Source organism: Fringilla coelebs (assembly GCF_963513975.1).
Source record: "Fringilla coelebs genome assembly, chromosome: 18".
NCBI lineage: Eukaryota > Metazoa > Chordata > Aves > Passeriformes > Fringillidae > Fringilla > Fringilla coelebs.
Window position 1 is genome coordinate 12403784 of NC_140044.1, and position 69739 is coordinate 12473522.

Below are 69739 nucleotides of genomic sequence, written 5' to 3' on the forward strand. Positions count from 1 at the left end.
AGAGAATGTGAATGCCACAGCCAAAGGTCTTTTATACTCCTCCAGGAATGGTGGCTCCACCACCCCCCTGGCCAACCTGCTCCAAGGCTGGGCAACCCTTTCCATGGAGAAATTCTTCCCAGTATCCAACCTAAATCATCCTGAGCAGAGAATGTGCCCACCAGGCTTCAGCATTTCAGCTGCTGAAAGCTGTTGTTGGTTTTTAAAGCTGAATTAAATACATCCTAATCTGTTCTAATTGAAATCAACTTTCAGTGCATCACTTGAGGAAGGCTTTGGGTTTCCAGTGGAGAAGAGAGTTGGTGGGTATTTTTCCTGGGAGTTCCTGTCTTTATCCTGAAATATTTATTCAGTTTGCTTGTTTAATCTGTGTAATCCCATGGGGACTCACTGCTGGGGGCAGAGTGGATCACACCATTATTTATTGAAAGTCTTCACCTCCATGTGGAGAACCAGGATCCAGGCAGGATGGGGACCAGCACTGACATGATCAAGAGGCATCTCTCATTATGGGGAAAATGGAAAAATAAACCATAATTCACTCTTCCAAATCTTCTTTTATTCTTTTTTTTTCTTTTTTTTTTCTCTTTTTTTTTTTTTTTTTTTTTTTTTACTTAGGGAAGCAAACTCTCCTAGTACTTGCTGCTTCCCTGCAAGCTCCAGCTCACCAAGTCACAACACAAGGCAAAAATCTGTTTTTGTAAGATCAGAAAGCAGTTCCCAGCTGTCCAGACTGCAGGGAGGAGCTGGGGTTTAGAGCTCTAAAGGATTAATATTGGGAAAACCAAGAAAACAAATGGATAATTTAGGAATTCTGACTGTCTCACATGTTTTTAAGCTGGTCATCATCACAGAATCATAGAATGGATTGAGTTGGAAGGCACTTTAAAGAGAGTCCTGTCATTTAGGATTTGGGCTTTTGTCTTGCTCTCCCAAGATCCTGGATCACTCTTTACTCTGCTTCCTGTGGGGAAGGGAGTTCACTGTGTTCCCCTTATAAAACCAGACTGTATCTCTTACAAATACCTGTCTAAACACACAGACCACTCTGACCAGAGATCCCAGCATGGTCCAATCCAGGGGCTTCATTTTCTTGGTTTTGTATCGTTTCCTCTGCAGCAGAATTGAGTTTTTCATGCACACAGCCCCACTGAAGGGGATTCCCACTGAGCAGGTGGGGTGCAGCCAAGCCCAGCAGCCCCCCCCCGTTCTCTCTACTAATGAATTTCCATCCCTTGGTCCTTCCAGGCCTACAAGAGGAAAACAGAAGCTGCCAAGAAGGAGTACCTGAAAGCCCTGGCTGCGTACCGGGCCAGCCTCGTCTCCAAGGTACAGCCACGCTCACAGACAGGGCACAGCTCACAGGAGCCTCCAGGGAGGAGCACATTGATCAGAAATGCTGTGCAATTGTGATATCAGAGCTGATACCAGCATTAGCACCTTCCCAAGGGGCTGAAAGAGGGGCTCTGTGGTGGGAGCTGGGCTGCCATCTGCCTTTAGAGCCTGCAGTGAGCCCCCAATTTGGATGGGTTCAGCAGCTGGGAGGTTTCATCAGTGTCCCTGTGTGGGGTGAAGGGCTTCCTGCTGCTTGTCCCCACTGCTCCTTGCCTGCTTTCGGGGTGTGAGTGCAGCAAAGGGGTCAGGAGGACAAGGTGGCACCAGGGACTGGCCCAGGGGAGGGTGGCACTGGGCTCACTGGTACCAGCACGCTGCTGCACCCTGCTCCATGCACTTGGGCTGTCCCACCCACTCAGGACCCAAGGTGTTGCTTCTCCTATGCATGCTCAGCCTAGAGCAGATTTTTAGGGAGTTTTAGGGAGTTTATTGAGAGTTTTGTGGAGTTTATCAACTCCATCATTATGGTTGATGAGATGTGGGCACGTGGGTGCTTACCACACTGCAGCCAGGCCAAACCCAGCGAGCCCATTGCAGTGCCTAGCAGTGACATTTCAGGGCATTTCAGGTCAGGCAGGAGCTCCCAGTGCTGCAAGACCACCCTGGGGAGCAGTGATGGCCCAGCCTCCTCGATGTGGATGCCCATCCCAAGGGACCTCACTCCTCCAGAGAGGGGACACAGAATTTGCTGCCTGGGGAGCTCCCGTGGAGCTCAAAATCTTCCAGGCTCAGGGGTGATGCTGCTCTTGGGGAGTAGTGAGTGATCCCCCTTCGAAGCTGCTCCTTGGTACTACACCACATCCTCAGAGCCTAATCTTCACACTCAGCTGCCTTGGGAAATAAAGTGATCCCCCAAACCACCCCTCAGCTGCAGGATCCGTGTGCTGGTGGTGAGCTGGAAAGGCTCAGAGCCCCTGTGCAGACCAGGAGCTGCCAACTTCTCAACAGAATAGCAGCAAGGACAGAAAAATGGCAGGGGAAGGACTTGCTGAGGATTTAAAACTCTTGTTGTTTCCTCTGGCAGCCTCTGAGAGTCTTGTCTTGAACTGCCTCTCAGCAGTGTGGGGCAGCAGTCATGGAAGGCATGGAAGGCATGGAGGCATGTGCTCTATGGCTTTGGGTTTTCCCCAATTTCTCCAATTGCTCTTCTGCAAAACTTTGTTTTGAGCAAAGCAGCACAGTGTGGTCCTGGCTGCTGGGGGAGAAAGGATCAGGACTATCATCACAGGGCCCATCACAGGACAAAACCCTCATTGTCCAACCTAGAAAATTTCCCCTTGACCTTCTCTCCTTCCTGCCAAAATGATTGTCCTGTGCATTGTAGACCCACCAGGGCTGCAGGGATGCACAGGATGGTGAAAGCAGAGGGTTTATAGACCCACTTGTACTCTGTTGGAAGCAGGAGGGGTTTGTCAGCCACCCAGAGCAGTGCTGGGGAGCAGTTTGCCTCTGCACTGGTTTGATGCCTTGTGAGGGCTGCCCTACAGCAGAGGCTGGACAGAGCTAAAGAATAAAGCAGGGATTTATCAAAAGGCCTCCATGGATCCACCTTGGGCAGCACCAGAGCCCAGCCAGGGCTGCACCCAAGATGAACCAAAATGGCCCCAAAATGCCCGGCCGGGCACGGGGTCTCTCCCTGGGATCAGTTCTGCTCCATTTGCACCTTGCAGTTCATTGTCCCATCCCAGCTTTAGCCCCTGCAGTCCCACCCTGCTTGTTTTTCTCTCTCCAGCCCACGGGGTTTGTGCTCCTGGCCTGAGATTTGGGTCATTTGTCCTTGGTGCCCAGCTGGAGCAGGAATTGTTTTGTCTCCCTGCTCTGTGCACCAAGCTCACCATCCCCTCATATGAAGCCCAGACCCACAGAGTAAAGCAGAACAGAATCTGAAAATATAAAAGCTCAAACCTGAGGCATCAGGTTCCTTCCCCTGATGCTCCAGGCTCTGCCAAAGGCACAGTTGAGTTACTGGGGTTAATTTTCCAGCTATGGACGCTGCACCCAGGCTGTGGGCACCCAGCTGCTGCAGGGCTGGCAGTTCATGGGCCAGGTGGGAGAGGAGCAGGATCCATGGGGGGCTCACCTGCACTGGCGGATACCTCGGGATGCATATCAACATTTCCTCTTTCCCTTCCTCACCACCTCCCACTCTGTTTCCCCACAGAGCTCTGCCGACCAGGGGGAGACGAAAAGCGCCCAGAGCAACCCCCCTTCCAAGATGATCCCCCCCAAGCAGCCCATGTACCCCATGCCTCCTCAGGCATCCTCTCCCTACCCCGGCCTGGGCTCCTTCCTGTCCCCATCGGAGCTGCAGAGCTACCGTGGGCACCCCCACGCGGGGCTGTCCCGCACCCTGCCCTCCAAGCCCCTGCTGCCCAGCATCAGTGCCTCCCCCCCGCCCTCCTTCCAGATCAGCCCCCCGCTCCACCAGCAGCTGTCCTTGCACCACCCGCAGAGCTCGCTCCTGCCCCAGCCCCTCAGCATGCAGCAGGTCCCCCAGCAGCCCCTCCTGTCCCCCCCCATGGCACTACAGGTACAGCCCCCCATGAACGCCTCGCCGCCCGGCCAGCAGGTCAGTGCTCGGGGCTCCTTGGGCTGGGGGGTTGTTCCCCAAGGGAGGGGTGAGGGAGATGGGGAAGGGGTTCAGGGTGGAGAAAAGGAGGCTCAGGAGGGACTTTGTGTGTGAAAAACGCCCGTCGCTTGGTTTTTAAAATGTTAAAAGTTTAATGGTAATAAAATGGTTATAAAAGTAGTAATGCAATTAGAGTAATAATAATGTGGACAATTTGGGTTAGGACAATGTGAGACAATAGAAACAAAGAGTTAGGGAGAGTCCAGGTACCTTTTCTGGGCAGCACAAGCCCGAAAAAGGACCCACATTAACAGAGGATTAACCCTTAAAAGCAACAGCCTGTTGCATATTCATACACCTCATCCATGATGCATCAATTCCATTCACACACAGGATTCTGTCTGGGCAGTGTCAGCTTCGTCCCCTGAGTCCTGACAGCGTCTTCAGGGCTGAGGAGGCAGGAAGAAGTTCATTTCTTCTGATAATGGAGCAATAAATTCTCCTTCTCTGAAAGATTCAGGTGTCCTGTGGCTGCTGTCTCGCTGCGAGTCCTCTCTTTAGAAAAAATATCCCACATGCATAGTTTCTATTTTAACATTTTGTTATAACCTAAAACTATATTTAACACACTACTAAAAAAATTAATACAGCATAACTTTCTAACATAACACATATAATATTCATTTAAATATTTGCAAAAAGCCAATCATAAAATAGGCATTTTTCACATTGTGACTCCCTGACAGGAGGGGACAGCCCCAGGTCAGGCTCTGCTCGCAGGGAACAGGGACAGCACAAGAAGAAATGGCCTCAAGTTGTGCCAGAGAATGCTTAGACTGAAAATTAAACAAAATGTCTTTGTTGAAAGGGTTATCAGGCAGTGGAAGAGCTGCCCAGAGAAGTGGTGGAATCACCATTCCTGAAAACATTCAAAAAATGTGTAGATGTGGCACTTGGGGACAGGGTTTAGTGGTGGGGTGGCAGTGCTGGGTTAATAGCTGCCCTCAATGATCTTGGAGTCTTCTGCAGCCTAAATGATCCTGATTTCTCCAGCACAGGGCTTGGGCTTTAGCTCTGCACAGCCAAAGTGGCTTCTGTGATTTGGTGAGAGCGTTACAGGGGATCCTCACACTCACTCATTGGGGAAGGAGCTGCTGCTGAGGGCAGCGTTTTGTGAAACTTCATTCCACATAGTTTGTGAATAACATATTTTAAAAAATTTTAAATACCCCCCCATTGCCCTAATTTGGGTATTTTGGAAAAAAATCATGTTCTTTGCCAGGTAACTATCGTGAATCTGGTTTATACACATTGCCTAATGGATATAAATTTAATTAAACCCACCCCAAAAAATGGGGACAACTGATCAGCTTTCAGCTGGAGCAGCCCCTCTGTGTCCTTGCAGAATTGCCAGTGGTGGCAGCTCATGGGGACAGTATTGCTTGTGTGGCTGTCCCTTGTTCCTGAGCACTGGGGTGGGGAACTCAGCACTGCCCTGGACGCTGCTTTGGTGGCCAGACTGCAAAAAACCCAAAGCTCTTTGTGGCTGTGTGCCCTCCACAGCCATTGCCAGCCCCGAGGAGGGGGATCCTGACAAAAAGAGCAGGGAGAAGGGATGTGAAATGTGCTGCTGCATTGACACCATGTCTGGGCTCGGACCTCCCTCTGTCCCTGGGGCTCCTCCTGTGCTCTGAACTGACAGCTTTTGGGGACAATGCCTGTAAATGTGATGATGCCCTATCATTAAATCTGCACTTCTCCTGCTTTGTACGCCGCTGTAACCCTCCTTTTCCTCTCCACCCTGCAGGACTTCTCCCACATTTCGTCTGAGTTTCAGAACAGTGTTGGACCCCGTTCTCCTGGTGCATCAAACCCCCCAGGAAGCACTGAGTGGGACAACGACTACCCCAGCAGGGACTGTGGGGTCAACCACTGCAGGCCAGTAGACAAAGCAGCTCATTGCTCATGCACACCTGGGCTGTGGCAGTGACAGTGACCAACAGCTCACTGCCTGCCCTAAAATGTGTGGCAGGGAAGCTCAAGGCTCCCTCATCTCTGTAGGCTCACTGGAGTGATGCTATGGAAGCAGGTAGCTTAAAAATCATGGATAAATTCTTCATTGGATAGGAAAAGTTGTCCTTTTTTCCCCCCTTTTTTTTTTTTATTTATTTCCATTCCATGGGAGGGTTAGACACATTTCTTTCTGGAGCAATCCCCCAGCAGGGTTCCTGGAGGTTAGAAAGCAGCCATGTCCATAAGGGCAAGCCTCAATGTGGCCTTCCAGTGCTTAAAGAGTCTTACTAAAACATTGGAGAACAACTAATTGCAAAGGCAGGTAGTTATAGGACAAGGGGGAATGGCTTTAAACTGAAAGAGAAGACATTTAGATCATATGTGAGGAAGAAATTCTTCTCTATGAAGGAGGGTAGGCCCTGGCTCAGGGTGCCCAGAGCAGCTGTGGCTGCCCCTGGATCCGTGGAAGTGTCCAAGGACAGGCTGGAAAGGGCTTGGAGCACCGTGGGACAGTGGAAAATGTTCTTGTCCATGGCAGGGGATGGATTGAAACAGGCTTTAAGTCTCCTTCCAACCCAGACTACTCTGTGGTTCTATGATAAGCAATGTTCTTCAGTTCCTAATGCAATTGCTCTTATCACTGAGGCCACAAGCTCCCGTAATTGTCTCTACCAGCAGGACCCTTACCATTCCTGGGCTTGGTGTACAAATCCTCTATCCTCCCAAGAGCCACACAATGCTCCATCCCCCTGCACCATGCAGGAGAGCCCCACTGACATCTGCACACATCTCCTCCTTATGCCCTACAAGCTCTGGGATGAATGTGCCAGCGTGAAGGTCCCTTTAATGCTGCTTGAAATCCCCAGTAAATGAAAATATCAGGGTAGTCTTAAAGCTGGGGAGCAGGGAGTGTGTGGAAGGCATCTCCAACCTCTGCCTTGCCCCCTGCTCTTGGCTCAGCTCAAATGGTTTGGAGGCTCTGTTGTGCTCTCTAGAACATTCCTGGGGTTCTCTGTGGGAGCAGGCTGGATATGGTTGGGGGATTGATTTCCTTCAAGTGCTGGAACACAGTGCTTTCACCAGAAATAATAACCAGCTCCCAGGCTTGTCAGAGCACAGCTCTGTCTGTGCCAGCAGAGCACTCACAACTGCTGGGCTGGGCACAGAGTGTACAGACATTTATTTCTTCCAGGGCAATAAATAACTGCCTGATCCATTAGAATATCCCTGCTGTCTGCCTGCCCCAGGGGCTCAGGGACATGGAGAGCTCTGACCTTTGCATGCTCCTTCCTGAAGTCCCTGCAGACAGCCTGGAAGAGGGAATGTGGCCAGGACCTGATGGTAAAAGTCACTTCACATGTCATGGGCACAATGCTGAAGGTGCTTGGAGGGCTGTGGCACATGGATCCCAATTTCTGGTGCTGGGCAGACCCCAGGAATGAATTCCCCTAGAAATAAGCATCACTTCTAAGGGATCAGCTGGGAAAACATTTGATTCCCTCTGCAAATCCCACTGCCTTGGTCCCATGCAGGGCACTCCAGAGACAGGTGAAATGTTCCTATAGCTGTGGGGACTGAGTCTTCTGTTGCTAAAACAAGCTCTGTGACATCTGGCTGGAGTGCCACACTGTAAGCAGAGGGCCCATGCAATTCATGATCAAAGCTCATGCATTTCATGCCTTTGTCACAGCAGAAATATCAAATTTCATGGGTTTATCACAGCTTCCTGGGAAAAAAAGAAAAGAAGTCATTCTAAAACCAGACAGATTATGCAGAGACTTCCAGATAATTATTAGAGTAGATAATAGCAAGGAACTCAGCTGGATAGCGATCAGTCCTGCAGAAAGTGCTTAGTGCACTGAAAATGCCACAGTGTCTGCTGAGGAAGGAGCCATCTCCTGTGACCAAAGGCACAGCAGCTGCTGGCAGCCAGTGCCCAAAGCTGGATTGTTCTCGTTTATTGTAAAGCCTGGTGTGCCAGCAGTGCCCTCACCTCCTGCTCCTGCTGCCCTGGGATTTGCAGCCTCAGTGTCCCCTCTGCAGCAGCTGGAGCAGCCCCAGACAGCTGCAGCTCCTGTGCCTCAAGGCTGCTCACAAGCCAAGAGATGATCTGGATCTCCTCACCCAGGGCAAGGAAGGATGGGGCAAGGAGGGGGTGGCTTCCCACTACCAGGGCAGGGTTAGATGGGATTTTGGGAGGGAATTGTTCCCTGGCAGGGTGGGCAGCCCTGGCACAGGGTGCCCAGAGCAGCTGGGGCTGCCCCTGGATCCCTGGCAGTGCCCAAGGCCAGGCTGGATGTGGCTGGAAGGACCCCGGGATAGTGGAAGTGTCCATGGGAACGAGATGAGCTTTAAGGCCCATTCCCACCCAATCCACTCTAGGATTCCATGATCTTCCTGACTCTTCTCCTTTCTCCAGTTCCCTTTGTACTAATTTCCAAGTGACATTGAAAGTTGTCATTGGGCTCCTCCACAGCACCTTCCATTAGCTGGGTGGGTCCAAGCCTCAGCAGTTCTTGGGCACAGCAGTGATAAAGGGATGTTGTCCCCATGGGTTTGGTCCATCAGTGCTGCCCTAGGTATATCTGGGAAGTCTCTGCACCATGTAATGGCCCATTTCAACCTCAGAAGTGCATTCAGCTTAATTGCAAATAAAGCAGCACTGTGAGGAGCAAACCTGGCTGGAAAGAGAAGGGATTGTCCCTTGGTGGGATGTGACTCAGCTGCAGAGCCCCAGATTCCTGGAAGAGAGGATCATCCCAACCTCCCCAGCACACAGACAGCCCTGCTGGGTTATGAATCTTATTTCATGTCTAACCTTGATATTTCTTTGGCTTCCAACATCTGTTGGCTGGGGTAAAACCTCCCAAGCCTCGTTTTCTTTTGTGTTTGTCATCCAGATAACTTCTGAAAAACTGACAAGGTTGTCTTTCTCTCTGTCCTTCTCTATCTAATAAGGGAACTGCTGTAGGGATTATTGTTTCCCAGCCTGTGCTTGCTAGTTAAAATGCCATCAAATGACACTTCTTCCCTCATGCCCTGCAAATTCTGGGATCCTGTGAGCAGCCACTCCTTAATTCATAACTCAGCCATGCTGGAGAAAGAGTTTTAAATGTTCCTTACCTCCTGCTCTCCCTATTCTTAATGACTTTGTGCTTACTGACTTCCATCCAATTTTCCTGGCTCTTTCTGGGCTGAAGCCCAAGCTGTCCTAGATTGTGAGCAAAGACATGGGGAGCATTTCTCAGCTCCTGCTTGGTGTTTGACTATCACTTCCCACAAGTGACTGCAGCACACAATTTCAATGCTTTTTTGCCACCACGTCACAAACTCCTTTCCTAGTCCCCTGTCTCCCTCACCTGACAGCCTGATTCTGGCACTTGCTCTTTCCCAGGCACTGAATTCCTCTGTTCCACAGTGGTTTTCTCCAAGGGAGCTGCCTCACCTCCACCAGAGGTGCAGCTTGGTTTACAATCACATGCAAACCTTTCTTAATCCCTAATTCATTTTTAACTCCTCAAAGCACCTCCCTTGTTTTTTCTGCCTTGTTTTCAGATTACAAATCTCTCCAGAATCTCTCTTCTGATTACAAATCTCTCCACACCTTCTCCAGGGGTTGTGTCCTTTCCATCCTAGAACATTCTATGATTTACCTTTGTCTCCTCACACTTAGGTATTTTTGGGATAACACTGAACTGGATTCATCTTTCTATGAATTTCCTCTTGTTTTAAGGCATGGCTTAGGTTCTTTTTGTCATCCTTTAGCAAACTTTTCCCCCCCTTCCCACTCTGATTTAGGCTAAAAATGGGGCACTGTCCATTAAACCTTGTCCAGGCACAAAAACCCATGTCCAGCCACTAGATCCAGACATTTCACTAGATCCAGACATTTATAACCTCCCTAATTCCTTACAACAATGAACTGATCCTCTCCAAAGGGGGGAATTTTCTAAATCAGCAGCTAAATGAGCAAACACTATAAAAAGGCAAAGATAACCCATCACAACTGCACTTAGTTTGGATTCAATTATTTATGGTAATACTTTTTCATGAACTGGGAAATGCTCTGCAGCATGCTGTGTAAAATTAATGACGTTTTAGGAGTGGAATACCTCGCTGCTGCTCAGTGGCATTAAATCTTTTCTGAGTGCAGGAGGGAAGACTGTGCATTTTAAATGCAGATTATAAAATGTGGAGATTAGGAGAGGGTGGGCTCTTGACTCTGTCAGAAGACAGCTCTATCAACACCACCCCTGCTCTGCTGTCTGCCCCTTCCCTATTACTCCACTCACAAACACACCCACACCAGAACCTCCCAAGACTTTTAACTTGAACTTTTAACACTTTTTAAGGCCCAGATGTCTTTATGGAGCTGGTGATGTTTCCATTGTGTATGTGCAGGTGATAAACCCCATTGAAAGTCCTGAATCTCAGAGCAAAACCTCCACAGATCATCAGCCAGGGGAGAGGGACTTCAGCCACTTCTGTCTCTACTATGTCCCAAAAAATAAGAGTGTCTGGGCTCCATCTTTGGGCTCTCCTTATGTAGTGTGAGAATGAGCCCATTTGATCCAAAATTAGCTCTCTAAACCTCCTTGGCTCAGCCTCAGGGGTGGTGAAGCAGGGGATGGTGGCCCTGGGGCTGATCCCAGGCAGAGCATTCCAACATCCTGCTGGTGGGATCCACAGGGACCCCCAGAGCTGGCTCTGCCCTGCAGCCCCACCAAGCCAGAGGAAGAATCTGATGTTGTAGCCCTTATAGGTGAAACTCAGGAAGAAATAAAATTGCATCCAATTCTCAGGGGAACCTTCTCACTCTCCACAACTACAGCCTGAAATTTAGGCTTGGAGTTAGGGTTACCCCCTAGGGTTAGGGCTAGGTCAGGGCTACCCCCTGACAGAGGGTGTAGCCAGGTGAGGGTTGGGCTCTTCTCCCAGGTAACAAGGGACAGACAAGATGAAACAGCCTCAAGTTGCACCAGGGTATTGGGTACCCTCATTAGATTGGGTATTTGTAAAAAAATCTGCAGGGCAGGGGTGGTCAAGCATTGGAAGAGCTGCCCAGAGCAGTGGTGAAGACCATCCCTGGGGGGGCTTTAAAAGCCAGGTGGATGTGACACTTGGGGACATGGTTTGGCAGTGTGGTTGGACTTGATCTTAGAGGGGTTTTCCAACCTGAATGATCCTGCTGTGATCCCTCTGTGTGCAGCCCACCCTGTGTTTTGTGCCCTTGATGCTTTTTTTAACCTGTACATGAAACAACACTCACATTTGAGATGATAATAGTATAGGAGGTGATATGAAAGCTGGTCTTTGTTGGAAGCCTTCAGGGGCAGTCATGGAAAAATGTCCAGAAAAGCCCACCCCCATGGGAATGCAGGCAGTTTTATACTTTTGGTAAATTAGCATCATTGACAAGAAGCACCAATTAGGAGCACAAGTGGTGATGCAATTCCCACCCATGGGTCAATCCCCTTCTAATCCTCCCCCTCCCTCTCACAGGACTGGTGCTTTTTTGATGAAAATGTGTCTGAAGAGCTGCTTTTCCACCTTGGTTGCCAGGGAGAACCAAGATAGGACAGGAATATGTTTTGTCTTTCTACCTAGGGAAAGGGCATGGAAAACTACAGGGAAAACTAGCCACTAACACAACAGGTTACAAATATATGTGTAAAGAATACAGAGAACATATTGATGCCTTGGAAAGGCTACCTAGAACAGAGGCTAGACAGAGTTAAAAGAACAAAGTAGGTATTTATTGAAGGCCTTCAAAGGATACACCTTGGGCAGTGTAAAAGCCTAGCAGAGGGTAGACCCAAGAGAGATAAAAGTCACAAGTTTTTCAGATATAATTTTGGTCTATTTGCATATCAAGGGTTAATTGTCCAATTACAGCTTCAGGTAATGAAGTCACATTCCCCCAGTCTGCTCCTCCCCAATTCACTTTAGCTTGTACCTTTGGGCTGCAATGATGCCCTTGGTTCCCATCTGGAAAAGGATGATTCTGTCTGACCACAAGGTGAAGAGCTTACTGACACTGCATGGAGTTCAGAGTTACACACTAATGCAGGGTCTGGAAAATGTAAAAGCTAAAAACTTCAGGCATCAGGGAGAGCATCCTCTGCTCCTCAGTGCCTGAGCTGGGCACAGCATCCTCTGCTCCTCAGTGCCTGGACTGAGGATGATGCCTTGGTGTGGCTACCTAGAGGCTAGACAGAGTTAAATAATCAAGTAGGTATTTATTAAAGGCCTTCAAAGGATACACCTTGGGCAGTGCAAGAGCCTGGCAGAGGCTACACCCAAGAGAGATAAAAGTCACAAGTTTTTCAGATATAATTTTGGTCTATTTGCATATCAGGGGTTAATTGTCCAATTACAGCTCCAGGTAATGAAGTCACATTCCCCCAGTTTGCTCCTCCCCAATTCACTTTAGTTTGTCCCTTTTGGGCACGAGGCTGCAATGATGCCCTTGGTTCCCATCTGGAAAAGGATTGTTCTGTCTGACCACAATGTGAAGGGAGCTTACTGACACTCTGCATGCAGTTCAGAGTTATACACTAATGCAGGATCTGGAAAATATAAAAGTTAAAAACTTCAGGCATCAATATGAAAGAAAAAAGGTAAAAATGAAAAGGGCATCCCCCTGAAAGCCACGGCGTGGCACAAACCGCGTGCCAGCTGTGCCAGCTGTGCCAGCCCCTTCCCTGCTGTCTCACTGCCTCTGCTTTCTCTTACAGCATGCTGCCAAGGGACAAGGCACTCTACCTCACCTAAGGCTCAGCACCCTTTGGGAGGAGGCTCAGAAGAAGGACACTTGAGAGGGTCAATGCTCCAGCCCCCGCGGGAGGCACGAGCGGGTCGGACGGGCGGCGCGGCTGCCACCGCACCTCGGCGCTGGCTTCGTTTCCAGGCTCTAAGAGCAGTTTTCTTTTTTTTTTTTTTTTCCTTTTCTTTTTGAACTCTAAAAAAAAAAAATTAAGTCTACTTTCTGTGGAAGTTTTCCCCCCCCCACCCCCCCCCCAAAAAATACCCCACCTCGTAAATCGCAAAGAACAAAAAAATCAATAAAGAGAGAAAATTCAAATAAAAATAATAAAATAAGTGCAAAACCAACAAAAAAAATAATGAAGTTAAACTAAGGACACCGTTTTTCTGCTTGCCATCAGCTTAGCTATGGACTATTTTCCTAGTGAACTGCTTTTAGATGCAGCATAAACCCAGGTCTGGTGTCCTGCAGCATTAGGCCAGCTCAGTAGGAGGATGCACTCTTTTGACTTGCTAACAGCACTAAACTTTGTGCAAGAAAATGTGAAGTTTGTGTGAATATTGTACATGCAAAGGCCTTGGAGGGTCTGGCAAAAAAAAATTACAAAAATAAATAAAAACTATTGCTAGGTAGGTGGGGGAGAGAGCAGAAGGCAAACTATGAGAGGACAAATGTGAAAGAGATCATGAAAATATAATTTGTTGGATAGTTGTAAGTAGTTTACTAAGTGTTTTAGAGCTGTGCTAAAGACATCTTTAAGATTTTTTTGTGAAAGAAATTAGTAGTTTACTTTATAGTAAAAGCATTTTATATTAATTGTAGCACATTTTTTAGTTATACATAGAAGGGAGATGTGTATAAAAAAACAACAAAAAAAGCCTGCCAAACTTGTTTCTATTATTTGTACAGCAAGAAATGGACAATTTATATCCATGTTGTATGGCATTATTATTTTTTTCCGGCCATATGTCCATCTATTTAAAAAATTGCTGACAATGATTTTTGTCTATTTATGAAAAATTAGAGAGCATAATTACAGTTTCTCATAAGGTGCATTTTCGGGGTTTTTTTTTATTTTTTATTTTGTTTGAGGGCGCTGCTTTGGCAGCACCTGGCACATTCGGTTCACAATGCTTATCTTACCTTTCTTTATAATAAAACGTATGAAAAGTAGAGCTGAAGCAGTCTCTCCTTTTTCTGGGGGACATCCTGGATGTGGCCAGCTTTCCAACCCTCTCTCCTCTCCCACCACATCCTCACCTGCCCCATCCTCTTCTCACTCTGCAGTATCAAAGTAATTAATTTCATATTAAGATATGCAATGATTAAAATAAGGAGGGAAAATAGAATATTATGAAAACCTTCCTGGAGTTATCATGGCAAGGAGACAGGATTTCCTCCAGGGAGAGCTTCTGAGATTTATTCTTTGTGTGTGTGGCAGGTCAGTGGCCCTGAGACACTGAAATCACAGGGAGGAGGTTTCCAGCCTGGGGAGAAGGGATCATCACTGGGGGTTTTGGTGCCACCAGGTGCCTGTGGTTTGTCCCCACTGAAGGAAGGTGCCACCCATGATGTCCATCCCAGCTCTGTCACCTTTGGGTCACCGTGGCCGTGGGTTTGGAGCCCTTTGGGGGCTGAGGAGGTTTGTGGGGCAGCACCCCAGGGAGCCACTGAAAGGTGACCTTGCCAATTTAGGGGCAACTGTGCCAAGCAATAACCACATTTTGACAGCTTTCTGGCCCCCTCCCTACCTTTCTGCAGGGCTGCCTCTGCTTCTGTCCAAGGGCTGCTCTGGGGCACCACGGAGGGCACAGTGACCCATCTCCAGCCCTGGGCGTGTGGAGCCATCTGGGCAATGGAGGGCAGTTGGCTATTAGAGAGCCCAGAGCATTAATGAGAAATTGTAGGGCTTTCCAAAGCACTTTAATCCCTACTAATCTCTAAATTTGCATGATGGCAGCTGTGCTTAAATGGTATTCCAGCTGTTGGCTAATTGTCATGGAGCTGGAAGCAACGGGAGCTGAGCCTGCCATCCACCATCACAGAGACAGAGACAGAGACAGAGACAGAGACAGAGACAGAGACAGAGACAGAGACAGAGACAGAGACAGAGACAGAGGGGTTTGGGTTGAAGGGACATTAAAGCCCATCCCATCCCACCCCCTGCCATGGGCAGGATACCTTCCACTGTTCCAGGGTGCTTCAACCTGGCCTTGGGCACTTCCAGGGATCCAGGGGCAGCCCACCCTCACAAGGAAAAAATCCTTCCCAGTATCCAACCTAAATTTCTTCTCTTTCAGTTTAAATCTGTTCCCACTTGTTCTGTCACTCTCTGCCTTTCCAGCTAGCTGTTCTCCATTTTTACCTGCCTCTTCAAGTGCTGGAAGGACACATCCAGTTCAATAAAGGGGTTCAGCCCAGCCTGGAGGGTCAGGACCTGGGGCCCCAGGCAGGCAGGGCTGGTGGGGCTGGGGGAGCTTCCCCCTGCTCTGAACCCTTGCTCTGTTATTAACAGCACTGGAAAATTCAGTACCCAGGTCTCAGGAAGCCTCAGGGCAGGGTGAGCTCTCCCTAAACCCTGCCTGTGTGCCTAACCCCCTTTAAAAACCTTTAAATTCCAGGCAGATAACCCAAATCTCTCTCCCTACAAAGCAAATCCCTTGCTTTTGAACACGGGGAAGAATTTATTGCTTTCCTTGTTGCAGTAATTTTTTTCCATATTTGAAGAAGGATATTGGCTCCCCTTCACCTCCTCTCCAGCTGCCCCAAAGGCAGAGCTGGTGTTCTGGGGCAGGATGAGTGTGGAGCTCCCAGTCCCAGTCCAAGAGCACTGGCTGGCTCCTCAGAAGGCTCTGGGGCAGCTTTGGGGCAGGGTTGGCAGGGCAGGGGCAGGACCAAGGCAGGCATTCCCTGACTTTGGGCTAATGATGGACAGGGATGTGAAGAGGCAGGAGCAGGGAGAGCCCTGACTAATTGACTTTGGTTGATCAACACGTCATTAGCAGTGCTGTGGGGTGTAATAAGGGGTTTAACACAGCTCAGCAGCAGCATCTCGGTGCTGTTAACCCTTTGAGCACTGCCCCAGGGGGTTCCCACAGAAATGGGGAATATCCAACAACATCCCACTGCCCCACCAGGACACAAGCAGTGTGTGAGAAGGGTCTGCTCCCCACCTGGGGATCCTCCTGTGGCACCACCCCGAGCTGTGGGGCCACCAACACCCCGGCAGGGCTGGGAGGACCCTTTGTTACATCTGTGTTATCATTGCTGAGGCGATGGCAGGGAAGGGAAAACAGCAATACTGAGAGAAGGATCAAAGGAAAGGACAAAGCCCAGGTAGGTCCCTGACAGCTGCAGCATGTGCTGGGAGCAGGAGCCTTGTGCCAGCCTTGGTGAGGTCCTGGTCCCCACCCAGGGCAGAGCTGAACCTTGGCAAGTGTCCCTGTTCCCAAAAGTGCTGGAGTCTGGATGCAGAGCGAGTCCACGGTGCAGGATGTGAGCTGCAGCCCTGGGAGCTGGCTCTGGGCACCAGGACCCTCAGCCAGGCACAGGCTGGATGTCAGAGCCAGCACAGCACCTCCAGCCCCTCCTCCTCCTCCTGTGCCTCTCCAAGGTGGGGCACCAGAACATCCACACTGCCACCGTGGCATGGCCCAGCCCACAGAGCAAGTGTGGGATCACAGAATCACTGAGTGGTTTGGGCTGGGAGGGACTTTACAGCTCATCTCCTTTCCCCCCTGCCATGGCAGGGACACCTTCCACCATCCCAGGCTGCTCCCAGACCTGTCCAGCCTGGCCTTGGGCACTGCCAGGGATCCAGGGGCAGCCCCAGCTGCTCTGGGCACCCTGTGCCAAGGCCTGCCCACCCTGACAGGGAAGGATTTCTTCCTAACATATAATCTAAATTTCCCCTCTTTCAGTTTGATCCCATTCCCCTTGTCCTGTCACTGCAGTTCCTGAGGAAGAGTCGCTCTCCCCTTCCCCTTCCTCTTCTTCACACTCTGGGAAGGTGCTGGGAGGTCTCCACACAACCTTCCCTTCTCCAGCCCCAACAGCCCCAGCTCTCCCAGCCTCTCTCCACAGGGGAACTGCTCCAGTGCCCCCAGCAACTCCATGGTCTCCTCTGGACGTGCTCAAACAGTTCCATGTCCTCCTTATCCAGGCACAGGAGCTGCACCCAGTGCTCCAGCTGGGCTCTGTGCTGCATGGAACCAGGGCTGGGATGGGAACCTCCTCAGCAGGACCAGCTGTGCTTCTGCCCTCTGCCCACTGCTGTGTCCAGGGGCTGGAAGGGCTCTGCCCAGCAAGCAAACAGGACAAGAGGCACCTTTGCCATCCTTCTGCAGACTGGAGACCCCAAAAAGGAGCCTGTGTCTCACAGAGATGAAGCATGGGCAGTTTGCTTTCACTCCACGTGCTCCACCCTGCAGCAGGAGGTTTGTGAGTCTGAGTCCCAAAAGCTCAGCATCCCCCCTCATCATCATCATCATCATCATCATCATCATCATCATCATCATCATCAGAGAGTGCAGGCAAAACACGAGGAGTGCAAAATTCCCAGTTTGAGTGATGATTTTTAAAGATGAAGAGAGGAATAACAATTGCTCTGGATGAAATACTCTGCTGGCCAGGAGGGTAATTGAGAGTCAGAGTTGAGATCAGATGTTTTATCACTGTCTCCTCAACTCTTCTTGACTTTCAACTGCAATTTGAAAAATCAGCACAATACCTGGCATGGTAATTGCTGGACATTTTATTCCTAGTGGGGTTATTTTATTACAGCTTCAAGCACATTAGAGAACTTTCTGTTGCTCTGCCATTATTATTGTGGGGACAGAGGTCAGATAAAGCAGGGCTTAGGAGGTGGTGTTTGTGCAGATGAGAGTGGTGAGCTCATTTCAGGTGTTTGTGCAGCTGAGTGCCTTCAGCAGAGCTCAGCCTCCCCCTCTCCACCTCCAGGGCTCCTGCCCCCACCCTGCCTTGCTCTTCTCCCTGTGTCCACGCTCCCATTGTGGCTCTGAGGCACCAAAATCTGGGAACACTCAGGAAGCCTCACCCAGAGACAGCAGCGAGGACTGGGAGAGGCTGCAGTGCTCTCCCTCCCCATGGCCTTCAAGGCCAGCCAGGTGGGACCTGCAGCTGCCTAAAGTCAGTGCCAGCACTCAGTCACAGAGGCAAAATGCAATTCCTCAGCCTGTGATCCCATTAAAATTTTATGATGAATGAAGCCTCGTGTACTGCGAGTCTGTGGGAGAGAGTAACACTTGCACTGCTCTTCAGTGTGTAATTAATGCACGTTTCATTGCTTCCCTGATGAATTTTTGGTCACAGGAGGTGGGCATGGCTATAAAATTACACTTATTTTTGATGGGATGCAGACCAGAGGTCAGTGCCTTGTGCAAAGCCAGGAGAGCCATGCGTGCTCTGGGCCGTCCATCTCCCTCAGAGCTGCTGCTTGTGGAGGGAAGGCAGATGGAAAATGTGGATCTATCTGTCCTAGAGGGTCTGCTGCAGTCTGGTGTGACTCCAACCTCCTCTTACACCCCCTGTCCCACGGCTGAGCATCCCTGTCCACATTGCCATCAGGACACCCTTCAGCTGAGCAGCTGTTCCACTACCAGGTTCCTTCAGCTCCTGAGCCCTTCCCGTGGCTCCTGGCAAAGGGGGAAATTAAAATTGCCACCTGTTAGTAATGAACGAGCTAGAAATCCTGCTGGTCTCTGAGAAAATCCCAGGCAAAACCAGCAATTCCCCTCTGGATTCCCTCCTGGTCACCCACAGGCTGGTCATAGCTCACTGAGGGCACGTCTGGGGATGTGGCTCCTGCTCCCTGCCTTGGTTTGAACAGACAGGTGTCTGCTGAGGAAGGCAGGAGCCTCCCCTGAAATGGAAAATGCAAAACCCCTCCCTCTGAATTATTGTAATTTTGGAATTAAGGGGTTCTCAGGCAAAGATATGGGAGTAGGAATAACAGCTCTTTAATAGGAAAATTTAAAATACAAATGCAATAGTACAAACCAGCCCTGCCAGAGTCAGGCAGGCGCTGTCCCCTGTGTGTCAGGGTGGGGGCACAGCCCCATCCCAGGGGGGCTCAGCCCTCCTGCAGTGCCAGCTGTGGCTCTGCTGCAGCAGGATCCTGCACAAGGGGGGAGTTTTCCTCTGCAGCTCCAGGGCTGCTGGAGATGGGCCTGCTCTCCCTCTGGGAATGCAGGGCAGGAGAAAGCTGCTCCTCTGGGAATGCAGGGGGCAAAGGCTGCTGTGCTGTTCCAGGGCAGATTGGATCCAGGTAGGAATGCTTGGCTCCTGCCCTGGGCGCAGCATCTCCCCATGGGATGATGGAATTGGATCAGCCCTGCAGGGACACTCAGTGGCCATGGACAGCAGAGATCTGCTGGAGGGAGGATGGGCTGTGGGAGAGATAAAGAAAACTGCCCCATGGACAGCAGAGAACTGCCCAGCTCTGACAGGTGGGGACAGAACACACACCTCAGCCACATCTTGCATTTCCAGCCCAAGACAACCCCTGATTTAATCCCTCCATCCCTGATTTAATCCTGCAGCTCAGCCCATGGGGAGCAGCAGGACCATTGGATGGAGAGAGCCACCTGGGCCCCCTCAACTGCAGCCAGCTTCATCCAGCACCCCTTGGGGCTCCATGCAGCAGGAACAGCCAGAGTCAGACTGCTCTCTGCATCCCCGTGGGCACAGGGAGCATCTCATCATTTCTGTCTCCTGACTAGGAGCTTGTAGCTCCCACAATCCAGAGGAGGCCTGGAAGAAGTCCCAAGGATTTGGGATTTCTCCAGGAGACAGTCTGGCTTGGGGGAAGTTAGCAGAGAAACAGGATAAACGTATTTCAGACCATACTGAACCCTTTTTTTCCTCTTTCTGGAGTGCACAGAAACAGGATAAAGGAATTTCAGACCATATTAAACCCTTTTTTTTTTCTCTTTCTGGAGTGCACAGACTGTCAGAACATGAGATACCATCTCCAGGAGCACTACACTGCAAGGAGATTAATTGGCTTGGAGCACAGTTTATACTAAGTTTTTTTTTCTCAAGCAATTTACACCAAATATTTCAGTAGTTATGCAGGGGAGTTTTTATAATTAGAGCTTTATTTGAGTGCTTTAATTGTGGCTGGTCTTTTGAGTAGTCCTACCTTCAGGAAACTGATCCTGTCTCCCCCTCACCTCACTGAATTTGGGATACAGAGGGAAAAAGGCCACAGGCACTCCCCCAGTTTTTCTACCAACACTTTGGAAATGGCCCACAGGGAGGCTCTTCCAGCTTCTAAAATTATCCTAGGAAAAAGGTGGGGCAGGATGGATTTGAAGGCCTTTTCCACCCTCAGATCTCATCTCCTGGGAGTTCATCCTTTCACCTCTCTCATGGATTGTCCCCCTTGCTGATGTTACACAGCTGGGCAAGTCCCAGCTTCCTCCTGGAGCTGCAGCAGTGCCCACAGGGACTGTCTCCTTCCGTGGAAATCAGAGGGAAATAAAAGCCAGCCTTAAAAAAAAATTAAATTTTTGAGGGTTTTTCTCTGAAACACCACAGGCATTCAGGGCCTCTCTCAGTACTCAGTAATTCCATTGGGAACGTTCACAAAATCTACACCAGGTTTGTACTTCAAATATAAAGGGGAAAAAAGCAGCTAAATATCTTATTTTGAATAATTGAAAAGTAATCTGAAGTGATGTTGCAAAGCAAATGCACGGTTCCCATTTTACAGATTAGAAAAATTTGATTTCTTGACACGCTCCACCCCCAGTAATTCAAACTCTCCATCAAAAGTTTCGTGGGTTTATGTTGTTTTTTATTTCTTTTGACCCCTTCAAAACACTGAATTCATTAAAGCAAGAAATGCCCAAGAATTGATTTCTTTTCCTTCCTCTGCACTGAAATGTCTCAACACTTCACTTTCTCCCTTTCAAGTTGCCATTTTTACAGAGTTTCAAGCATTATTTAGAGCTATAGAGTTGAAAAAACTCAAAAACCTGAGAGAGTACATCTCCTCTTCCCTATAAACATTTGCCATCCATCCCTTTGTATTCTCATTTTTGGCACAGAGGAAGAGAAAGAGAGGAACAAGAGAGAGCGAGGGCAGGAACTGGAGACATGAATAATTTCTTCTTTCTCAAAACCCAAAATGAAAGGAATACAGAATGAGACATAAACTTTAAATTTCTTTCTTTCATCTAGGAATTTCCCATGAAAAGATAATAGCACACCTCCACTGCATCCTTTTCTTCAGCTCCTCTGACACACAAATCCCTGGCAGGAAGGCAGGGGAATATTTGGTCTCCCAGGGGAGATTCCCAGGGGGAATTGATGAATCTGACTCCCATGTTCTTAGAAGGCTAATTTATTATTTTATGATATTATATTATATGAAAGAATGCTATACTAAAACTATACTAAAGAATAGAGAAAGGATACTTACAGAAGGGTTAGCAAGATACTAACGAAAAATTTGTGAATCTCCAGAGTCCCAACACAGCTGGCTGTGATTGGTCATTAAGTCAAAACAATTCACATGTTGGATAAACAATCTCCAAACCACATTCCAAAGCAGCAAAACACAGGAGAAGCAAATGAGATAATTATTGTTTTCATTTTTCTCTGAGGCTTCTCAGCTTCCCAGGAGAAGAATCTTGGGCAAAGAGATTTTTCAGAAAATATGGCAGTGACATCACCCAGCACTGCCCATGGAGACAGCCCGTGGCCCTGACCCTGCACAGCTGCAGAGAGCTCCAGAGGCACTCCAAGCTCCTCAGTGTTTGCCCTGGGATAACCTCCAAGAACCAAATCCCGTTAAGAGCTGCCTGTCTGGGAGCTGGTTTGACTTTGCCAGGCGCAGGGGAAGAGTTTGGCTGTGAAAGCCCAAGGGGAGGGAAGGTTTTCCTCGAAGCTGAGCAATACAAAGCTCAGCTGGCAGTTCCTGGAGAGCCACGAGAGCCTTCTGTTCCTGCAGCTTTTCACCATTCCTCCTAATTATGATGTTTGAGGCATGAAATCTGCTCTGGGGTTTGAAGCAGCAGCGAGTATCATCCACTGCCAGCATGACACTGAATGCATAGCAGGACAGGGCTGGGGGACACGTGGGACAGGGCTGTCACAGGAGCTTTGGGTAGCACAGCCCAAGTAGATGTTTTATCCCTACATCCCTTCCTTGCTGATGGTGGGCCAGAGGTACATTTCCAAACCCCAGCAGAGCATGTGGAGACACCCCAGAGCCCCTGGTGCGACCCCAGCAGGGTTTGCTGTGTATTTATGTCACACAATCATAGAAGGGTTTGGCTTGGAAAGGACCTTAAAACTCAGCTGATCCCATCCCTGCCATGGGCAGGGACACCTTCCACTATCCCAGGGTGCTCCAAGCACAAGAGTGGCCATCACTGTCAGTGGCCATCCCTGTCATGACCATCCCTGTCATGACCATCCCTGTCTGGTGGCTGTCCAGGCCACAGCGTGTTTGTGGCTGGGAGAGCAGAGCTGTGCTGAACCACATCTGTGCAAAACAGGTTGCAACAGCCTCAGGATGAGGCCTGGGAGATGCATTCAGCACTTTTGTTTGGGCCTTGTCTCTGTGAAAACCCTGAGGAGTTTGTGAGGCTGCTGTTAATGCTCTTCCTTCCACAGAGGATGGAGAGGGAGCAGAGGAGCACAGAGACAAAATGTTTTGGCAGGACACGTGAAAACTGCCAATGTCCCATCCATGAAGGTGTCCAACAAAACTGCCAATGTCCCATCCATGAAGGTGTCCAAGAAAGCTGCCAATGTCCCATCCATGAAGGTGTCCAAGAAAGCTGCCAATGTCCCATCCATGAAGGTGTCCAAGAAAGCTGCCAATGTCCCATCCATGAAGGTGTCCAACAAAACTGCCAATGCCCCATCCATGAAGGTGTCCAAGAAAGCTGCCAATGTCCCACCCATGAAGGTGTCCAAGAACACTGCCAATGTCCCACCCATGAAGGTGTCCAAGAACACTGCCAATGTCCCACCCATGAAGGTGTCCAAGAACACTGCCAATGTCCCACCCATGAAGGTCTCCAAGAACACTGCCAATGTCCCATCCATGAAGGTGTCCAAGAACACTGCCAATGTCCCATCCATGAAGGTGTCCAAGAACACTGCCAATGTCCCACCCATGAAGGTGTCCAAGAACACTGCCAATGCCCCATCCATGAAGGTGTCGAAGGCCAGGCTGGACAGGGCTTGGAACAACCTGGCCTGGTGCAAGGTGTTCCTGCCCATGGCAGGGGGAGGAACGAGCTGAGCTTCAGTGTTCCTTCCGATCAACCCATTCCAGAGCTGGATCAGAGGTGGCCACCAACACCTGGGGGAGAGACAAGATTTTCAGAAAGTCAAAAAAAACCTCTTTACTAAAATAAACACTGGTGAAAACACAGCGAGGAGCTCCCAGAAGCAGAGCAGCCCCACACCACAGGTCCCACAACGAGGGCCACATGACCAAAAAAGGCTGGCCAGGTTCAGGGGCTGGGGCCAGCCCTGCCCTGGGGGCGAGCAGCCCAGCCTGGTTATGCAAGCACGGGTCAGAGGTTTCCGGTGATATTTGCAGGGTCCGCCTCCCCCTGCAGACCTTTGCACTCCCAGCTCGGCTGCTCAGTTCATTATCTTGCGGTTTGAAACAATACAGGAAGGATGTAGGTGTTTGCAAGAAGAGGAGGAGGAGGAGGAGGGGGAAGGGAGGGAGGCAGGCTCCAGAGCCACTGCTCCGCTCAGAGCGCTCACCCACGCCCACTGTTCGAGGGGGTGACATTAATTTGGGGCAGAACAGAACGAGAATTCTTTTCTGAGAACCCTCAGAAAAGGGTCAGGCTCCCAGCAGAGCTGAACTGGGAGGGGCAGAGGTGCCCTCCTGTGTCACCCACGGGGGTGGGTTATCGGTGATATTCTTGCCTGGGAGGAAGGATGTATCTGACTCCATTGATATCAGAAGGCTAATTAATTATTATGTTATGTTATATATTATATTATATTATATTATATTATATTATATTATATTATATTATATTATATTATATTATATTATATTATATTATATTATATTATATTATATTATATTATATTATATTATATTATATTATATTATATTATATTATATTATATATTTTTATTATATTTAAACTGAATCTGCCAAGCACTCAACTGCACTGCCCAGAATCTCGTGACTGCCTGCTGACCACAGTCTGCCCACACCTGGCCCTGACAGGCCAAGGAAACCAAACACCATCACTCTGGGTAAAACCATCTCCACATTGCATTCTGCTTTGGCACAACACAGGAGCAGCAAATGAGATGAGAACTGTTTTGATCATTCTCTTCTCTGCGTCTCTCACTGCTTCTCTCAGGTTCAGAGAATGTCAATCCCACAGTGGGAACCTCATGGCACTTCATGCCACCCTCCAGTTGCTGGAGGGATGAACTGGGAGTGCAGCAGAGAGGATGAAAGTGAGGATGGCTCTGTGGCTGGGAGCAGGATGAGGTGCAGGCAGCCCCCAAGGTCTGCAGGAGGCCCAGCAGTGTGCAGAGAGCCGGGGCAGGAGGCTGACAGGAGCTCAGCTCCTGCAGGTCAGCCCCCATGGAATTGCCGTGGAATGTTTGATGACGAAGGGATGGATGGACCTGGCTCATGCAGCCCACACGGGTCCCAGGGAGCTGTGTCTGCCCTGGGCACTCCAGAAGGAGTGGGAGATACTGAGGAGCAGACAGATGTGAGCACTGCACCTCACCTGGCAACAGAGCACATGGAGGAACAGCAGCAAAGGGGTGGGAACCAGGAGCATCCTGTATTTCCCATATACAGCTCTGACATTCTTCCTAAAGCAGAGTTGTCCTGCTTCCAGCTGGGATGGAGTTAATTTTCCTCTCAGGAGCTGGTCAGTGCTGTGTTTTGGGCTCAGGATGAGAATAATGCTGATAAGACACTGATGTTTGAGTTGTTGCTAAGGAGTGCTTACCCTAAATCAAGGGCTCTGCAGTGTCTCATGCTCTGCCAGCAAGCAGGAGAAGCCAGGAGGGAGCATGGCCAGGACAGCTGATCCCAAGTGGCCAGAAGGATGTTCCATACCATAGACCATCGTGGCCAGTACAGAAACTGGGGAGAGACTGGCCAGGAGGGGCAATCACTGCTGGGGAATGGCCTGGGCATCAGTCAGGGGCTGCTGAGGGGCTGTAGTGGGCATCACTTTTCTTTCTTGGGGTTTATTCTTGTCTCTGTTTTTGTTATTTCCATTTTAATGGTTGTTGTTGTTATATTATTATTTTACTTTATTTCAATTATTAAACTCTTTTTATCTCAACCCCTGGGTGTTTTATTTTTCTGGTTCCCCTCCCCATCCCAGGGGTGTGGGGGAATAAGCAGCAGCTGTGTGGTGCTGAGTTACCAGCTGGGGCTAAACCACAACAAGAATAAAGCCAAATATTTGGGGTTGCACGTTTTGTGTACAAGAAGAAACCACACCAGACCAGTGTTATTTTGAAAACTTCACTTTGGAAAAGTACTGAATTGCTTTGTGGAAAGATACCCTCATTTTAAAAGTATTTGATGGCATTGGCATCATGTTACTATCATATCTAAAGTTGGGCTTGTAGTGAGACAGCAACAAATGAGTCATTTTTTCCCATGGAAACCCTTCTGGAGTGCACAGGGCACTGTGGCTGATCCCCAAAAAAAAGCTCTCCCTGCCTGGGAGAGCTGAATCCAGTCTGGGTTTCTGCACAGGGTTTTGCCCCAGCCCTCCAGCAGGATCACAGCACCAGAGCAGAGCCACAGGAGCCTCCTCCAGCCAGGTCTCACAAGCTCTTGGAGGTCTATTTCATACCCAAGATAGCTCAGCTACCTTTGGAGGCATAAAAATCAGCAGGATGGCTTCTGTGGAGTGTTGGAAACAAAAAGGTTTCAATAAAAGGCAAAATAATAAACTCTTCACAGAGAAGAACTGATCCAGGTGCAAGAGGTTCTTGTTCTCTTCTAGTAAATTGCCCAGGTGGGACTTTTTGGCTCCTGTCCAGTTGGCTATCCTTAAGTTTGAGGTGAAGTCCCCCAGATCCTATGAGGTGGCTTTTTCACCTCATTGAGGAGAGAAACCTCTGGGCTTCTGAAGGGACAAAGGACAGTTCTGTCACTCCATCAACAGGGGATGCAGAGCCATGGGACACCTGCAGTGCCTGGGGCCAGCACACAGCCCTGGAAACCAGGGGGCAGCTCAGCTCTGCCTGGGCATCCTGGGCTGCCCCTGGCTCTGGGAAGGGAGCTGGCAGCAATCCAGAGTGGGATGTGAAAGGTGTGTGGCTGCTGCAGTGACAGCAAAGCTGTTCTCTTGAGCGCTGTTATCTCATCTATTTTGCAAATACAAATGTGATAGAAATCTGCAAAATAAGGAATATGCATTAACTTCTGAAAAGTTTTGACTACATATCATTATCTGTAATTTCACTGCTTTGATTTGCATATTCATAAAAGAAACATGCAGCTCGAATGTGTCAAAGGCTTTCAGATGAGCAGGAACAAAACCAGCAGACTTGCAGGCTCAGTAATTGCCGAGACACCTTTGCTTTCCCTGCTGGCAGAGTGATTCTGTGTCCCTGGGCTGGCAAAGCCCTTCCTTGGCCTGCCTGGATGCTCTGCACCAGCGAGATGGCTCAGAGCCTTTCCAGCCTGGATGCTGCTTGCCCAGAGCAGCTGTGGCTGCCCCTGCATCCCTGCAGTGCCCAGGGCCAGGCTGGACAGGGCTGGGAGCAGCCTGGGACAGTGGAAGGTGTCCCTGCCCATGGTGAGGGTTGGGCTGAGCTTTGAGGTCCCTCCCAACCCAACCATTCCATGATTCTGCTCTGGCTCTGAGCTGGTGGGAGATGCCAGGTGGGTGGGCAGAGCCCAGCAAGGTTTGGATGCTCAGGCTGGCCGTGCCTCTCCCCTCCTCTATCCACGGGCATGTTCAGGTGTGTTGTGTGTCCCTGATCTTTCAGCCAGGTGACAGCGAACCTGCAGACAGCAGGGAGGAGGCAGCACCTGTAGCACAGCTGGTAACGAGGTGATAAAAAGTGCAGGTTAAAATGGGCCTTAAACTTCTTTCCGGGCTTTTAACTTCTTTCCGTGCTTTCAAGCTGCTGAGTCGGTGAAGCCACTGCACGCTGCCACCCTCCGTGCTGCTCTGCTCTCGGGGTCACAGTGAGGACACTCCTGTGCTTTTGGGGCACCTGTGGCTCGTATCTGACTGTTTCAATCTTTATAACACCTGAGCTACGCCCTTCCCTTCCTTTTCCTCATGCCCTCCCTTTAGGGAGGAAGAACTCCCAGAGGTGGGGTCCCTGTCCCAAAATGCCCGGCCGGGCACGGGGTCTCTCCCTGGGATCAGTTCTGCTCCATTTGCACCTTGCAGTTCATTGTCCCATCCCAGCTTTAGCCCCTGCAGTCCCACCCTGCTTGTTTTTCTCTCTCCAGCCCACGGGGTTTGTGCTCCTGGCCTGAGATTTGGGTCATTTGTCCTTGGTGCCCAGCTGGAGCAGGAATTGTTTTGTCTCCCTGCTCTGTGCACAGAGCTCACCATCCCATAATATGAAACCCAGACCCACACACTAAAGCAGCACAGAATCTGAAAATATAACAGCCAAACGTGAGGCATCAGGTTCAGCCTTTGCAGCTGGAGTGGGGCAGGTCCAGCTCAGCCCTTTCCCCTTGCAGGGCTCAGCTCTGCAGCCTCGGGGAACCTTTTTGCCCCCAGCTGCTGATTTTGGGTACCAGCTGCTCCTGGGGCTGCCAGGGAGGCTGCAGTGGGATGATGCAGCAGCCAGGATCCCACCCAGGCACTTGTAGCCAGCTCCAGCAGCACCCACTGGCTCAGACATTGTCAGGATGCTGGAGCAATGCCAGTTGCTGTTGAAGGAAAGCAGGTGTGGCAGCGGGAAAAGGGGAAAATGTTATTTTTCAATTTCCCTCTGACATTTTTTCAGGCGGGGAGCAGTGAGGTTTTTTAACAACAGAGAGCAAAGCAGAGCTGACAAGCTCAAATATACCCTGGTCTTCGATGTTGGTTTGGGTGGAGAGTGTGAAGTTCTGCTTGCAAAAATAAAATGTTCTGGTTTTGAAAGCTTAACCCTTCCCCCCTCCCAGCCAGCAGAGAGTTAACCCTCAGCTTGGGGCTGAAACGTTCTGGCACTAAAGCACCGCCTGTCCTAAGGGATCCCAGGTCTGGAGGGAACTGGCATCACCTCAGAGAAGTCCCCCTTTGACCCCATCCCACTGCAGCCTCCTTGGCAGCCCCAGGAGCAGCTGGTACCCAAAATCAGCAGCTGGGGGCAAAAAGGTTCCCAGAGGCTGCAGAGCTGAGCCCTGCAAGGGGAAAGGGCTGAGCTGGAGCTGCCCCACTCCAGCTGCAAAGGCTGAACCTGATGCCTCAGTTTTGGCTTTTATATTTTCACATTCTGTGCTGCTTTAGTGTGTGGGTCTGGGCTTCATGTAAGGGGATGGTGAGCTCTGTGCACAGAGCAGGGAGACAAAACAATTCCTGCTCCAGCTGGGCACCAAGGACAAATGACCCAAATCTCAGGCCAGGAGCACAAACCCCATGGGCTGGAGAGAGAAAAACAAGCAGGGTGGGACTGCAGGGGCTGAAGCTGGGATGGGACAATGAACTGCAAGGTGCAAATGGAGCAGAGCTGATCCCAGGGAGAGACCCCGTGCCCGGCCGGGCATTTTGGGGCCATTTTGGTTCATCTTGGGTGCAGCCCTGGCTGGGCTCTGGTGCTGCCCAAGGTGGATCCATGGAGGCCTTTTGATAAATCCCTGCTTTATTCTTTAGCTGTGCCCAGTCCCTGCTCTAGGGCAGCCCTCACAAGGCATCAAACCCATCCCTGAACATAGAGGGGCTGCTGCTCCCTCTGCCTTACAGGGCTCAGCACTTTCTTTTTCCAAGCAGCTGCAGAGTCTCTCCTCTGGCCAGTGGCCACTTTACTTCTGTGAGGCAAAAAATAAGCCTTTGGTTTTAAAGAGAAGGCTGAAAATGGAAACACTGCATGCTCAGAAAGCAAAACCAAGCCCCCAGAACTGAAGAAGTGTGACTGTAAATACAGGCTTTTCTTGTCATTCACACTCTGGGTGTCACAAGTGAGGATTTCTGAACATTTATCCAGGCTCTGCCTAAAACTGCTGGTGGCAGGGCCTGGAGGGTCACTGAGCAGTGAGAAACTGAGCCCAGGGATGTGCCCAGTGCAGTGGGGACTCCCTTGGCCACAAGAAGGAAATTGAGGGGGTGGAGTGTGGCCAGGGAAGGGGCTGGAGCCCCAGGAGGGGCTGAGGGAGCTGGGAAAGGGGCTCAGCCTGAAACAAAGGAGGTTCAGGGGGGACCTTGTGGCTCTGCACAGCTCCTGCCAGGAGGGGACAGCCGGGGCAGGGGAGGCTGTGCTCCCACAAGGGACAGGAGGAGAGGGAACGGCCTCAGGCTGGGCCAGGGAGGTTTAGATTGGAGATTAGGGAACATTTCTTCATGGAAAGGGGGGTCAGGCTGTGGAACAGCTGCCCAGGCAGTGGTGGAGTGGAGTCCCCATCCCTGGAGGTGCTCAGAGATGTGTAGATCTGGCCCTGGGGATGTGGGTTATGGTGAACATGGTCCTGCTGGGTCAGTGCTTGGACTGGGTGTCCTTGGAGGGCTTTTCCCACCTGGGTGGCTCCGTGACTGTGGCATGCAGTGGGCAGGATGGGCTACAGGGTGCCCATCCACAGCCCAAATCTGCCCTCCCTGGCCCATGGTCCTGTTGGACCTCTGTCCTACTCCACAGGACAGGATCACCTTCCCCAACCCAGCTGCTGCTGTCCCCCTTTTCCCACCTTCTGTCTTGACCTTGGACAATGCCCAGGTGTCAGAACCCAGGAGATTCCTCTGGCTGCCCTGGGTGATTCCAGACCCTGGCAGAGGCTCAGAGACCTTGGCACGGAGTCACAGACACCTGTGCCTTTGATTTTAGCCCATGGAAACAATTCCCAACTCTGTGTGAGGAGTTACAAGCCACAAGGGTTTGAGTAGAATGACAGTGAATTTGTCACAGGGTGAAAAAGTAGAATTTTGGGGATTTAGAATGGGGGTTCAAGAGGGAAGATGGAGGAATGTGGGTGTGTCCTGTCCTTCTCCTTCTTGTCCTCCATCTTCTGCTGTGATGGTGACACCCAGGTTCTCTTACTCAGTCCCAAGTTTCCATAAGAAGAACCCTTCACCCACTCCTTCCTTTCCATGTGTCCCTGGGGAGCAGCTCCTCCATGGATCCCACGGTGACAGAGACACCTCTTGACACCCCTGGCAGTCCAAGAGCACAAATCTGGTGCCACAGGTGCCGTGTGCAGGTTCTGCAAGTCTGATCCCTGTGTCTATTTTGGCCACTCACCTGTTTCCCTTACAAATAATCCCACGTGACATTGTGCAATAAATTGCAAAGAAAAGGATTCAAAAGCTTTTGTTCAAATGAACCCTTTCTTTCAAATGAAAGAGTGGTGCTTTCATTGAGCTTTTCAGCAGCAGAAGGAGAAAAAAAAAAAAGCACATTCAAGAGCTTTTGAAACCAAGAAAGTTCATATTAAAGCAGCAAACAGACCAGGGACTGGAAAGTGGCATCAGCTGAGCTCCAACCTCCCCTCCATGGGCCCATCCCAGGACTCCAAAGGAAAGGATTTGATGTGTAGCTACATCCTGCAAGCCAAGGGCTTGGACAGCCAGGGCTCCTCATTCCTGCCCAAAACCAGCATTCCTGGGTGCACTTTCCAACTATTTTTTGCTTTGTGCTCTCTGGAGCTGTTTGAGTCTCCAGCACTTCCATCCTGGGCTGCAGTTCATGCAACAGAAGGAACTGGTCCAGCTGGCAGTGGGAACAATCCAAATTGTCATTTAAAAAATAATTTCCAATTTATTCCCTTCTCTGTGCAGCTCAGATGGGAGTTAAATTGATTTTTTTACACTGCCTTCATTTAATGTACACAGCTCTCTGCATCAGTGGAAGGAACCTATGAAAATCAGTTAAATAAACACGTCTGTGCTCAGAGCCCTGCAAACACAGGGTGAGTGACTCCTGGGGGAAACCAGGAGGGTTGGCAGAGTCCAGAGCTCCAGCTGTGAGGGGCTTGAGTCCATCACACCCAGAGCAAGTGATAATCCCAACCCAAATCAGCTCCAGGGGTGGGATTCCCTCTGGGGAGACAGAGCTGCCCCCAGCTCCAGGATCCCCAATGTGAGCAGGACATGGAACAGCTGGAGCAATCCAGAGGAGGCCACAGAGCTGATGAGAGGGATTGCTCTTGATTGAAGTTTGGATTGAAGTTGGTCAGCTTGGAGAAGAGATTTTGGGGTAACCTAATTGGGATCTTCCTGTGCCTGAAGGGATCCTGCAAAAAAGAGGGAGAGAGACTCTTGACAGGGACCTGCAGGGACAGGACAAGAGGGGATGGCTTCAGAGAATGGGAGACAGAGAGTGGGTTCAGCTGGGATGTTAGGAAGAAATTCTTTACTCAGAGGGTGCTAGAACCCTGGCACAGGGTGCCCAGAGATCCCTGAAGTGTCCAAGGCCAGGCTGGATGGGGCTTATGAGTGGCCTTAGAGCTCTGATGGTCCTCTTGGAAGAGGAGAACTCCTGGAACTGCTCCCACTGCCCTGGAGAATCAACCAAAGGTCTCAACCAAAGGTTTCAACCAAAGATTTCAACCAAAGGCTTATGGACTTTTCTGCTTGGAGAAACATGATGACACTTTCCCCATGGGTGGGTGGGTGGGTGGGAGGGAGGGAGGAAGGGAGGGAGGGAGGGAGGGAGGGAGGGAGGGAGGGAGGGAGGAAGGAAGGAAGGAAGGAAGGAAGGAAGGAAGGAAGGAAGGAAGGAAGGAAGGAAGGAAGGAAGGAAGGAAGGAAGGAAGGAAGGAAGGAAGGAAGGAAGGAAGGAAGGAAGGAAGGAAGGAAGGAAGGAAGGAAGGAAGGAAGGAAGGAAGGAAGGAAGGAAGGAAGGAAGGAAGGAAGGAAGGAAGGAAGGAAGGAAGGAAGGAAGGAAGGGGCTGTCCAGACACCGTGCAGCCTTCAGGGGGGCTGGAACAGCAGAAACACCCCCCTGAAGTGGAAATCACCCCTGGATTTGCCCCCCTGGAGCCCCAGGAGTTATCCAGGCAGCGATGGATGTTTGAAGGGAGTTGGGAAGAGCACCAAGCTCCCTTTTTGGGGCCTGTTTTCTGTACTGACTCTAAGTGTTTGTTGGATGAAGACCACGCTCCCGGAGGTATGGACCTAATGGCTCTCAAGGAGCCACCATCTCTTTGCTGATGGCTCATAAAGCTCAGCTATTCAACCACCAGGAAAACATGAACAGAGGCTTCATAAAGGCACATTTCCAATATACAAAAAAATTAATGAATTTGTCCGGTCTCCTGCCTGCAAGACACATTAATTTCAATAGACAGCACTCAAGGCTTTAAGAGCCAGTGCTGCAGAGGGTGGACAGAGTGAAAGCAAAGGAGAGTAAACAGAAGAGAGATTTCTAAGTGCCCATGACATTTGTTCAAATACTTTATTTCAATCAGCTTAAAAGGGAAACATAAAGCTGAGCTTGCTCCTAGGAAAAGGAATGAAATTGAAAACCAAGTAATGCACTGAGAGCAATTCAAAGGGAGCCGAGAGGCACCATCTGCTGCAGAGAGGGCACAGGCAGCCCCAACAAGGGCTGGGTTTTGCTCTTCTCATGATATTTTTGTCTCCAAACACCATCTCTCATTGTCTTGTGTGGAGAAGAGAAGCCACTCCAAAAAGCAGTGTCTGAGCAGCACTTGGGAGGGTTTCACCTGCACAGAAGAAGGGATTTCACATTTATTTTGCCAAATCCTTGGGGTGCCAGACTCTGCTCCTCAGGAGACCATCCAGGGTTGAAAGCTTGTGTTTGATTCAGTTTAGAAACACCAAGAAGCATTAGCAGGAAAAAGAGGGGAGGGGGAAGCAAGAACTGAAATATCATCGCAGAAAAAGGTGTGAAATTCCACTTCAGCACTAAAAATTCCTCTTTCCAACTCTCCAGCCTCTTCCACGAGCACACTGAGGGGAGGAGCAGTGGCTGATGTCTGATCTGGGTGCACTTTCCTGGGCAAAACCTTCTGGTTCCACTGGGAAGCAAGATTTGGTGAAAGCTGCTCTGATGCAATCCCAGTCCCACGATATCCCCTCTCCAATTCCCAACACAGCCCCAATTCCCAACACAGCTCTGCCTCCAGGGCATCAAACCACAGCTCCAAGGGGGATCATGAGGTGGAAAAGTGGATTTGGGGCAAAGTGAAACCTGTGGCTTGGTTTCCAAAGAAAATTGTGATTTTTTTTTTTGTTTTGCTTGAAAAATAGAAACCAGTCAAGCTGATGAAGAGGGAAGGCTTTTTGTGGCCACAGTAGCCTGTGGGGTAAAAAGTGTATTTGTTCAGCAATGTAATTTACTTTTAGTAACAGAAGAGAAAGGTGAGGCTATTGATTTATCATTAGTTTCTATTTGTTTGCTCCTTTTTTACATCCATTTCGCTCCCTGGGTTTCCTTTATCTGAAAGCTGTCTCTGACAGGACCCAATACATTCAGCATTTCTATAAATATGTAAATATAAGATCTGTATGTGTAAACACACCCGCATAAATCAAATGGTAATGATGTGTGTATCTCTATTTGTGTACATATAAAAGCTAAATTATCTCCAATTTATCCAATGCCCTTTCTATCTCCTATGTGCTTCCTATGTATATACAGTCTTCATATTAATATGAAAACAGCACCTATGAGGAATACAGATAAAAGACTAAAGAGCCTTCCTGGTGGATAAGTCACTCCTAATTCCTTAATTTCTTTCTGCTTGTTCCCCAGAGCAAGCAGTGGAAGATACATAAATAAGTCTGCACATGTTTATTTAACCTCCTTGTTCAGCCAGTTTTCATGGGGTTTGTATCTGAGATAGCTGCAGTGGTGCCAGGAGGAGTCTGTGGTTATCCCAGGAGCTGGTGCTTTGGTCCTGATCCAGAGCAAACCTTGGAATCAGGAGCAGGAAAATAAGGATGCACCAGGCAAGGTGAAGACTGAGAGGAATTAAAACATAAGGCAAACCTTGGAATTATGAGCAGGAAAATAAGGTTACCTCAGACAAGAGAAAGGCTAAGAGGAATTAAAACATCCCAGGGAGATCTTGAGCTGAGTGGTCCTTGAGATGAATTTTCCTTGATCTGAATTTTTTCACCTTCCCCTTCCCCCCTGCACAGAGTTAATGCTCAGCCTTCTCTGGCTGCAAGGAAAGTAAAGCAGAGGAGAAAATTCCCCTCCTTGTTAAAAAGTGAGAGATTCCCAGGATTACACTGAGATCCAGATTTTGTCCCAAAGGGAGTCTTGGGGTCACCACTGCTCTTGGGTTCTCTGCTGTCCCCTCCACCCTCTGCCCATCTCCCAGAAGTTTTTTACTGGAGGGAGAAGGAAAGCTTCTCCCATAAAGGGTCTGCACTGTTTAGTGTCAGCAAACACTCAAAGGGCCAAATGCTCCTTCTGGAAATGGGCACAGAAACCCAGAAATCCAGAGAGGTCAGCTCAGATGGTGCCTGAGCGTCTTGGGCCTAAAAACTGCAGCTTGTTCTGGCTCTTTTAGCAGTGCCAGCCAGGCTGAAGCTCTGGATTCATCCCAGAATGGTTTGGGTTGGAAGAGACCTTAAAGATCATCCCAATCTACCCCCATGGCAGGGACACCTTCCACTGTCCCAGGCTGCTCCCAGCCCCGTCCAGCCTGGCCTTGGGCACTGCCAGGGATCCAGGGGCAGCCACAGCTGCTCTGGGTACCCTGTGCCAGGGCCTGCCCACCCTCCCAGGGAACAATTCCTCATTCCCAAGATCCCATCCAGCCCTGCCCTCTGGCAGTGGGAGCCATTCCCTGTGTCCTGTCCCTCCAGCCTTGTCCCCAGTCCCTCTCCAGCTCTCCTGGAGCCTCTTTGGGCCCTGCCAGGGGCTCTGAGCTCTCCCTGGAACCTTCTCCTCTCCTCCAGGCTTTCCCAGCAGCAGAGTAGCAGCACCAGCAGCACCAGCAGCAGCACCACAGCAGCAGTGCAGCAGCAGCAGAGCATCACCAGCAGTGCAGCGGCAGCAGAGCAGCAGTGCCGCAGTGCAGAAGTAGTGCCATGGTGCAGCAGTAGTGCAGCAGCAGCAGTGCAGTGCTGCAGAGCAGCAGCAGTGCAGCAGCGGTGCAGCAGCGGTGCAGCAGTAGTGCAACAGTGCAGCAGCAGCAGTGGTGCAGCAGCAGTAGTGCAGCAGAGCAGCAGTGCAGCAGCAGCAGCAGTGAAGCAGTGCAGCAGCAGCAGTGCAGCAGGAGCAGTGCAGGAACAGCAGTGCAGCCGTGCAGCCGTGCAGCAGCAGCCGTGCAGCAGCAGCAGTGCAACCGTGCAGCCGTGCAGCAGCAGCAGCAGCAGCCGTGCAGCAGCAGCAGCAGCAGCAGCGCAGCAGTACAGCAGTGCAGCAGCAGCAGCCGTGCAGCAGCAGCAGCAGTGCAGCAGTGCAGCAGTGCAGCAGCAGTGCAGCAGTGCAGCAGTGCAGCAGCAGTGCAGCAGCGGCAGTGCAGCAGCAGTGCAGCAGCGGTAGTGCAGCAGAGCAGCAGTGCAGCAGCAGCAGTGAAGCAGTGCAGCAGCAGCAGTGCGGCAGGAGCAGTGCAGGAGCAGCCGTGCAGCCGTGCAGCCGTGCAGCAGCAGCCGTGCAGCAGCAGCAGCAGCAGTGCAGCCGTGCAGCCGTGCAGCAGCAGCAGCAGTGCAGCAGCAGCAGTGCAGCAGCAGTGCAGCAGTGCAGCAGCAGCAGTGCAGCAGCAGGTGCAGCCGTGCAGCAGCAGTGCAGCAGCAGCAGTGCAGCAGTACATCCCGCGGGACGCGGAGCGCTGGAGCTGCCGCACGCCGCGAGCTCCCCCTGCAGCGCCCAGGGCTCAGCGGCCGCGGGCCCGCGGGCACCGATCCCGTCCGAAATGCCCCGCTCGGAGCCCGGATCGGCCCCTCGCCACCGGCACGGTGCCCGGCGGAGCACGGGGGCCCCGGGGGGACGGAGATGCTCGCGGGGTCCCAGCCCCTCTCTGCCCCATGAGCCGTGCCCGTCTTTAGCAGCCCCTGAAGGAGCAGCGGCCCGAGCTGCGGGCTCTGCTCAGGGGGACTCGATGAGGGTGACAGGGACAGACCAAGCCCCCACATCCCCCAGCTCCCACCTTCCTGCCCTGGCCAAGCCGCAGGAGTGTTTGTGTAAACTGTGCTTATTTTGCACTCTGTGTCCATCGAGCTAATGGAAGGGGAAAGAAACACTGATATTTTGGGATGCCTTTTAAAGAAACAGAAGTTTCCAAAATTTTCAGAGCCCTGGGATCATTTTAGCTAGAGAGCTGAACTCTGGCCCATTGCTGGTGGCTTTGGATGCAATTTTGGATTTGCTCTCTAATGGAGAAGGGAGCTATTTCTGTATTTATATATTTATAGCTCTGCTGGGCTGTGCTGGGCATTAACATCATTCTGGAGCCAAGGACCTCAATTCCTGCTTGAGGCTAAAATGACAGGAATATCATGGATATCAGAGCCCCCCACAAGGGAAAAGGGAAGGCTGAGGAGGTTGGAAATCATGTCCAGAGGAAATCCCCCTTGGCTGCAGGATATGGAGGTGGGGCTGGAGCCCAGGTTATAGGGCTGGGATTCCTCAGCTCCCTGGTCCTGGTGTTTTGGTGGGAATGTGAGCAAAGCCACACCACCACAGGGGATGCTGGACATGCAGTGGCACTGCCAGGGGCTCTGCAGGCAATTTGTGCTTCTCTTGCTTCCCTCTAAACAGAAAGGTTGTGGGAATTACCATCCCCTCCACCCTCCCTGCCCTGAGCTGGGACAGCATCCTTGGGGTGGGGATGGGCTGTGGGGTGGTGCAGCCAAGCTGCAGTGCCCCAGGCCTGTGCTATCCCTGGCTAGCAAGAGATCCAGGAGATTTCCTCCAAGATATCCGTGGGATGATTCTCCCTGCTGCAAGGATGCCCAATGCCACCTTGGGAGGGCTGCCCTAGAGCAGAGGCTGGGCACAGCTAAAGAATAAAGCAGGGATTTATCCAAAGGCCTCCATGGATCCACCTTGGGCAGCACCAGAGCCCAGCCAGGGCTGCACCCAAGATGAACCAAAATGGCCCCAAAATGCCCGGCAGGGCACGGGGTCTCTCCCTGGGATCAGCTCTGCTCCATTTGCACCTTGCAGTTCATTGTCCCATCCCAGCTTTAGCCCCTGCAGTCCCACCCTGCTTGTTTTTCTCTCTCCAGCCCACGGGGTTTGTGCTCCTGGGCTGAGATTTGGCTCATTTGTCCTTGGTGCCCAGCTGGAGCAGGAATTGTTTTGTCTCCCTGCTCTGTGCACAGAGCTCAGCATCCCATAATATGAATCCCAGACCCACACACTAAAGCAGCACAGAATCTGAAAAATACAAAAGCTAAACCTGAGGCATCACACAGAGGGTTTTCTTTGGGCAGCAGATTGCTTCAGCCCCAGGTCTGTGTTCTCCCCTGCAGAGCAGGGGCACAGAGTGCCAGCAGCATCCAGGGATGCCATCTCCCTTCCCTCAGCACTCAGGTGAACCCAGAAATATTTTCCAGGTGTTTTTCCAGGAGAGATTTCCTGGGACAGTACTGCCAGTCTGCCCTGGGTGGGTGTGGGCATGGCAGGGTCACCACAGGCAGTGTGCAGCAGCAGCAGGAGGAGAGGGAAATAACAGCTCACAGATTCGTAGAATCACAGAATATCCTGAGGTGGAAGGGACTCACGAGGATCATGGAAGCTTTTAACCCTGCACAAAACTCCAAGGATCCCACCCTGTGACCCATCAAGGCATCCCAGCAGCAGAGGTGTCACAGCAGGGAGGATGCAGCCTGTGGTTTTGGGTCCATTTTTTCCCTTTCTGTCTCCATTCCTAGGTCAGGTTCCCCCCTCCCCAGGGCAGAGAGCACCCACCAGAAGGATTCAGGCTGGGGTAGCCCAAGGGGGTGTTTTTACCCCATACCTCAGTGCTGTCAGCAGGCAGGACCCTGAGATGCTCCAGGCTGAACCCCAAAACCCAGAGAGAGCCATGAAACAGCCCCAAAGCACTGAGCAGCCCCAAAGCACTCAGAGTGGCTCAGAGTGGCTGCCAGGATATCCCTCCCTGCCCTGTGCTCCAGCTCTGCTCCTCCCTGGGCAGTCCTGCAGCCACCAGGACACAAACTGCACAAACTGTCCCTTGTCTGGGTGTGCCAGGGCATGGGGACATGGAGGTCCAGCCAGCTGCTCCACAGCTGCAGCAGGGTGGTTTTCCAGGGTATCCCAGCCCTGCCAGGCAGGTTCAGACCCCTGGACTTTTCCACTGAGGAGGTCACCCCAGCCTCTTGCTGGGTACAAAAACCTGGGTATCTTATAGGAAAAATACAGCTTTTTTTCTTCTCTCCCTTTTCCCAAAGTTTTCTGCAAACACATCCTTTTTTCAGCACCGGGGAAATGCTGACTCACCAACACTGTTTTTTAGCCCGTTTACAAAATTCAAACCCAGGAAAAGTTCAGCCAACATGCTTGTTCCCCATGATTTTCTCTTTGCCAAAAGCTCAAACCTTCCCCAAAAGCTGCTGCAGCTCACAGGGCTGCACGTGTCCCTGCAGTCCGGGGGATGTGATGCCACGAGGATGTCCCTGCTGACACTGGAGCTTTGCCTGCTGCCCCCAGACCCCAGCAGGGACCCAGGGCTCCCCTGCAGCCCAGCCTGCCCTGCACCAGCCCAGCCCCTCCATCTCCAGCCCTTCCCAATGGATGTGCAGGGCTCCAGGTGCACAGCAGGGTTCAGCTCATCCACGCTGCTCCCCCAGGCATGGCACATATAGAACACACAGAGAGAACAATTCTGGTTTTTCCTCCAGCATTTCCTGACAGACACGTGCCATAACATTTACATTTGGAAAGGGATCACACATGGACAAGGACATTACAGGAATTTTGCCAAAGGTTTTCATCCCTTGGGATATTTGAAACATGGAGGGACTGGAGGCAGCTCCTGGATCACAGAATATCCTGAGCTGGAAGGGATGCCTCAGGTTTAGCTTTTTGATTTCTCAGATTCTGTGCTGCTTTAGTGTGTGGGTCTGGGCTTCATATTATGGTATGGTGAGCTCTGTGCACAGAGCAGGGAGACAAAACAATTCCTGCTCCAGCTGGGCACCAAGGACAAATGACCCAAATCTCAGCCCAAGAGAATAAACGATGGCAGAATGAAGAATGAAGAAAAACAAGCAGGGTGGGACTGCAGGGGCTGAAGCTGGGATGGGACAATGAACTGCAAGGTGCAAATGGAGCAGAACTGATCCCAGGGAGAGACCCCGTGCCCGGCCGGGCATTTTGGGGCCATTTTGGTTCATCTTGGGTGCAGCCCTGGCTGGGCTCTGGTGCTGCCCCAGGTGGATCCATGGAGGCCTTTTGATAAATCCCTGCTTTATTCTTGAGCTGTGTCCAGCCTCTGTTCTAGGGCAGCCCTCACAAGGCATCACAGGGCCCACCAGGTCAGCAAAGAGCAGCTCCTGCTGTGGCCATGGCCTTCCTCCCCATCCTCCTGCCAGGGCTGTGTCCCCATCCCTACCTGTGAAGGTGGCAGAACTGCTGGCATCACTTCCTGGGCCCCTCTGGCTCATTCTTCACTTTGCTGCACCATATTTCATCATGAACCTCACTGAAATGTATATTTCCCTTTTAAGAGCTCTCCTAGAATAATATATTTTTTTATTATCGTGACAGTGAGGGCTCCTGTTGCCATGGCTACATGCCCTTTGCTGGAGCAGGAGCTTTCTGGGTATTGGAAATTCTGCAATTTTTCCTGATCTACATGGTTTGATTTTATTTTATTTTAATTTAATATTTATTCTCATTAACATCTGCTGAAACAACAGGTCATTTATATTGCATATGGATGTGTCACCAGTACAGCAAAGCCTTCAGAAACAACCTTCTGCTTTCAGAAGGAATTATTTTGGGGAGGAAAAGATCTCCCATGCAGCATTGATAATACATAATATAACAAAACCACAGGAACTCTGAATAGGTCTCATCTGTATCTCACCACATCATACATTAAATCCCATTTCTGGACTCCTGAATGAGTGTTATAAAACCAAGCCAAATTTTCTGTGCTTTTCATCTCATTGCTGTAAAACAAACCTTTATCTTCTGCTTGTCAATTGAGCCCCACTCTGGACTGAGCCTCTTGAAACCTCATTTATTTGAGAACACATGGAGGGAAATTAAATGGATGTATTAAATTGAGATACAGATGGATAGATAGATGGATAGAGGGATAGAGAGATAAGAGAGAAATAGAGAGATAGAGAGATAGAGAATAATTCTGATTTTTACTCAATTCAGTTTTTTACTCCAGCATTTCCTTACAGACAAGTGCCACAGCATTTACATTTGGAAAGGGATCACACACTACAGGAACTTTCCCGAAGGTTTTCATTCCCTGGGATATTTCATGGTGCAGGATTGTGCTCTCCTTCTGCTGTCAAAACACACTGGGAGGGAGCAGGGGTGTGCCCATTATACAGAAAGGGAAACTGAGGCACAAAGCCAACCCATTCCTGCTCCCAAAGAAGATGAGTAGCAGAATTGGGGTGAAAACATCTGAATTTCTGCTGAATTTTTACCCAGTGTTTTTAGTAACAGCATCCAAAGCACTGCCTCCTTGTCTCCTGGTGAGGAGGATGGTCCAGGTGTCACCTGTGGGTTTTTTTCTGTTTTATCAGGACCAGGGATGCTGCATGAGACCCATTTGCTTCCCTCCCTCTGTACTCTCAGCTTTTATTGTATTTTATTTTTAACTAAAAATAGTAGAAATAAGAGGGCAAATAGTCCAGAAACTTGGAAGATTTGCCTACAGAAAGGCAAAAGGTTTCTTACTGAAGTCTTAAAAGGAAGCAGGTGAAGTGAGGCACTGAGTGGATTCAGCTGGGGCACACAGGAGAGTCCTGGGAGGGGAGGTGAAGCTCCTGGAGAGTGTGATGGCAAGGAAACAGCAGCTGGGGAAGGGAAATAGGGCCCAGCCCAGGAAAAAATGGGAATGTCCTCACCTGGGGATGGGAAATGAGGGAAAAGGAGTTTATATTCCCACCTCGGCCTTGTGGAGAGGCCAGGAATGGAGGCAGGGAGAGGCAAAGGGAGGTGCCAAAGGGACTGAGGAACAGCTCCAGCTGCACTGAGGTCCCACCTGGGTGCAGCACCTCCCTGCCCACACCAGCCTGCTCTGTGTCCCCACAACAAGCTGCACCAAGGGAAATATAAGTTGGATATTGGGAAGAAGTTTTTCACAGAAAGAGTGATAAAGTTCTGGAATGTTCTGCCCAGGGAGGTGGTGGAGTCCCCATCCCTGGGTGTGTTTAACAGAGCCTGGATGTGGCACTGGGGGCCAGGGTTGGGTTGAGGGCTTGGGGCTGGGTTGGACTCGAGGATATTGAAGGTCTCTCCCAACCTGGTCATTCTGTGAATTCTGTGAACAAGGAGATTCCCACCCAGCTGAAAACTTCCCCCACCAGCTGCCCTGTTATTTTGGGGGAAGAGCCTCCCTGACAATGTCACAGGTTAGAACATCTTCCCCCAATTTGCTTTACCTCCAATTCCAACTGGAGAAGAGGGTTTTCCATGACTCATTTCTCCTGCCATCCATGTGCATCCACATCCACAGCATGTCCTGTTCCCATAGAGATGTCACATGAGCCACATGGGAAGGGACCCAGCACCCAGCACTGGAGAGGCAGAAAAGGAGGAACAAGCCTTTTCCAGAGGGAATGAGAAGAGCAGGAACATGGGAGAAAGCAGCAGCCCAGTGGGCACAAAGGAAATGATCAATTATCAGGTGCTGCCTCCCATCCCTGGCTCCCATGGAGCAGGATGGGGTGTTTGGGTACCCTAAGCACCAACCCACATTTGAGAGCTGACCACATTTAAAATGCAATTGTTAGGTGCAATTTAATAAAGGTGAGAAATAAGCATAAAAAAAATGCTTTTTATAGAATCATGGAATATCCTGAGTTGGAAGGGACCCACAAGGATCATCAAGTCCAACTCCTGGCCCTGCACAGGACAAACCCCAGAATCTGTAATTATGACACAAATGCTGATGCCAGTTCTCAAGTCAAATCCTAATGGGATGTCCCTGCATAGAACTTTGGTTCTTAAGGAAAGCAGCACGTGGAGCAACACTGGGAAAATACAGCAAGAGTGTTTTGGATAGCTCAAGTTCTGTAATTGAAACAAATATATTAATTTATTCAAGTATTGTATTAGCAAAGGAAGAAAAGATTCAGAGTATTTTGGACTGTTTAAGGCTATTTCTGGGGTGAGGCTGTTCCCAGGCAGGGGAGAGGGAGCTGTGCTGTCCTGGTTTGCAGCCTGACTGCTCTGTTTGGAGGAGGCAGGAGGAGCACTGACCATCCTGAGCAGCAGTGTGGGAAACCTTGCCCAGACACTTCCTCAATGGATTTAACTCCATAAAGTGGGAAGCTATCCCATGGGAGAAGACACTCCATGAGGACAAGGGGGATGGATGTAGGACCTGGGGGCTCCCAGGGTGTTTTAGCTCCCAGAACACCCCAATATCCCACAGGTTTTATCCTCACCAGGCAAACATTGGGCTTAGTTCCTCTGGAGAAAGGTCTGGAAAAGCCCATCTCTGTCCAGGGCTGTGCACGAGGATGGCACAGCCAAGCTGCCACCATGGGCACATGTGGGGCTGTGGAGCCAGGGATGTGCCATGGGATGCACTGAGGGATGTGCCAAGGGAGTGCCAAGGGATGTGCCATGGGATGTGCCAAGGGATGTGCCATGGGATGCACTGAGGGATGTGCCAAGGGATGTGCCATGGGATGTGCCCTTGGATGTGCCATGGAATGTGCCATGGGATGTGCCATGGAATGTGCCAAGGGATGCACTGAGGGATGTGCCAAGGGATGCACTGAGGGATGTGCCAAGGGAGTGCCAAGGGATGTGCCATGGGATGCACTGAGGGATGTGCCAAGGGATGCACTGAGGGATGTGCCAAGGGATGCACTGAGGGATGTGCCCTTGGATGTGCCATGGAATGTGCCATGGGATGTGCCATGGGATGTGCCAAGGGATGCACTGAGGTATGTGCCAAGGGATGTGCCAAGGGATGTGCCATGGGATGCACTGAGGGATGTGCCATGGGATGTGCCATGGAATGTGCCAAGGGATGTGCCCCAAGGGATGTGCCAAGGGATGCACTGAGGGATGTGCCATGGGATGTGCCATGGAATGTGCCATGGGATGTGCCATGGGATGTGCCAAGGGATGCACTGAGGTATGTGCCAAGGGATGTGCCATGGAATGTGCCATGGGATGTGCCCCAAGGGATGTGCCAAGGGATGCACTGAGGGATGTGCCAAGGGATGTGCCATGGAATGTGCCATGGGATGTGCCATAGGATGTGCCATTGGATGTGCCATGGAATGTGCCAAGGGATGTGCCAAGGGATGTGCCAAGGGATGTGCCATGGGATGTGCCAAGGGATGAACTGAGGGATGTGCCAAGGGATGTGCCATGGAATGTGCCATGGGATGTGCCATAGGATGTGCCATTGGATGTGCCATGGAATGTGCCAAGGGATGTGCCACGGAATGTGCCAAGGGATGTGCCACAGGAGGCACCAAGTGCTCACTTTCCAGGCAAGGATTCAGCCGAGGCTGAGAGAAAACATCCTCATTACAGCCTCAGACCCCTAACATTCAGCACAGCTTCCCCACTCCCCCAGGGCTCCCTCCTGGGGAAGATCTCTCCTCTCTACACCCATCAAATGCCAAATCCAGTTTTCTCATGCCCTGATGGGGTGATGTGGGTGGGATGACACAAACTCCAGGTGAATATTGACTTTCCAATGAGGCTGTTCCAGCCCAAACACCTCCCTCTGCACTAGGCAGCCGAAGGGGGCCAGCATGCCAGCGGTCCAGCAGAGGAATTATTTGATTCCCCTGCCCTGCAGCATGCTGTCTGCCAGGAAATTTTCATTTGGTCTCTCCAACTCGAGAACCAATTGTAAATGTCAGTGCTAAACACTCAGATTTAAGTGTTGGGTTGTCTTGTTTGATTACAGCACTGAAAGGTCAGAGCTGACTAATGGAAGTACAAGCGGTGTCAGGAGGGAAACTGTGTTCTGATGGGGGTGAGCAAACACCTGGGGACAACCTAATCACTCTTCCTGCTGCATCTCTCTCTTCCCTCTCCAGCTCCTTCAGTCAGGGCCGTTTTTCAGTTCTTACAGCCTGGAAAAGCCATTTCTGGGGAAAATTCCTGCTCGTGACGTTGCTGCCGGGGATGCCAACAGCGCTGGGTTTCCCTGTGGAGGAAACAGAGCTCATCTCACCATGGCCTGCCTGGATTTTCTCCCAAAGGGGAAGAGATTGCACCAGAATTGGGCTGCTGTCACCCCCACTGGCATCACCCACCTCTCCCCATGCATGGCTCAGGCTTTGATGCCAAAGTGTCTGTGCCTCCACTTCCATTCCCCATTTCAGCCCTGCTCTGGCATCCAGCATCCCAAGAGCTCCACAGAGTAGAGAGCAGAACAGGGCTGTTTTCCCTCCTCCCTCCCCATTCCCCACCACTCACAGCCCTTTGAATTCCCCTTGCCCTGAGCTGTTCCAGTTGTGGTGACCAAATAAAACTCCAGCTGCCTCAAAGTGACCGAGCTGAGGAAATCTGCTTTAACCTGAGCCCATTCTCATCACTCCAGCTCTGCAAGCAGAGTTCATTATATTTATTTTAAAGCTGCTTTTAAAAATATTAGTCAATCTGCCTGGCAAAATAAAACCCTTAGGAGCTCCTACTCCTCTCCAGAGAGCAGTGTGGTGGTCCCAAGCAGGAATGTTCATCCATACAGATGCCATCCTGCACTGGGATCCAGTCCCTGCTGCCAATCCCAAAATCTTCCCTGGGCAGAGAAATTCAGTGATTCCAGATGTTTGAATGTTTCTGGACATCTACATCAATGAGCATTGGAAATTTTAGGAAACCTAGGAGTGTTAGGGAATATTGCAATGGTTTTTCCCCAGGACTCTGGGGTCTGTGATGAGCACAGCCTGGAAAATAGCCAGGGTGCTCACAGCACCTCTCCAACATCTTCCCAGGAATCCAAGATCCTGCTGGGCTTAGGGAGAGCTCTCCAGCTGCCTGAGCCTCCTTTTTCTCCAGGCTGAGCCCCTCCAGCTCCCTCAGCCCCTCCTGGTGCTCCAGACCCTCAGTATAGGAGCAATTATGTAATTCACAGCCCCTTTGCAGGAGCATCCCTGGGAAAAGGATCCTGTTAAGTGAAGGATGGTGCCAGAAGGGTGAAGAGGATGAGAAACCACCATGAAATGTAGAAGGGGAAAAAATCCACATACCATCACCAAGTGCAAAGAAAGCCAAGATAATAAATATCCAACTCCAAATGGAGCTATTTCCTCCCTGGCTCAGGCATGGAGCAGCAGCACTGGGGAAGTCAAAGCAGTTTGTGGTCCATAAGATTAATAGGAAATCTGCTCTGGATTGGGAACGATTCCCTCTTTTATTGCAATGAACCCCAAAGAGTAATGGCTGCAGGGCAAGAAGAGGAAGGTAAATTGCAGTAATAATGTGTTTCCTTGTGCTGACATGCTTTTGATCATAGAAAAATACACCATCTGTTTCTAAATTACTTGTTGTATTGATTTAACAGTTAGGAATGGGGGTGGAGGGGATCTCTTTTTTTTTCTTTTGCAAATCCATTTTGCGAGGTCTCCTGGAAATCTGACAGTTATGTGCAATAAGAAGTAAGGGCTTGTTCATCATAAAAGATTCCTGCTGTCAGCCATGGGGCTGTGCTGGGAGGAATGGGACATCCCGTTCCTCTCCATCAGCCTGTCCTGCCAGGAGCTGTGCAGCTGAGTGCTGATGTACCCAATAGGAATTATTTGTTACACCAAATAAACTCCTACTGTGCTGCTTCTTCCCTCTGAGGGTGGGCAGGCCCTGGCACAGGGTGCCAAGAGAAGCTGTGGCTGCCCCTGGATCCCTGGCAGTGCCCAAGGCCAGGTTGGACAGGGCTGGGAGCACCCTGGGATGGTGGAAGGTGTCCCTGCCCATGGAATGAGATGAGCTGTAAGCTCCCTTCCAACTCAAACCTGTGGTTCTACAGCTCTTCCCTGCCCAGATCACACACAGCTCACTGCCCATGTTGCTCTCAATTTCTAGAGATTTCCTTTTTTTTTATGGAACTCCTCCCCCTGCACCCCAAAGGCTGCCACAGCAGCAGGGTCCCTGTCCTGGGGAGCAGTTCAGCACACAGCAAAAACACATGTGTCACCCCAATACCTCCCTCAAGGCTCCCCCCTTCACAGGGCAGCACGGTACCTGACATCATTAAAAACCACAGAATCAGAGAAGGGCTGGGTTGGAAGGGAATTTAAAGCCAGCTCATTCCACCCCCTGCCATGGGCAGGGACACCTTCCCCTATCCCAGGCTGCTCCAAGCTCTATCCAGCCTGGCCTTGAACACTTCCAGGGATCCAGGGGCAGCCACAGCTTCCGTGATATTATTTTGCTGCTAATCAGTTGTTGTTCCTCTTACTGCAGCCTGAGTGTCTTAGCCCCTGGCTAATGGCTTTCCTGGGAGACTCCAGGTGTCCCATGGATAAGGCCAGTCCAAAAGGAGAAAGTTAAACCCAGAACCTGGCACTGCAGTGATGCAAACAGAGCCCTTTCCTGTGGTCCCAACAACTTTCCAAGCCTCTGCTGCTGCTCAGCCAGGCAGCTGCTCTTACAGGAAAAATATCCAAAACAAAACATAACTTTATTGAGTTTGAAAATGATGCCCACCCTCCTGTGAGCATCCTAAAGTGCAGGGAATCCAAACCCACCTGATATCACCAAAGCTGGTGCTGGCATCAGCATGTCCTTCTCTGCCACTCCCAGCACAGTGTTGGGCACCTCAAAGACATTCTGTCCCCACCTAAACCCCTCACAGTGTCCCCAACACCACCAGGCAAATCCCTTCCTTCCCCTGGTGGAAAACACCCCAAGGCTCAGCCCAGGCACCACCCACAAAATGATTTTCAACTTCTCCAAGTGAAACCAGGAGACAGATCTTGGCTCCTGCTGGTTGTGATCTGCAAAGTTTATTTAACCCCCCCAAAAAAGGCATTTCCATGCAGAATTTTTTGGTTCATAAAAGAAGTCATTCCGCAGCAGCCACCTGACAACCCTCCCCCCCAAACCAAGAAATAAAGTGACCCCAGAGTGCACAAAACCAAACGAACCGTCCAACTCCAACAGAGAAAAGTGGTTCCTATCATTCCATACAATATGGAAAAATTTGGCAAATACAGCTGATCTTGCAGTTCCTGTCCCTTAAGCACTGTAGAGCTGGTTTGGCCTCCAGCCCTTGGGTTGCCTGTCTGAAAAAAAGACACAGGGGTCCTTGTGCTGCAGGACCTGGGGACTCTCCGAGGGGTCCAACCCAGGTATGGAAGAGCTGCCGCATCAGCGTTTGGAAGTGGGCAATATAAATATAAAACATGGATACAAATGGGTTCTTTGTACAGAAAATATCATCTCTCAAGGCACTGGGGTGATGGCCACCTGTCCACTGGTGGGCTCCCAACAGCCTTCTCCAGCCGCCAAGGAAGGAGGGGAGGAAGGCACCGGAGAAGTCCTGGTGCTGCCACCCAAGAGAGGTTTCACCCCTCAGCTGCCCCCAAACACCCCGAGAGGGGTTTTTCCTGGCTGGATGGTGCTTTTCCTTGGTGGGGTGACTGATCCCATGGGGGCTGCAGTCTCCTTGGGATGCCTTGGGGCTGGGTTCGGCCAGGAGGGAGGTGCATAGATGGGCCGGGGGCTTGGGCTGCTCCGCCCGCTGCTGGGCTCCCTCGTCACGCCAGCAGCCCCAGCCGGGTCACCTTGGCCGACAGGAAGGAGTGGATGATGAAGACGATGGTCTTGGGGCAGGAGTGAAGGTCCAATTGCTGCAAAACAGGAAAGGAGGGATGTTTGCAATGGAGAGGGCTGCTCCTGCAGCAGCCAGTTTTCAGGCAAGTACCACCCAGAGCTCCCCAAACCCACCACAGCTTTACTGGGGCCCTGGGAAGGGCTGTGCACCCTGGCTGGGGTGGGCCATGTGTCACCCCTATGCCATGAGAAGGGTGGGTGCCATGAGCAGGGTGGGTGCTCTGTGGGTGGGGCTGCTGAAGGCAAAGCCAACTCACGATCTCTCCCTCTGGTCCACCAAAGTCCAGGTAGAGCATCTTGGTGCCATCATCCGAGGACATCTGCAGCTTCTCGAAGGGCTGCTGCAGCAGGATGGTCCTGCTGAGCCCAGGCTCGCTGGTGGAAATGGTGAAGCCCTTGTCGATGTGGACGGTCAGGGTGCAGTCCTGTCCCTTCCACGTGCACGCTGGGGACAAGGACGGGACGGGGTGAGCCAGGGGTCCCGCCGCACCCCCCGGTCCCCGCGGGTCCCCGCTGACCTGTCGAGACCTCCTGGGCCAGCTCGGCGGCGCCGTGGGTGCCATCCACCAGTAGGCGCGTCCACAGGGCGAGCTCTCGGGGGCTCTCCAGGCTGAAGAGATGGGTCTGCACGCCCAGGCGGCCGCCGGCGCGCAGCGCGAAGGAGCGCTCGGCCTCGTACAGCGCCGAGCCCTTGGCCGGCCCCGAGTGCACCAACCTGTGGCACGGCCAGCGCTCAGCACCGCACCCCGCACGGTCCCGGCACAGCCCCAGCACTGCCCGCACCCCGCACGGTCCCTGCACAGCCCCAGCACTGCCCGCACCCCGCACGGTCCCGGCACAGCCCCAGCATTGCTGCGCACCCCGCACGGCCCCGGCACAGCCCCAGTATTGCCGCGCACCCCGCACGGTCCCTGCACAGCCCCAGCACTGCCCGCACCCCGCACGGCCCCGGCACAGCCCCAGCATTGCTGCGCACCCCGCACGGTCCCTGCACAGCCCCAGCATTGCCACGCACCCCGCACGGTCCCTGCACAGCCCCAGCACTGCCCGCACCCCGCACGGCCCCGGCACAGCCCCAGCATTGCCCGCACCCCGCACGGCCCCAGCGCCTCACCCCGCTCCGCTTCGCGGCAGCCGCGCAGCGGGGCCGCCAGGGGGCGCTGCAGCCCCGCGGATGAGGCCCCGCAGCGCCCGCGCTGGAGCCGCCCTCGGAGCCGCCCCCGCCCCAAAACCCCGCCCGAACCCCGCCCCCAGCCCACGCCCTACACCGAGAAACCCCGCCCCAACCCTGCCCCGAATCCCTCCCTCAAAACCTGCCTTGAAAACCCGTCCCAACACCCGCCCGAAACCCCCGCCCCATCCCCGCAACTCAGCACCACTGTGCCCACTGCCTTGACACCATCCCCGGACACTGTCACCACACTGTGCCCACTGCCCTGACACCACCCCCGGACACTGTCACCACACTGTGCCCACTGCCTTGACACCATCCCCGGATACTGTCACCACACTGTGCCCACTGCCCGGACACCACCTCTGAACACTGTCGCCACCCCCGCGCCCTAAGCACCCGCACTAAGCTCGAGACTCTGCCACCAACCCTTGGACACTGTCACCCCTTTGTGGGTCTGACACCAGCCCCGGGTCCTGCCCTGACTCCCAGCACTGCCCCCAGGGACTGCCACCACCTGACCCTTGGGCGGGCCGGGAGGGCACTGAGCTGGTGGCCCCTACCTGGTGGCGATGAGGGGGTAGCTGTGCGTGGGCTTGGCCAGCGCGTCCCGGCTCTGCGGCAGGCTCCCGTACAGCAGCAGCTCCTTCTCTGTGAGCACGGCCAGGAGGTTCCTGGTCCCAGCGCTGGGGAGCTGCAAAGGGACTGGGTCAGGGCCACCGGCAGCATGGTGGCACGGGGCGGCGGGGGACCGGGGGGTACCTGCTCGGTCAGCCAGCCCACGTGCTTGACGTCCCGTCCGGCCACCGTGCCAGCCCCCGCCAGCTGTGCCCGCAGCTCCTCCTTCACCCGCGGCAGCAGCGCGGCCGCGTTGGCCTGGATGGCCCCGAGCCACGACTGCGCCGTGGCCTCATCCTTGGCCCGCAGGAAGAGGGCAACGCGCCCGTCCGCCGAGCACACCTCCAGGTACCTGCAGGGACACGGCCCCGATGAGTGCCGTCCCGCCCTCGGCTCCCCGGGGCACCGCGGTGGCATGGCCCGCCCCGGCGGCAGGCGCTGACCTGTGCTCCGGGTCGGTCGGCAGGCACTTGCGGGACACGTAGCACATCTTCAGAGGGACACTCCGGCTCTCCCGGAGCTCCCGAGCGGGCAGCAGCGGGGATGATCGCTTCTGCTGGGCAGCAGGAGAGGGGTCCCAGCTGACTGTGGCCCCTGCCGAGGAGTTCTTGAAGTAGGGCGAGATCTCCTTCATGTACTTCACTGGAAGAGAGGCAGCACTGCTGAGGACACGGCACAGGCCAGGGCAGCCTCATCCTGCCCTGCTGAAACCCCCACACTCTCCCTGTACCAGAGCTGCTGACCCCTCCATTAGCTCCCCAGAGCTGCCACTCATGCTGCTGCGGGTCCCGTGCCCCTGTGGTGGCAGGGGTGGCACTGATGAGCAAGGTGACACAGGGAGTGACACAGAATCACAGAATAGTTTGGGTCAGAAAGAACCTTAAAGATCATCCCATTCCAACCCCCTCAATCGATTTACTGGGGATTTCCAGCAGCATTAAAGGGACCTTCATGCTGGCACATTCATCCCAGAGCTTGTAGGGCATAAGGAGAAGATGTGTGCAGATGTCAGTGGGGCTCTCCTGCATGGTGCAGGGGGATGGAGCATTGTGTGGCTCTTGGGAGGATAGAGGATTTGTACACCAAGCCCAGGAATGGTAAGGGTCCTGCTGGTAGAGACAATTACGGGAGCTTGTGGCCTCAGTGATAAGAGCAATTGCATTAGGAACTGAAGAACATTGCTTATCATAGAACCACAGAGTAGTCTGGGTTGGAAGGAGAGTTAAAGCCCATTTCAATCCATCCCCTGCCATGGACAAGAACACTTTCCACTGTCCCACGGTGCTCCAAGCCCTTTCCAGCCTATCCTTGGACACTTCCACGGATCCAGGGGCAGCCACAGCTGCTCTGGGCACCCTGAGCCAGGGCCTCACCACCCTCACATGACACCTTGAACCCTCACAGTACCTCAGCCCCACCATCCCAGCCTGGGGAGCTCTGCAAGAGGGATAGAAACAGTCTTTTCCCCCTTTTTCCATGCCTTTAACCCAGATCAGTTCACACATCCAGGCCTGAGCAGTTCCCTGGGGCAGCACACACAGCCAGGGGTGGGGAATGGGAAAGAGTCCCAGGCCAAAATTACACAGTCCAAATTGTGCTGGTACAGCCAGTCCTGCTGCCAGCTGAGGAACAGTGCTCAAATACCCTGGCTTGGCCCCAGGAAAAGCCCTGGAGAGCATGCTCTCTGCTTGCACAGCCCTGCCCCGTGAGCCTCAAACCAGGGACAAGAAACCAGTCCCCATTGAGCCTGGCTCCAGAGCTAGAGCCCTCAGAGCCATGCTGGGATGGCAGCTGGCTCCAGAGGTTTGGAGAAAGGGGGAGATGAAAGGCACCACAAATTGATGGGGCCCCACAGCCACATCCTGAAAATTAGTTTGGCATTGCTGGCTGAAAAACTCCAGCTGAGCAGGCGGGATGCCAGTCCTGGTCCTCCCCTGGGGCAGCAAGGGACCAGCTACTGACTCCAGGGAAGGGCTTCCCCTTGGAGGCCCTTAGGAAAACACCACGGAACAGACACGTGCCTGCAGCCACGTCCCCAGCCATCCTGGCTGGTTCCACACCGGGTCCAAGCCAGCAGAGTGGGTGGCAGGATGGGGGACACGAGCTTGGCTTTGCAGCCAACCCGTGTAGGTGGCTGGATGGGCACAGCTCCATCACTGCAGCCAAGCCACAGCAGCCTGATGTGCGGTCAGAAAGGAGCCCTTTTCCCACCAGGAAAGAGTCTGCATGCACCCACTCCCAAACTTCACCTGGCCACAAGATGGGATATCTCCCACCCATCTTCCCCTAGGGTCATGGCCCCAAGGCTGCCAGAGCTCCAGGAGTGTTTGAACAATGCTCTCGGGGGTGCACAGGGTGAGATTGTTGGGATGTCTGTGCAGGGCCAGGGCTTGGACTGGATGATCCTGGTGAGTCCCTTCCAACTCGGCCTATTCTGTGCTCTTCCTTTTCATTCCTCTCCCAGTGAGCTCCCTAAAACCCCTAAATCCTGATAGCCCGGCAGGAGCTGCGTGGAGCCGGAGCCCCGTGGGTGCTCTGCGAGACACAGCTATAAATGGCCACGGTGCTGTGCCACGTGGGCCGGGTCACCCCGCGGTGGCCCCGGGGCCAAGGCGGCGGCGGGGGGCCACCAGCCTCGTGCCCTGCGCCTCCCGTTACAAAAATAGCCACGTTCCCGCAGGCATCCGAGCCGCGCTGGATCTGACCCGAGCCATTAATCTTGGCAGCGGGGACCTGCCATTATCCCGGTGCCTGGGAACTAATTGGAGTTCAGAAAGATGCCACTGAGCCGCTGAAACCCGAGCGGCGTCCCTGCGCCAGCCCCTGGCTCCCCGGGCACGCGGGAGACGTCACCGGCATTAGCTGGGCGGTGGCGGGGTCACGTCCCGAGGGAGCCGCGGAGGACAGGCTAGTGCCCAGTGCGGGACAGGGCACGGAGAATGAGGCAACAGGCAGGGTCTAATGTCTCGGCTACGTGGCTTTAAGGAGGCTTTCAGGCTGCTCGCAAAGCACGGGGGATCCTGAGCCAGCACGGGGAGCTGGGAGGTGCTGGAGGCTGTGACACTCCCTGGCCAAGGCCAGGTCACCATCCCATGGGAGCTGCTGTCCCCTCCAGTGACCCCAGCACCGGCTTCACAGCGGGCTGACTTACACTTCTGCCTGTCCCTTCACTGCACTTGGTATTGAAGGGATTAATTAATTACCTCCATCTCATTAAAGCAAACAACTCAGACCATATCATGCATCACCTCTGCTAGTGGTAACTGTAATTCTTGAACTGTTTTTTCTTTTTAATTACAAGCTTGCAGCGCTGGGGTTCCTTCCTGCTCCCTGGCAGTCTGCACCCTCCCAGAACCACTGGGCAGCAACACTGCCTGGCTGCTGTTGACTTGAAGTCACCTACAGAAGGCACACAGCCCTGGGTGGCTGCCGGGCTAATCCATGTGGCCTCCAAAGCCATGTGGGCTCTCCAGGGAGACAGCCTGTCCCACTGATCTTCTCCAGAACAGAGGACAGAGGACAAATAGGACCTTTAACTGCTCAGGGCTTTGCATCAAGGTAAACTTTATTTCAGGGTTATAGGGAAAAGCAAAAGTCTCTGGGTGTGCAGCCACTCATCCCATGCCAGGACGGTGCCTCTGCAGGGGGCACAGGGGCTCTCAGTCACTGGAGCATCCCATGTGTTCTGAACCCTGCAGTGAGCTGCGCCAGGGACATGTTCAACCAAAGGCCCTGGGTCTGCCTCTGTGTTGCAGCTGGTTTTTTTCTCCCCAGCATGCCAGAAAGGGGCAGAATTCCTTGGTTTCACTTCTTGGGAAGAAATTCTCCCTCTCTATCAGCCCATTCCTCACAAGGATGGAGAACAATCACAAACCAACCACTCCCAGCACCCTGGATCCTGAGTCAGCACAACCTGCCCCACACATCATCACTGCTCAGAGCCAAGCCTGACCCCACAGAGCTTCACTGAGGAGCCACAATGCTTCCTCCAGGCAGGAAAACAGACATGGACACCCAGAGCAGGTTCAAGAACCCCCTCTCACTGCTTGGGTCACCAGCAGAGATCACAGTGTGGATTCAAAGAAGAGGTTCCAGACACCATTTCTGGTCAGGTGTAGGATGGTGCTGCTGTTTCTACTGCCAAAATCTTCCCAGCAGCACCTACACAGCTCAGCAAGGCCATCACATCAGGAAATCTTCCAGAGAGCTCCTGGAGATTGAGTGCTGGCCCTACAGAAATGCTAATCCCACCTCCAGCTGGTCCCTCTCTGCCTCAGGATTAATGAGGCAAAATTGGCTTGTTACACTGGGGGGCTGAGCAAACACACACCCTGCAAAGAGACACCCTGAAACGACCTGCCAGCTCCAACCCAACGCTCTGATGTGCTTCCAGAACAGCCAACACAGTCCCCAGCACACCACCCTGGGACCATGCCCTGCCCCTGGCTCCAAGCAGCTCCTGAACATGACAGCAGCTCCTGTCCCAGCTGCCTCAGCTCAAGTCCTTCTACCCCAGGGAGGAAGATGCCATAGGATGCTGCAGGGTGAAGCACCACTGGTGTCCCTCCTGCCCCAGGATCCCATCTCAGCACTCAGTGCCACATTCCATGCCCCAGCTCTTTGCTAAACATTCCCCTGTCCTGCACTATCAGCAGGGAGATCACGGGACAGCCCTCCGTGTTTCCAGGGAGGAGAAACAAACCCAGGAAACTCCCCAGGGAAAGCAAAGCTTCGGAGCAGCGAGGTGTGGAGGTGGCATATGTGCCCCATCACCTCTTGGCATCATCCCCAGGGCAGATCCAAAGCCTTCCTTCCCACAGATATAGCAAGCAGCGCTCTGGAGAATCCCCAGCCCCACTCTCTCCCAGCACCCATTTTTCTGAATTTCAAACTTCCAAGCAATTACTTGGCCAAGCAAGTCCTAAAGAGCACAGACAGCCCCAGGAGCACCCCTGTGGCAAGTAAGTCATGGATGTGAGATGCCCATAGCTACCCCAACTCCTCCTCCCCACTGCTCCAAATTCTTCCCCCATGACAATACAGCACAGGGGCCCCATTAGGAAAACCACTCCTGACCCCAAAACCCTTCCCTGGGCAGCTGGAAGGATGTTTATCAGCCCTCCCCCTGCCAGGGAGAGTCTCTGGATTCCAAGCAATGAAAATAAGGAAAAAAAAACAAGGGAAAAATAAGGCAAGGGAGAGCAACTCTCCCTGAAATAACAATGTAATATAAATACAGTCCAACTCCTCCTGTAAATACCAAGAGAGTAGTTTGGCACATTCAAAAAAAATCTTGGCAGGACACAGGGAGAGGTATCTGCATGTCCTCACGCCTGGGCAGCAATGACACCCAGGAGCCTGAGGCCAAGCTGAGCAGCCCAGGGTGAAATCTGGCACGTGGAGCCACTGCTGATGCTCACATTAAAACACATCACCTCCCAGCTCTGCCACTTTGGGGAGCCTCAGCCCAGCTCACTGCCCTCTGAGGAGGTGCCAGCTCTCCCGGTTTTGTTACCTGCTGCAATGCCACCTGCAAATCACCCTAAAAACTCCAAACCCCAGGAATGACTGCAGCCAGGAGCAGCAAGGAGTGAACAGACACTGGCTGTGCCAAATACTCTGGTTTAGCACTCAGAGCACTATAAGGAAAGCTGGAGTCACACCTGGCAGCATGTGGGGAGCAGAAAGTGTCTAAGTAATCTTAAGGTACTCTTTTTTAAGCTCTGCCTTCTCCAAGCAGGAGAAGGCAGCAGGGAAGGCCCCAGTTTAACACCCTTCAGGCACTTTAAGGCCACCCCCTGCTCCTCAGCCCTGCCACCTCTGCCTGGGGCAGGGTGTTTGGAAGCCAGCTCCTGGAGAGACACAAGGGTGGCAGGTACAAGGCAGGGCCACCACCTCCACAAGGCAGTGACAGCCCCACCACCCCCATGGCAGAGCTGCACTGTGCTAGGGAGGGGATGGAGATGTACCACGTTTATAAGTGACATCAGCGACCACGATGAGCAGCAGAGAGCCTTTCCCTGCTCTGGCTGGACCCCAACAACATCAGATACAAACTCATCCCAGAGCTCCAGAGTGCTGTAGTGGGAGCCAGCCCAGCCCCAGTCTGCTCCCAAGGGTACCTGCTGGGAGTCTTAAGTAATTAAGAAATCCAGCAGGTCATACCTGAGTTTAGCGAGCTACAGTAAAGGCCCTGCCTACAACTGCCTCCCAGGAGGGGGACCTGGATCCCAGGGGATGGGGGAGGAGGAGGGGTCCAGGGAGAGAAATTGTTCTCTGCAGAAAGGGCAGCTCCTCTGCACCTCTGGCAGGAGCTCTGGCAGATGGGAAACCCACACCAAAGGAAGAACAGAAAATAATGGAGGGAGGGTGGTCCAAGAGCAGCAGCTCCAGGCAGGAATTTCACAGACTCACAAAGAAAGAAGCTCTTGTATTTTTCTTTGGTCAGAAAAAAACAACAAAACCACTCCACCACCAACCCTATCTGCTCCCAGCAGCTGTGCAGAGCAGCACATTCCTCCAGCTGAACCGTGGTCCTCAGGCTCCCAGGAGAGGAGGAACCCACAGCAGAAAGGGCTGAGCAAAGCTAAAAATGAAAATCTGGAGCTGAGACAATCTGGGGAAGGCACAGGAAAGCTGGAGCTAAGGTGGTTGCTGGCAGCACAGCACACAGAACTGCTTTGTTCAGGGACAGCCCTGAGCACCGCCCCCAAATCAAACCTCCCTTTGGGATGTGGGAAGGGTCTCTGGTGCCAAGACCCCCCTGTTAAGCAGGGTGACCCCAGGGACCGGTTGGAAGTGAGGGGAGGGGAAGGCTCCTTTCCTGAGGAACAGGTCTGGGATGCTCATCCCAGCCTGGCCAAGCTGGCAGAGGGTGGGCAAACAGATGTGATGTGAAGGGTAGCCAGAGAAGAATGGGGTCTCTCCCTCAGGACTCCCATGGTCCCAACCCATCAACCCTCACCCAGTCCTCAAGTAGGGCTTGAGGGGCTCCTACAGTGTGCCAGCCCCCTCAGGACTTGGAGACACCAGGGACCATCTGCCTGGTACTGAGAGGGAGCCTGTTCCCAGGGAACAGCCTGCTCCAGGGTGGTGAAGGCTGCATCCCTGGGATGTCTGTAGCCTCAGCTTCCAGGGATCCCCTCGGCGGGCAGCATCCCCTGGATGGGTAGTTCCTGAGCAGGCCCTGCCTCACCCTCCACCTGCTCAAAACCCACCCAGCAAACCCCAAGGTGCTCAGTGCACCCCCTCCCTGCTGGCATAAACCTACACCAGCCAGGGACGTGGGTTTAAATTAAAACCACGAGAAAAGCAGAAAATGTTTTCTCTTGCCCCAGGAACTGCAGACGTGGAGGTGATGCCGTGCAATGAAAGAATCCCAAATCCCAGAAACTTGTCCCACACCTCCTACTGCTGCCTGCCTGAGGTCCTACAGCGGGGAGACAGAGCCTCTGGGCATGGAGCACTGGCACACACATCCCTCCCTCTACAGAAGGAGACAGGGAGATCCCAGCAATTACCTCCAGCTCTCGGGATGAGCAGACAAATCACTCTGCATATGTTGTTTTCCATTTGAAAGAGTATGCAAATGCAGCTGCAGATGATATGCCACCCCTGTGTCATCCCAGTACATGAGGACCCTTCTGTCCCCATCACATCCTTGTCTCCTACCTTCCAAGATCACTTCCTTGCCCGTCTTCTTCAAGGCCTGCACGGCCTCGTCGTGGGTGGCCTCGGACAGGTCGGTGCCATTGACGGCGAGGATGGCATCCCCCACGTACAGCGCCTCGGTCTGGTCTGCTGCCAGCCCCTTAAAGATCTTGGAGATCAAGATGGGCATTTTATTCTCTCGGCCACCTTGAAACAGAAGAGACAGGGAGTGGTTGTGGCTGTAGGAGAGCTTGGAGCAGTGGGTGGGGAGGGGGATGCTCTGGTACCAGATGGTCCCAGCAAGGCTGAGCCTTTCTGCTGCCACTCAGTGCACTGTGCCAGGTCAGCCCACTGCCCACTCCCCCAGATACCCACAGGACACCTGTACCAAGCATAAGCAGCCAAAGTACCATGAGGCTGTACAGCTGATGAAGTGATTGCTCCAAAACCACTCAGATTGGTCACAGATTATTCACAGAGCGAACACATAACCTGGCCATCTCCCCATCAGTTTTGGCAGGAAAGTGTATCGTTATTTGCATTATTAATCATGTGTGCTGAGCAACTATCCTGGCTCCAAGGACTTCATGATCTCAACACATAAGACAGCTGAATGTTTTTGGAGAGGCCAAAGAGGCAGAGAGAGGCGAACCAATCTGGCTGCATGCTCCTGTCCACACAGCAGCCCTATTTACCGGCTGCTCCCCGCTGTCCCGACTAAAAGAATGCTATTCAAACTCCCAGCAGCTTCAGGGGATCAATTTGCACATCGACTTTTGAACCCGCAGGGAGATCCGAGCTGCCTCCGTGCCAGGGTGCAGGGATGCAGCAGCCACTGCCCATGGCAGCCGGGGATCAGCAGTGCCCGATGTGCCCTGCGCCCCGGGACAGCCTGTCCCGAGGAGTCTCCAAGAGATAATCCTCATCCCAGAGGGAGATGCTGAGCCCAGCCTGCTGTCACTGCCCGCCCCGGGCTGCTCCCAGCCAGTGCCACAGGCATTTCCTTGCTCAGCCGCTGCCAAGCCAGCGAGGGCTCCGGTTATCAGCTGTCAGAGGCCCCGGCGGGGGCTGCTCCGTCCCTGCGCCAGCGGCTCCTCGCCCGGCTGCCAGTGCCGAGAGCCCTGCCAGAGCTAAGAACCTCCGCCAGCCCGGCTCTCGCTCGGCTCCCCGCTGTCCTGCCAGCCCTAAGCCACGTCCTGGGGTGGGACATTCACCCCCCGGGTGGCACCCAGTGTCCCTGCGTGAAACACGACTGGCACATGAACAGGGACATGCCAGCAGCCCGGTGAGGAGTGATGCCCTGCCCTACCAAGTCTGCCCCACCCTCCACACCTTCTACTGCCCAGTTTTGATGGCAACTACTTCTTTTCCACATACGTCACTGGAAAAGTAAAGTTTTAACTGAACCAAGGGAAGTTTCTCCTTTCCTGGGAGAGCCACAGAGCAAGAAATAACTTGGCAGCCAAGGGGCTGTTACGAAAGGGGGTTTGTGCATCCCAAAAAATGGGCTGGCACACTGGGGCACCCTGCAGACACGGCCAGCAGTGTCGATCCAGTTCCAGCACCCGCACATTCACATTGCAAAACCTCCCCGCTTCCAGAGGGAGCCGGGGGCGGAGGCTACGTCCCCTCTGAGCTGGAAGGAGAAGCCACGTCAGGAGGCGAGAGCTGCCCTGTCACTGCCCCCGGGGCGGCCGAGCCCGCTGCCTCTCACAGCCACGCTCCGTGACAGCCCTGTTCCTGTCTCCCCGCTGCCCTTTTCATCCTGCTTCCACAGTTCCCAACACGCTCGGAGCCGCGTGAAAATCAAAAGCAGGGAGAAAGGCAGGAACGCCATCACTGCCCTAAGAAGTTTCCAGCCTGAAGTTCAGGCGAGTCACCAAGGAGCGGGACAGCTCGGGAAGGAAAACAGACATTGAACAGGGAGGCTTCCCGCTGCCGCGCTTCCCGGGAGCACACATCTCCAAACCCGAGCGCGCTGGTTTAACACCCCACCCAGCGCCGGCAGATCTCCATGGGCTTTACATCGCCCCCTTCGTTTTGCTGACAGTTTTAAAGGGGCATTTCCCAACTAAGGAACACGGTGGGACAAGGACACGCCGGCCCAGCCCTCCCTTTAACTGCAAAAGGGCAACTTTGGTGTAACCCCCTGCACCCCACCTGCCCTGTGAGACATCCCCCTACCCATGGGTGAGGGGAACAGGGGGTGCCCCCTCCGGCTGACAAACCCTGGGATCTCTCACCCCGGCCGGGGCACGACGGGCAGGCACTGGCCGGTCACTCCGCACCCCAAATCATCGCTCTTTCCGTAGGCTGGAAATGGTTCGGGTCCCGTCACTGCCACGTATCCCCCTTCCCGTCCTGAGCTGAGGCTGGGGGCTGTGAAGACCCCGACTACAGCCCCGCTCCCCGCGGGGTTCGCTCCGAGCGAGCCGCGGGACGGCAGCAGCAACAGGTCCCGGTGCCGATGCCCGTCTACCCCGCCACCCCGGGCCCCCGAGCCCGGCCTCACCTTTGATGCTGATGCCGAGCCCCCCCACGTCCTGCTTGACGACGCGCACGGTGCGCCTGATGTTGGCGAGCGCCTCGGGCGCGGCGGAGCCCGGCTCGCCGCCGTTCAGCTGCGCCGCCGGGGTCTCGGGGCCGGGCCCGGGGCCGTCTGCCGGGCTGACCCCCAGCACGTCCTCGGCCAGGGTGAGCAGGACGCGGAGCCACTGCCCGCTGGGGCCGCGCAGCTCCAGCAGCCCGGTGCGCGGGGCGCGCCTGCCCGCCGCCATCTTCGCGCGCTCCGCGTCCCACACCGCCCCGCGCCGCCCCTCAGCGCTCCGCGCACCGCCCGTCCCACACCGCCCCTCACCGCCCGTCCCACACCGCCCCTCACCGCACCGCCCGTCCCTCACTGCCCGTCCCCGTCCCACACCGCCCCTCAGCGCTCCGCGCACCGCCCGTCCCACACCGCCCCTCACCGCACCGCCCGTCCCTCACCGCCCCTCACCGCCCGTCCCACACCGCCCCGCGCCGTCCCTCAGCGCCCCGCGCACCGCTCGTCCCACACCGCCCGTCCCTCACTGCCCGTCCCCGTCCCACACCGCCCCTCACCGCCTCTCACCGCCCGTCCCTGTCCCACGCCGCCCTCACCGCCCGTCCTACACCGCCCCTCACCGCACCGCCCCGCAACGCCCCTCAGCGCACGTCCCTGTCCCACACCGCCCTCACCGCCCCTCACCGCCCGTCCCCGTCCCACACCGCTCCGCACCGCATGTCCCGCACCGCCCCTCAGCGCCCCGCACCGCCTGTCCCTGTCCTGCACCGCTCCGCCCATTGCCCCGCACCGCCTCTCCACACCCGGCACAGCCTCCCTCCGCACCACTCCGCACCGCCCCTTAGTTCCCCGCACCGCTCCACGCCCCGTCCCGCCACACACCGCCCCGCCGGACCGGGACAGAAGCCTGGGAGAGAGCGGGACCACGGCCTCGCCCCATTCCCCTCCGGACGGGGCACCGGGATGCTCCTCAGTGCTTCCCACACCAACTCTGGACGGGACACCAGGAGGGGACACGGCTCCCCGATGCTCCATATCATGGAATGGGGCACAGGGAAGAGCACAACTCCCCGGTGCTCCCCGCTCCATCCTGGGACACGCACCGGGAGGACACGATGCTCCCCAGGACTCCCTTCTCCAGCCCGAATGGAGGGGCTCCAGAGGGACATGGTGCTCCCCATGCCTGCCCACGAGGGACACAACTCTCCTGCCCACCCTGGGATGAGGCACAGAGAGGGACACAGAGCTCCCCACTGATTCTAGGACAGGCACCAGCACTCCTTAGCTCTCCCCATTCCAACCCGGGATGGGGCAACAGGAGAGATACGGCTCTAGCCTGGATGGAGCACGGGGAGAGACCAGGACACCAGGGCCCCACTGCTCCATCCTGGGATGGGACTCTGGAAGAGCCTGGTTCTCCCCTCACCATGCTGGGATGGGGCACCTGCAGGGACACAGCTCCCCAGAGCTCCCCAGGGCTCCCCAGAGCTCCTGAGTGCTCCCCAGTGCTCCCCAGAGCTCTTTGTTCTGGCCTGACACAGGGCACCAGGAGGACCTGGTGCTTCACAGTGCTCCCACTCCATCCTGGGACCGCCATGGGGAGGGACACAGGCCCCCAGTTGCTCGTCCCAAGTCTGGCCCTGGACATTTTGGGTGTCCCTGTGCTGGGCTGTCACAGAAGGAGCAGTGGGAGCTGGCACAGAGCTGTGGCTTGTCCCAGCAGCCACAGGCAGGGCAGGAACCTCCCAAGAGTCCCAATGGGCTAAGCAGGAGCCAGGCAGGGGGAGATGGTGTCTCCAGACATTCAGAGGAGTCTGCATTGCTTTTTCCTTACTTGCCCTGGATCTTGAAAACAGGAATATTTTTACTTCCTTGGCAGATACCCATTTTTACTGCATTAATTAGGAGTAGAAAATACCTCCAGGAGTAGCAAACCACTCTTGGCACATCCCCTCTGCCCCTTGCAGAGTGCTTCAAGCAGTGCCAGGAGCCTCTGGGACAGGACTACTGAGGTCTCAGCCCTGCTGGAAAGCACAAGGATTTGTAAGAATTCTGTAACATTAATGGCTGGCTGGGAAGGGGGTGGAGAGAAGTTCTGGGCACCTGAGGCAGAGGGGCTGCAGCGTGTGCTGCTCAGCACAGCCCTTCCCAGCCAGGGGCTGTGGCCAGCCCTGAGCATCAGCCTCACACAGAGGAGGAAAATGCTCCCTGGGCTCCCTCCCACGCAGTAGCAGCTGTGGAATTTCTTGAGGTTGCAGCAGAGGAAACCCTGAAGGTTATTTCTTTACAGAACAGACGCTTTACATATTCCTGATTTTCTCTTCGCTAAAATGTCCGGGGTTTAAGTGACACTTTGCCTTTGCAGTACAGTGCTGCTCACTGTGGCAAGCACTTCTACATCACCACAAGGATACTCCCCTCTGATCCCACCCCCCCATCCAGCCCCACTCTAGCTGCCAGTGCCTCTTGGTTTGGGAACACCAAGGGGAATTTGGTCTTTCAGACCCCAAGTGGACACAGAACTCCTTCCCCCTGAGCCACATGCCCTGGGAGCACTCACTTTATTTTCCAGCCAGGCAGCTGCAATCAGCAATTTGTCCAGGTTTTTTTCATTCCCAAGAGCTGCTTTTGATAATTCCAGTCTCTAAGGGCCCATTCCCATCTGAGCCAGCAGTGGGATCACTAAATATCTCTCTCAGTGCAGCAGAACTCAGTGCTCCGTTTGGGTTGTTCCCTTTCATTTCTCAGCTCTGTGCCTTGAGGCACGGATGCTGATAAGCATGGCCTGGATGCATGGAAGCCATCCAGATGGTTCCAACCTTTCCCTGTCCTGCTGCTGCAATGGAGAAAGCACCATGGTCCTTGGATCCAGGTCACAGCACTCTGACTTCACCTCCTTTGGGAAAACAGCCTCACCTTGTGAGTGCAGCGAGGCCAAGGCTCAGTGACCCCAGCAGAGAGCACACCCCCAGCCACCACATCTGCCCTGCCTCAGCAATTAATGTTCCTATGACACAGCAATTAATATTCCTATGACAGCTTACGTGGGATAGACACCCCAGGTGAGTACTGAAGGTGGTGTCTTCTAATGGAAACAGGGAATCCAAAGTGCCCTTAAGACCCCTCTCCCAAACTGGGAGGCTCACCCTGAGCAGGGGGTCCATCAGGAGGGGGACAAATAGGGCTGACAGGCTGGTGAAGGACTGGGGGCTTGGTTCCAACACTGGGGGGCTTGGCTCCAGGTTTAATCAAAGACAGGAACCATTTGCTGGCTCCTCTCCACAGCTGGGCCTGGCAAGAGCTGTGGCTGAGAAACTGGGACATGCCAGGATGTTCTTGGAGGTCTCAGTGCCCCCCAAGCAGAGGTGCTGCTGTTTTGGGGTTTTCCTTCAGGCTTGGTTCCTCCAGGCTTTCCCACTTATTTTTAGCCCTTTCCTGTCCTGTGCTGGGCTCACGGAGTGGTCCCAGCTCGATGTGACCCTCACAAGGCACCATGAGGATTAATTGCCGTGCCGTGGAGCTGCCGGACAGGCGCTGCGATGGGAGGGCGGAGGGCGGAGGGCGGAGGCTCCGGCCGGGGCTGGCACGCAGGAGTGAGCCGCAGCTTCCAGGCATGCCAGCGGCGTTCGTCAGGGCTCCTGTGAAAGCGAGCAGGCGGGGGAGGAGTTGCTTGAAAAATTGCTATTCACAGAAATAGAAACTTCCCGCAGAAACACGCGTGCGTCGGTGACAAAAGCCCAGCTGGGAATTTCTCCTGGCAGCAGGAACAGTGGGAGGGGAAGGGGCTGGGGAGTGCAGGAGGCTGAGGTGCAGGACTGGGGGTGCTGCCAGGGCCCTGACCTCGGCCCTGAGGGGAATTGCTGCTTTTTAGCTGGAAAAAGCATCTCTTGTCTCCATTATCCTCCAAATAGTCCCCAGGAGCAGGACCTGGCAGTGTGGCAGCGATGGGCTCTGTGTCCCCCACTCTGAGCCATCCCCTCCAGCAGAGCTTCCTCGGTGGCTGTTGGGATCCTGCAGTGAGTGCTGAGGCCCTGGCACAGGGTGCCCAGAGCAACTGGGGCTGCACCTGGATCCCTGGAAATGTCCAAGGCCAGGTTGGACAGGGCTTGGAGCAACCTGGGATAGAGGAAGGTGTCCCTGCCAATGGCAGGGGGTGGGATGGGATGAGATTTAAGGTCCCTTCCAACCCAGACCATTCTGGGATTCCACACTTCCCCAGCTGATTTTCATGGCAGGTTTCAGCCATCCTGGCATTTTCTCTGCCTATTCTCTCCAGCCCCCTGAACCCTGCTGTTAAGCAGCTATTATTAGTCCCATTTCTTGGCATAACCAGGAGCTGTGTCAAAGCCCACCAGTCTATTTATAGAGTACTGTGAGCTGGTTTGTTACTTGTGTTAATTGAATTAATCCCTTCTGAAGAAAAGAAAAGACTTGAAGAACTCAAGTTCAGTCCCTGGGACAACATTCCCAAACTGTGGGGATCCAGGCAGCATCTCGGGCCACGGGATGCCCTGACAATCCTTAGCCCTCAGAGCCAGGGAAGGGCTGCTGAGCTCAGTGCTCATGGGAATTCATGGAAGGGCATGATACCAACCCTGCCCCACAGGACTGAGACTCGTGAAACCCTGCAAGGGACGGAAGGGAAATAGCTTTTATTATCTAGATTGATTTTAGTCTAGATATTAACAGATTTAGATATGCAATATGTACTTAACAGATGGGTTCATCCGTCACTATGCAGGAAACACAGCAAAAAAATGTGATTCTAAAGTACCTGACTTTAGAATCACTGGGATCTCCAAGTCCTTTAGGCTGTTTGCCTTGGGGCATAATTAGTCCCTACAAAGTTTCTTCCATCTCATACAGGCTCTTCCCCTATGTATTCCTGTAAGACAACCACAATCAGCTGGGCTTTCACAGTGGGAAAATGCTTATGCCACTCCATGGCAGCCTATATGTTATCAGGGCAGGATCATTTAATCAAGGAACAAGAGACTGGATGGGAAAAAGCAGCACCCAGAAGCTAAAATAATTTCAGAAAGGCAAAAGTTGTCGCAGATTAATGCCCAGTCACTACCTCCTGCAGCTTTGGCTCTCTGATGCTCTTAATAGCAAGTGGTATCAGTAGCAGGGGTGTCAATCAGATAATGGACATAAATTATTAATAAAATCAGCACATGAGCTACAGATTGTAAAATCCACCGTCATGTTTGCAGTTCGACTGGGCCATTTTTTTGGTTTAATTCACAGCTTGCAAATGAAAATGCTGTTTCCTTCCTGCCTGGCACTGGGAATAAGATTCCCTTGGACTGCAGAGTTGGTGGGATACACTGCCCATTAATCTGGATTCTGCAGCTCTCCTGGGTTTTTATAACTCAACAGGTAGAGCTTTGATAAATGTCACTTCTCTCTGCTGTTGCCACCTCTTTCTGATGGCCTGTCAACATGACACCACCAAGGCTGTGGACACCCCATGCCCAGAAGTGTGCAAAGCCAGCTTGGATGGGGCTTGGAGCAGCCTGGTCTGGTGGAAGGTGTCCCTGCCCATGGCAGGGGGGTTGAACTGGGTGAATTTTAAGGTCCCTTCCAACCCAAACCATTCTATGATTTATGATTCCAAGAGGTTGTCTGGAGCACAAGGAGACCTTGATGGATGTGATTGCTTTCCCTGACTCAGAGGACATTGCAGGAAGAGTTTCTAATGCTAAGCCCATAAGAGAGGCACAGGAGGGATGGAAGATACTTGTATCCCAGGAAAAGGGCCACCTTCAGCTGGAAAGCCACCTTCAGCATCAGGGTTTTGAGTTAAGTGCGTCCTTCTGTGGGGCTGCACCTTCCCTGCAAGAGCCCCATCCCCGCGGGGCGCTCCTGGCAGGTGCCACAGCCCCACGCTCCAGGGACCTGCCCCTTCCCAGGAGCGGGGCCCGGGCCATCTCCGGGCCGAGTGTCAGCGTCGCTCCCTGGGAAGAGCTGCAGGATCTCCCGCTGTCAGCAGATGCCAGCAAAGAGCCGCTCTGCAGCCACGGGCGCTGCTGCGGGCTGGGGGTGGCCGGGGACCCCCGAGCACCTTCTGTCCCCACCCCACCGTCCGTGTGGGCGCTGCCTGCCGAGGGACAAAGCCTTGTGGGGATCTGAGGGTTTTGCCACCAGCTGAGAACCCCCAGGCTCAGCTCACGAATTGTAGCATCTGCGGCTGCTGCAGAACTGGTAGCACAACCAGAGGAAGGGGTGACCCTCTGGCCATGTCACCAGGCGTGGCTTCGTGTCACACGGGGGCAGGGGACACGCTGCCGCTGCCCGCTCAGCCTGCTGGCTTTGAGAGTCACAGACTGGTTTGGGGTGGAAGGGACCTTAAAAACCATCTAATCCAACCCCCCTGCCATAGCAGGGACACCTCTGCTAAACCAGGCTGCTGGAAGCCCCATCCAAGCTGGCCTTGATGGCCCAGCTCTGGGGCATCCACGTCTTCTCTGGGAAACCCTGTCCTGTGTCTCACAACCGCCGCTGTATAAATATTCCCTCTTTATCTGGGCTAAGAGGGCACTGGGGAGGAATCCTCACCTCTTCTCACTGCTCAGTTATTCTGGGCTCTGGGTCAGCCCCAGCGCCGGTTTTTTGGGGGGCGGTGTCCAACAGGATCCTCCCCCATGCCCTGACTTTCTGCTCAGCACCCAAGGCACAAACTCCACCCTCCTCTCAACCCACCCTCCCCTTCCTCACCCAATTCCTCTCCTGAAGACCTGGGAGGCACCTCCTGCTGCCTCCCAACTTGGCAGGCGTGTGTGACGCCCCTGCTCCACAACAAGAGCTATTTTTATCTTTAAAATATTCATGCTCCCCCGGCTCAGCCTCGTGCACTCCCCGCGTCCCCAGTTCCTGGCTGGGTCCCCGCTGCAGCTGGGATCAAGCTCTGCTTGTGTCCCTAGGCACCCTGCAGCTGAGGGGGATGCAGGAGGAGTCCATCCACTGCCCCATTTTCCAGCCTGACAAGTAGCTGGAACTTGTTTTATAGGAGGATGTACACATACATATATGGTTCCTGCTATTTCCCCTTCCCTCCCTGCTATTCTCCCCCCTTCCTCGTGGTCTTCTCAGGTCTCTCAAATGAGCTCAGGGCTGCCCAGGGGAGCAGTGCTGGCAGCTTTGTCAGGTCTTTTTGATGGTCAGGGAAGGGTGCCGGACCTGGAAAAGCCTCAGTTCCTTGGATATGGGTGCCAGGGAGGGTCTGTGATGACTCCCCATCCTCTCCCAAGCTCCTGGATCCCACGTGCCTCGAGGGAGCCCAGCACTGTCTCAAGTCCTGGGGACACACTGCCCATTTCAATGCTGCTTTGTGGGGCACCCTAAATCACACACCAGGGCAGCAGCTCAAACCCACAAGGCTCCAGGAAGGCTGAGCATGGGGATACCTCTGTATTCCAGGGTGGATGTTCCAGGCATAATCCTTAGGGGGCTTTTGCAGAGGCTGGAGAGGCTACAGAAGGGGAATGGGGGGCATCATCCCTGCTGTGAGCTCCCCATCCAGCTCACAGCATCTCCAGAGGAGTCCCCTGGCATGAGGGGGATGGCAGGGATGGCAGCAGTGACCCCCCCCAGGGGAAGGACACCCGTGACCATCCCCCCCTGCCCCAGGCTGGCCTCCTCTCACCTCTGCTACAGCCCTTTGCTCCTCTCCAAAGGGAGGTTTTAATTTACCCTCTTGGCTGGCGAAACCCTATCCTGAGCAATTCCCCAGCCGTTCCTCCGAATCGCAGTAACTACCTCATTACTTTGATATTAATAGAATTCATATGGCCTGCAGAAGATAATTGAAATTAGCCTCGTGGCGAGGGGGAGCCGAGGGGCCAGGGGCTGAGCTGGGTGAGGGGCTGAGCTGTGGCAGGGGGTGAGCCCTGACCCCTGGCTGGATCCTGGCCTCCAGAGTGGGTCCTGGGGCCAGCAGTGCCCACAGGGATGAAGCATTGCCTGTGGTTTGTACAAAACTGGGGAGCAGGCTGGATGCCCATCCCGCTGTCCATCAGACTGTGAGGATGCCCGGCCAGCCCCTGTCCGGGCTATCAAAGCTTTGACCCTCTCACTGTCCCCTGTCTTGTCCCCAGCTCCAGGCCAGGACATGCAACAACCCCCATCAGCATCTCTATTGCCATTCTTTCTGGGACCAAAAAAGGGGGGGGGAAAGGTTCATTATCTGCAAAAGCACAAAGGCAGACAGAGTGGCTGTCACAGACGATGCCACTGCCCGGCAGGACCCTGAGGGAGCCATCCCGCCGCCCCTCCAGCCCGGGTCCCTGCGGCTCCCACCCCACCTGCTCCCCGTCAGATGGGAGGTGACCCCCACAAAGGCCTGGCCGCGTCTGCTCCCCTTGGGCTTTGCCCTGACACGTGTCACCTTAACCTCTTCCTTGGGACCAGCTGCTGCCAGGGGACCGTCCTTTGTGGCCCCGGCGAGCGGCAGACGAGTCTCCCTCCCCATCTGGCCGGCAAGGCCTCGTCTGTTGGAGACCCCCTGCCCCGGCTCCTAACGGCATTAACCTCGTCCTGCCCCGCTCCCACCCCCTCAACTGTCACCGAGCACCCCAGCTCCCCAGGCTGGGGACAGACTGCATCCCACAGGGACTTATCCCACCCTTACCCACCCCTGGCACCTCACCGGGCATCCCTGGCTGCACCTCTGCCCCTGCCTGAGGGTACCCCGGGCATCCCTTCCTGCGCCTCCAGCCTCCTCTGCCTGCACGATCGATCGGGCAGGACAAGGCAGGACGAGGAATTTGCCTCCAGGGGCTTAAAAAATTCCCGCACACCTGTGACTGCAGGTGGGGCGAGTCCAGCCCTGGGGCTCAGGACCAGCACAGGGACTCCATCCCAGCCCCCACCACCGAACCCCATCTCTCTGGCCCTCGTTGGGTCCAGCACTGAGCTCCCATGGCGAGTGGGGGATGCTGCGGCACCCGGGGGTGCCCGGCAAGCAGGGGACCATCGGGGATGGGGTGTGAGGAGCGGCAGGGTGAGGCCCTGCAGCATGAAGGACCCGGAGAATAGGTGAAGGTGCAGGAGAGTGGCAGGATGAAGGAGCCGAGGCAGAGGCTGGCATTCCCTGGCTGCCCTGTCAGCGAAGTCCCCGGGCCAGGACAAGGCGAGGCGAGACTCCCCCTCTGCCCTTCCCTCCCTCCCTCCCCAGCCAGCCATCCCCGAGGAGTTCTTATCTGCTGCTAATGCTTCGCAGCAGCCGCCCTCCCCAAAGCTTGTGGGCTTGGCAAGATGCTCCGAGACTGCATTTGCTCCAAATGGATTGTGTCAGGGGGAGAACAAAGCACTGGAGAGTTTTCAAAGCGGAGTTGTGATCGCAGCTCGCAGCAGAGGTGGCCGGTCCCCTCTGCTGGCACCTCACAGGGGACCCTCTGGGCTCCAGGCTCAGCCCCAAAGCCCAGCAGGCAGTGGCTGCTGCCCCTCAGCTCAGTGTCCCAGCCCTGGCTCTGCCATCCCCAGTGGTGCACGGGCAGGGGCCATTCAACAAGTGCTGGCCAGAAGACAACGGCTCCATTTTCACCAAAAAAATGTTCTGCTGCAAAATCTGGCCTTGCTCCAGCTGCAAATGAAAAAATTAGGTTGGTTTTCTGGTTTTTTTTTTTTTTCTTTCCTGCTGCAGAATTTCTTGGAAAGCTGGTGTGGGGCAGGCACCGGAGCAATCGCTGACCTTGGCATCATGCCCTTGCCCACTTGTCTCCCCATCCCTGGTGCAGGAAGCTCCAGGCAGAGCAGCTGGCAGAGCAGATTTTTTTTTTTCTCTAACACCCTCAAGAGCTTGGGGAGAAAAAGGGAAATATTCTGTCCTGTGTTGATGTGAGCAAAAATTGCAATCACAGTCAGGAGGGGTGACAGTGTAGAGCTTCCCCTGCCCAGCCTGTCTCTTTGGAAAGGGATACAGGTGATGGCAGGACTGAACCAGGACACCAAGGGGGGCTCTGTGCTCGTGGGGAGGTGTCCCAA

General features: G+C 53.4%; 2 protein-coding genes across 3 annotated transcripts in view; one reads left to right on the forward strand and one right to left on the reverse strand.

Annotated features, from left to right (window-relative positions):
• Positions 1-13888, forward strand: part of TOX2 (TOX high mobility group box family member 2) — a gene marked incomplete at its 5' end in the record, with an annotated part of 168446 nt that extends 154558 nt beyond the window's left edge. Inside the window, 4 exons of the mRNA XM_084217682.1 lie at positions 1249-1329; positions 3557-3964; positions 5772-5902; positions 12715-13888. Of these exons, the coding sequence (XP_084073808.1) occupies positions 1249-1329; positions 3557-3964; positions 5772-5902; positions 12715-12751 (657 nt within the window). The 3' untranslated portion in view covers positions 12752-13888. The remainder of the gene's footprint in view (positions 1-1248; positions 1330-3556; positions 3965-5771; positions 5903-12714) is intronic.
• Positions 13889-46855: 32967 nt separating this feature from the next.
• Positions 46856-60049, reverse strand: SNTA1 (syntrophin alpha 1). Of its 2 annotated transcripts, none has more exons than XM_084218001.1 (8): positions 59723-60049; positions 57232-57417; positions 50004-50202; positions 49705-49912; positions 49506-49636; positions 48290-48486; positions 48029-48216; positions 46856-47788 (listed from the first exon to the last, which is right to left on the reverse strand). In XM_084218001.1, exons 1-8 carry the CDS (start codon positions 59985-59987, stop codon positions 47696-47698), a joined length of 1467 nt encoding a protein of 488 aa, XP_084074127.1. In that variant the 5' UTR covers positions 59988-60049; the 3' UTR covers positions 46856-47695. The 2 variants fall into 2 exon arrangements, with proteins under 2 accessions (XP_084074127.1, XP_084074128.1); XM_084218002.1 differs by lacking the exon at positions 59723-60049 and adding an exon at positions 59454-59539 and having other exon boundaries at positions 46857-47788.
• Between the last annotated feature and the right edge of the window lie 9690 nt (positions 60050-69739).

Coding starts and splice junctions, on each gene's coding strand:
- SNTA1 (XM_084218001.1), bottom strand. CDS start 59,987: ATGGCGGCGGGCAGGCGCGCCCCGCGCACCGGGCTGCTGGAGCTGCGC. Junction 49,637..49,704: donor TGGGCTGGCTGACCGAGCAG/GTACCCCCCGGT, acceptor GTCCCTTTGCAG/CTCCCCAGCGCTGGGACCAG. Junction 48,217..48,289: donor GGCCCAGGAGGTCTCGACAG/GTCAGCGGGGAC, acceptor CCTTGTCCCCAG/CGTGCACGTGGAAGGGACAG.